This window comes from Gossypium hirsutum, chromosome A05 (assembly GCF_007990345.1).
Source record: "Gossypium hirsutum isolate 1008001.06 chromosome A05, Gossypium_hirsutum_v2.1, whole genome shotgun sequence".
Taxonomy (NCBI): Eukaryota; Viridiplantae; Streptophyta; class Magnoliopsida; order Malvales; family Malvaceae; genus Gossypium; species Gossypium hirsutum.
Genome location: NC_053428.1, coordinates 88,379,516 through 88,451,604, shown reverse-complemented (window position 1 = coordinate 88,451,604; position 72,089 = coordinate 88,379,516). Strand labels below are relative to the sequence as shown.

Genomic DNA, 72,089 nt, shown 5'->3' with positions numbered 1-72,089 from the left:
TTATACAAAACCAAAGGGTACATGACCAACAACAAAAAGGGTAGTCCTATACATGCCATTTTCAGAGTTCAACCAAAAGTGTACCAAAAGGGCTTTGATAGTGTGGACGACTTCGACTTCGACAATCCCGAGTCCGATAACTGACGAACCAAAATCTATAAAACAGAGAATCAAAGAAACGGAATAAGCATTTAATGCTTAGTAAGTTTTGAGCAATAAAATTAGGCACAATGGAAGTATAGCATTCATATGACTAAACGAATAATTTCATATACACACATTCTCAAAATCATACCTACTTCACATTACCAACGCTTATACTCATACATAAGAAATCAACTTAACCAAAATCCGGAAGCTCATTAATCGACTGAGCGAATACTATTTAAAAGGAATCAATTAATCCAATGCATATAGGAAACATACCTCATCGTTGGGATTTTTCGAGCATATTAATTGAAATTATTACAGCAAGATCGCTCATTCCTAAACCAAGTACCTTCGGGATTTAACTGGATATAGCTACTCGCTCAAATGCCTTCGGGACTTAGCCCGGATATAGTAGCTCGCACCAATGCCTTCGGGACTTAGCCCGGATATAGTAACTCGCACAAATGCCTTCGGGACTTAGCCCGGTATTAGTCACTAGCACAAATGCCTTCGTTATCATCCAAATATTCATGCACATGTCAGTAAATCATGACACATATTTATTTCATTTTCATAACTGGAATTCAAACACAAATCAATTATTAAGCATTCCCATTTTCGGCTCAATAGCCACATACAAACAACATGATTTGGTTTGCTTTGTGACATGATCTCTATGCACATACGGCTACCCATCATACGTATAGACTAATTAACTCAACATATAATTCAAGTAGAATCATTATATCACCGTATATTTGTTATGATTATACGTCATGACTTAATCAAATCGTAAACTAAGTTTCATTACTCGAAAACTTACCTCAGATGTTGTCGAACGATTTCGACGGCTATTCGATCACTTTTTCCTTCCCTTTATCGGATTTAGTTCCCCTTTGCTCTTGAGCTTAATTTAACAAATAAATTGATTTAATCATTTGAACATCAAAAAGAGAAACTCAAGTTACTTAACCCATATATACATTAGACATTAGAGTCACATATATATGAAATCATGAATCAACTCAACATATTAGCCCACACTCTCTTTTAGCCGATTATCTAAGCCAAGATAAAAGCATCAATATGCTTGCCTCTAACCGAATACATGCAACATCAATCTACCTCATGTGGCCGAATATGCATGTCTATGTTGAGGCCGATTCTATACTTAATACATTCTACAAATATGGTTACTTGTATTGACTAAATACCATTTTCTTTCAAGTTCAAAACTCGGCTAATACCCATATGTACACTAGCAATCAAATACTAACATTTGTACTTCACCTTAATAGCTAGCTTAGCAAACCTTAATTTAACATATAATTGTTCATAACACAATTAAAGCATCCTCTCCATTCCATCAATTCAAAACACATACTTTAACCTAATATCAATTAACTAAGCACTTTAACAATTTTTTCTTTAACTACACACATTCGGCAATGACAAAGACAATTTAACAAACCTTAAATTCAACTTATAACAACATATACTCAATATTCAAAGCATTTAACATCACTTCATCATGCTTTTACATCATGACCGAATGCTCCTTTTAACCCATTTACCCTCACAAAGCATGAATTTCATCATCCAACTTACAAGCTTACAATCCCTTCAATTTTAACCTCATAATATCTATCCAACTCTCACTCATTAGCTTCTAGCATCAATCTCCAACAACACTAAATAAAAATATACTTCATGGGTCTAAGGTAGAACCAAGAAAGGAACTCATAAATATCAAGATGTAAGCAACTACCATTGTTCATCTAGATTTAGCATGAAACAACAACCATCACCCTTATTAATCTCCATAGCCGAAAACCTTACTCATTCCACACTCAAAATTTCAACATGGGTTACAAAAATAACTTGACTTCTCACTCCATATCAACTAAAATTTCAAGAACTAGTATAAACTTTCTTACCTTAATATTAACCTAGGATAACCGAATGCTTCACTCCTTTCTTCGTCTTTTCATTTCGTCCAAGAAGAACCGATTTCTTCTTTTCTTTCTTCCTCAAGTCACGGCAATGGGGGGGAACATGGATGAGACAACTTTGTTTTCATCACCCCTCCCTTTTCATTACTTTATTACTAACCTTTTATTTTATTCTTTCTCCCATAAAACACTAACACCAATTGTTTATAATAGCCTTTAACTTATAGCATGGCCGGCCACCATCTTGCTCTTTGGTTAATTTGACATGCAAGTACAATTATTTTGCAACATGCATAAATAGGCCACTTTACATTTTCCTAGCACATTTCTAAATTTTCCCACATAAGTCCTATTTAATAAAATCCACTTACAATTAACAAAATTCCAATATGAAATTTTTATACATGCATACATACATATAATAAGCATCAACTATGACGGTTAAATATATTTTTTTATGACTCGATTTAGTGGTCCCGAAACCACTTTCCGACTAGGGTCACTTTAGGGCTGTCACACGTTAAGTTTGAATAGACAGAGAAGTGTCAACAAAGTTGAAAAGTTAAAGACATTGCTGACCGAAGCTCCTGTTTTAGTGCTACCTAAATCGGGAAAAGAATTTGTGGTCTACAGTGATGCATGCTTAAATGGATTGGGTTGTGTGCTTATGCAAGATGGCAAGGTGATAGCTTATGCTTCACGGCAGTTGAAGCCTCATGAGAAGAATTATCCAACCCACGACCTAGAGCTTGCTGCTATTGTTTTCGCCTTAAAAATTTGGAGACATTATTTGTATGGTGAGACTTGCCGTATATTCACGGACCACAAGAGTTTGAAATACTTGTTGAATCAGAAAGAATTAAATTTGAGACAGCGGAGATGGTTAGAATTAATTAAAGATTATGATTTGATTATCGACTATAACCCAGAAAAGGGGAATGTGGTCGCTGATGCATTGAGTAGAAAATCCTTATATGCCTTGAGAGCCATGGATACTCGTTTGACATTGCTTGATGATGGTTCAGTTCTGGCCGAGCTGGAGGCTAGGCCAACATTTCTGCAGGAAATTTATGATGCTCAGTTTAATGATGATGACTTGCAAGCAAAAAGGGCTCAATGTGAGTCTGGTATTGAGACCGATTTTCGAATTAGTCCTGATGGATGTTTGATGTTCAAAGATAGGGTTTGTGTACCCAAAGACAATGAACTTATTCGGAAGATTTTGCAAGAAGCACATAACAGTCGTTTGTCAGTTCACCTGGGAAGTACCAAGGTGTACAACGATTTAAAGAAGATGTACTGGTGGAATGGCATGAAAAGAGATGTTTCTGAATTTGTATCGAAATGCCTGGTATGTCAGCAAGTTAAAGCTGAACATCAAGTGCCTTCAGGTCTGTTACAACCTATAATGGTCCCCAAATGGAAGTGGGACAAAGTTACCATGGATTTCGTGACAGGATTACCTTTGACTCCGAAAAATAAAGATTCCATATGGGTTATAGTGGACAAAATGACAAAGTTGGCTCATTTTATCCTGGTAAGGACAAATTATTCCATTGATAGATTGGTCGATTTGTACATTTCTGAGACAGTAAGATTGCACGGAGCACCACTGTAGATTATTTCGGACAGAGACCCGAGGTTCACTTTGAGATTCTGGAAGATGTTACAAGAAGCCTTGGGTACAAAGTTGAGCTTTAGCACAACTTTTCACCCTCAGACTGATGGTCAATCTGAGTGGATGATTCAGATTCTTGAGGACATGTTGCGTTGTTGCATCCTTGAATTTCAGGGTAGTTGGGAAAAATATTTTCCATTGGTAGAATTTGACTACAATAATAGTTACCAAACAAGTTTGAAGATGGGGCCTTATGAGGCCTTGTATGGTAGGAAATGTCAAACTCCATTGTACTGGACAGAACTCAATGAAAATTAGATTCATGGAGTTGATCTGATTAAAGAAATTGAAGAAAAAGTTAAAGTGATACGGGATTATTTAAAAGTGGCATCAAATAGACAAAAGTCTTATACTGATCTGAAAAGAAAAGAAATTGTGTTTCAAGTTGGAGATAGAGTATTCTTGAAAGTATCTCCATGGAAAAAGGTATTGAGATTTGGTCGGAAAGGTAAATTGAATCCACGATTTATCGGACCGTACGAAATCACTAAAAGAGTTAGACTATTAGCCTATCGTTTAGCATTGCCACGCGAACTAGAAAAGATTCATGATGTGTTCCATGTATCCATGTTAAGGAGATACCGATCAGACCCCTCTCATGTAATTTCGTCGACTGAGATCAAAATTCGACCGGACATGACCTATGGAGAAGAACCGGTTAAGATATTGGCTCGTGAAGGTAAACAATTGAGAAATAAATATGTGGCTATTGTAAAAGATTTATGGCATCGAGATGGTGTAGAATAAGCCACATGGGAGCCAGAAGAAACCATGAGAAGCTAATATCTAAATTTGTTTTCCCGAAATAAGGCCTAGTCGGAATAGTCGTTTCGGGACCACAAATTAGACATCAAAAATATTTATTTTATGATTATTATGAGGCCTAGAATATGAGTATGTGCATGTGTTAAAGTTTTATGAAGAAATTCTAAGTATAAGGTGTCTAATTGGAAATTAGGGACTAAATTGAATAAATTGCAAAACTTGGATTGAGAAGCAGTTTGTATGAAATTGCTATAGATTATGAATTAGAAGGTCTTGGAGATCAATTTGCCCAAATTCTAAATTTTTCGACAAAAATGGGCTTGCATGGATGAAATTTTAAAGAAAGGGCATAAGGGCATTTTGGTCATTTGTCATTTTAATGAAATAAAAAGGGAAAATGGAGCAAAAATATGCTCATCTTCTTCCCATAGCTTCTGAAATTTAGAGGACGCCATAGCTAGGGTTTCTTCAATTTTCAAGCTCAATAGTAAGTGCTCCCAAGCCCCGTTTTTCATGTTCTTTGTATTTTTGAAATCCAGTAGCTTGCTCTCTCCATTTCTACCCATATTTCATGCTAGGGTTCATGTTAAAAAATTTACCCATGCATGAGTTATTGGTATTTTGATGGATTATGGAGGAATATGAAAGATAAATGTGTGTTAAACATCATTTCCAAGTTGGTTTTCATAAGAAACCCTTATAAGGACTATTTTGCAAAAGATGTAAATGTGTGGTAGAAATGAGGAAAATAATAAAAAATTTGGGTTTCCATAAGAGAGAAAAATGTTCGGTTAAGCTTGGGTAAGATAGAAATTGCATCTGTTTCATTATACGAGCCTAGGGACTAAATTGTAAAAATGTCAAAGGTTAGGGGCAAAACGGTCATTTGGACCGGGGGTAGATATTAAACTTGAAATGTATAATGTGGGGTATTACTGAGCTAATTTTGTTGTTATAGACCCCGAGGAACAAATTCTGGAGGCCTATCGAGGTAAATGCAAGGTTTCGGAATAACCGAAACATAACTCTGAAACTGTTACCAGGTAAGTTCAGGTAACTTAAAGTAAACCCCTAATATGCATGATTGTATGATTTATGAATGCATGATGATTGCATTATTAATCGCATGAAAATGCATGAAATGCGTCTTTGATAATGACTTGTTGATAACCGTCTCGGTTGAGGTTAAAAGGGAATCTGATGGATAAACCATGTTTTACATGTAAAAGGAGATCCTGCATGTGTTGCAGAAAGGATTTAGCCCGGACGGGTAATCCGTGATCTCGAGTATGGAAAGGAATCTAACCCAGAAGAGTGTTCCTTGAATGGTCAAGCCTCCCGAAGAATATGAGTGCATTATGGATTTAGCCCGGACAGGTAATCTGATTAGGATCTGAATTTAGCCTGGACTGGTAACTCAGATCCGAGCTCATTAAGGGTGTTTGTCATTATAAGGGATTTAGCCTGGACTGGCAATCCCGACATCACCTTAGGAGTTTTTATAATGGGGGATTTAGCCTAGACTAGAAATCACGCCATATGATGTGAGGTTCGCAGGAGTGCATATATGGAAAGATCATTTGAATGAATTAACGGATAATGGGTATTCCATCGAGATTTCCCAGAAACTCAACGAGATTAATGTAGGATACATGTATGCATGAAATGTTGAATGATGCGCTTATCTAGTTAAATTACATGATACATGAGTATGTGACTAACTCATTGATTGAGTGCATGTGATAGGAAATCATTTCATATTGGATGATTTCATGATTTAATTATGGATGTATGCTAATTACTCGGTAAGTATGCTAATTATTCGGTACGTTTACTCTTCGGTTATTCGAGCTTACTAAGCATGAAAATGCTTACCCCTCTCTTTTCCCTATTTTACAGAGCTCGAGGACTCATAAGGATTGAAAGATGGTTGGAGAATCAACACACTATTAACTAAACAAGCTTTGGTATAAAGACTCTGTTTATTTTGTTCAATGGCATGTGTAGTATTTTTGAGTATTTTGTTATATGTGTCATTTGATTTGCCCAGTAAAGGCATGTAAAAATATGTTTATCGCTTGGTATATGGCCATGAAAATTGGCTTAATTTAAGTAGGCCATGACCTACGATTTTATGCATGGTTTTAATTACAAATGATGGGTTGCTACCAATTGGCAATGAATCACATGAATAGCCAATTTCAGATGGATTAATGTAATATGGGAACCCATGACACTAAATAGGAAAAAACCATTTATGTATGAAACCAATGATATGAGGTTTCCATACAACTATTTTCATTAAGATTATTCACAAGTGTAGAATCATGCTTTCTCTCAAACTTGGTAACCATTAGGCACAAGTAGTAGAAAGGGGTGACTAAAGGCTTGGAAAATAGCCTATTAAGGTCCACATGGTTAGACACATGCGCGTGTGTGTCTAGACCGTGTGTGACACATAGCCCATTCCCATGGACGTGTGGTATGGCCGTGTGTCCCCTGCACCTAAAACTTTAAGTCAAATTAACACACGGGTAGGACACACGAGCGTGTGTATGGGCCATGTTATTTTAATAAAATGCACAAGTTTTGGATACGGGGTGAGCCCACGGGCTTGTGTCTTGGCCGTGCCCAAAAGTCAGTGTTCCCACAGGTTAAAGGTATAGACTTGCCCTAGGCCACACAAGCGTGTGAGTCCACACGGTCCACCTACACGGGCGTGTGACACTCCAAAGCTAGAAATTTATTAAGTCGCCCAAAGTTTACCGAATAATTTCAGTTTTGTACAGAACCGCCTTAATGTAGGTTATAGGCCTCGATGGCCTGTATAAGGGACAATATGCTCATGTTCTAGAAGTTTTAAATTTTGGGTGAATTTTGGTGACCCGGTTCTGTATGTTTATGAATGATAAAGCTTCGATAATGCCTCGAGCCCTATCCTGGTGTTGGATACAGATGAGGGGTGTTACATAACCCCTCACACTTAAGATGTACATTGTCCTCAATGTACAAAGATAGATTTACTGAAAAGTATAGATATAAGATCATAAGATAGGGAGAGAAGTAAAACTTCTTGAATGTTAAATGGAATCCTTGAATTGGAGTCATGGAAAGTAATCGGCTAAGGCAAGGGTGAGATTTGGAGGAGGATACGCTGGTGGTGGTGGAGGTTGTTAGTCCACAAGTGCTGCGCCAAAAAAAATTATAACTAGTGATAGCTATGGTCGTGGTCGAGCAGGGCATGGCAGCTGTGGAGGACCTTTTCCAGTGGAGTTGGAAATTCCTAAGTAATAACTGCAATAACTCTTATCACATGGCCGAAAACATAAATTGCTTAATATAAATTGTAAAACCTAAAGATGAAGTAAAATATTATTAAAGAGAAATAGGATAAAAAGTAAGTTAAAAAGATAAATAGAGATAAAAATAAAAAAAATAAAAGAAGAATAATAGGGGTTTATAAAGATATTAGGGCACACGGCCGTGGGGCATGCCCGTGCGCCCTTATTTCAGCCCGTGTGTTTTGTGGTTTTCAAAACACACAGCCACATGGCTGTGTGTCCTACTTCTGTCGCTTCCCTCACGCCCATGTATGTATGCGTATGCCCGTGTTATTTTAACGGGATTGCCTACAACCATGTTGCACAGTCGTGGCAACGTATCAAATCCCGTGTTTGGGGAAAATTTTTGCTCTATTTTCACATGGCCGTGTCGTCGCCCGTGGTATGAGCAGGACCTAGGGCACGCCCGTGTGCCTAGCCGTTGGATTTGGAAAACCTGTGTTCGAGGACTCAATTTATGATTTAGATGTTAAAAACTAAAATTTCAAGAACTCCACAATGTTAGTGCTCGGGTTGCCTCCCGACAAGCGCTTATTTAGAGTCTGAGCTTGACTTACCTCTTGTTGTGTGGTCATGGTGGTGCGAGGAGTTTACACTCCTCATTCCTACTATCAATCTCATCAAAATAAGGTTTTAGATGAGTACTACTTACCTTAACAGTGCCAAATTTGGAATGAGTTACCTCAACTGTACCGTATGGGAAAATGTTAAGTACCGTAAAAGGGATTGCTCCATTAGGTTTAAAAATGGCAATACGAGGGTCTGTTGCATTTAGTAGTACTTTGTCTCCAACCTTAAGTTGATTTGATAAAACATTGAGTCTGTCTTGGCATGGTTTTGGTTTATCGGGTGTTCTCGATTTCTATGTCTGCCTTTCATCTAGTTCCTCGATCTGCAGCCTTTGTTCTTCATAGATGGGTCATTTGTTGTTATTTAAACATGGTTCATGTATGCTCTTCGAAAGTGTTTCCTGCAAAGAAGGTTGCACCACATGATCAGTACTAGTAACATGATTTATACAACCACCCTCCATATTCGATGTGTTACTCGAATTACGAGCATGAAGAGTGATTGTTTCATCACCCACACGAAGTGTGAGTTCAACTGTACCAACATCAATAATAGTTCTAGCAGTTGCTAAAAAGGGTCATCCTAAAATCAAAGGTATGTTACTATCCTCTTCCATATCTAGAACAACAAAATCAATTGGGAATATAAATTTATCGATTTTGACAAGTACGTCTTCAATAATACCCCTAGGAAATCTAATGGTTTTATCTGCTAACTGAATGCTCATCCTAGTTTGTTTGGATTTCCCAAGACCTAGTTGTTTAAACATTTTATAGGGCATGACGTTAATGCTCACCCCTAAATCAACCAAAGCATTGTTAACATCTAAACTACCAATTAAACAAGGAATCGTCAAACTCCCTGGATCTTCCAATTTGTTGGGTAGCTTATTCTGTAGAATGGCTGAGCAAATCGAGTTCAATTCCACATGTGACGCCTCATCCAACTTCCGCTTATTTGCTAAAAGCTCCTTTAAAAATTTAACTGCATTCGACATCTGCGAAAAAGCTTCAACAAACGGTAAGTTAATATGTAATTTCTTTAATAATTTAAGGAATTTACCAAATTGTTCGTCCGTATGGTCTTTCCTTGTCACATTTGGATTGGCACACAAGGTTTATATTCTCTACTTACCGGTTTTTGTTCACTGTGGTCCACCTTATCCTTACCTTTACTTACCACAAGTCCTTGCCTCAATTCTGATTTAAGGTCAACTAACCCTTCTTTATCTCGAACGGTAATCGCATTAAGCTGCTCCCTAGGGTTAGTTTCAGTATTACTCGGCAAACTACCTTGTGGTCGGTCAGAAATCAATTTAGCAAGCTAGCCTATCTGAGTTTCGAGCCCTTGGATCGACGGTTGTTGATTCTTAAGTGCTGTTTCAGAATTCTGAAAACGAGTTTCTGACACTGAGATGAATTTCGTTAGCATCTCCTCAAGGTTCGGCTTCTTTTCCTACTGCTAAGGTGGTTGTTGAAAACCTGGAGGATGTTGTGGCCTTTGATTTCCTTGGCCACCCCACGAGAAGTTGGGATGGTTCCTCCAACCCATATATTGGACTTGTTCCTCCTCGTTGCCAAGGTTGAAGGGTGGATAATCTGGGTTGTGCATTCCTCCATTTGAATCACACCTCATCACTGGATGTACCTGAGTAGAACCATATAAACCATCAATATTTTTATTTAAAAGTTCTACTTGGTTTGATAGCATAGTGATCGCGTTGAGGTTGAAAAAACTAGCTGCTTTTGTCAGCTTTTTTCTCATGACTTGCCACTGATAGTTATTCAGTGACATCTCTTCAATAAATTCATAAGCATCATCAGGTGTTTTGTTGGTTAATGTTCCACTGGCGGCTAGGTCGATAAGTTGCCTTGTTGAGGGGTTCACACCGTTGTAAAACATCTGAACCTGCAACCATAAGGGTAACCCATGGTGAGGGCACCTTTTCAATAGGCCTTTGTATCTCTCCCCTGCATCATAAAGAGTTTATAGATCCATCTGCAAAAAAGAAGAGATATCATTCCTCAATTTAGGCGTTTTAGCCAGCGAAAAATATTTTAGTAAAATTTTTCGATCATTTGTTCCCAAGTTGTGATTGACCCTCGTGGTAACGAGTTCAACCATTGTTTAGTTTTGATCCTCAATAAGAATGGAAACAACCGATGGCGTATGGAATCGTTAGAAACGCCATTGATTTTAAAAGTGTCGTAAAGTTCCAGAAAATTCGCTAAATGAATGTTTGGATCCTCATCCTGCAAACCATCAAACTGAACAAACTGTTGTATCATTTGAATTGTGTTAGGTTTCAATTCCATATTATTTGCAGCAACAGCAGGTCTAACTATACTCAATTCAGTTCTTGTTAAATTAGGTTTAGCATAATCATACATAGTACGAGGAGCAGGATTCTGATTTATTGGATTTGCGGCAACAACAAGAGGTAGCTGATTATTCTGATTTTCAACCATCCCCTCGGTTGTAGTTTGACTATTGTCCTCTTGCCCTTCCTCTATGTATTGTAAGCTTCGCTTGATTTCTCTTCAGTTTTTGCGAGCTGTGCTTTCGATCTCATTATCAAAAAGTAGAGGTCCTGACGTATTTCTTCTAGTCATAAACTATAAAAACTTGTCAAAAGCAAATAAATGAAATTTTGTAATATAAAAAAATTTAAAATAAAATTTAACTTGTAATAAAATAAATGGATAAAGTAACAAAAATTAAGCGTTCCAAATATCTTAGTTCCCGGCAATGTCGCCAAAAGCTTGATGTGCGTGATAAGTTTTATATTTGTGATTGATCGTACTTGAAAACTAATATTATCACGATAAAGGCAAGTGCACCTATCGAACAATAGTATAGCTTATAGCAAGACCGGAATGTCGAACCCACAGGAACTAAAACTACAAGTATTAACCTTCTTTTTATTATCTAGCCTAAAAATAAGGGGATTTTCTTTATCTAAACTAATTAACTAAACTAAGAATGCACAGGAAGTAAATTGGGGAAATACTTTTGGAAAAACTAATTGATTTGGACAATACCCAAGGGAAAATCCACCTAGACTTCGCTTGTTATTTGACTCTGAATTAGATGATTTATTCACTTGACTCAATCCGTAGAAATACCTAATTTATATTATTATCTCTCTCGAGACTAACAATGTCTAACCCTAGGTTGATTAATTGAAATCTCTTTCTAATTAAAACCCCTAGTGTTGCATTGACTCGATCTATGGATTCCCTTAATAGGTTTGACCCTAATCCGGCAGATTTATGTATGTCTAGGGGTGCAATCAACTACGGTTAATTATGCTATCTCTACTCTTAGACAGGGACTTTTGCTCCTCTGAATAAGCATATCAATACTTGAATCAATATCCTGCAATATTAAAGCAATAATTAAGAACACATAATTAAGAACAAATCAAGTTTTTATCATATAATTCAAAAAATAATAACAAGATCCATCTTAGGTTTCACTCCCCTTAGGTATTTAGGGGATTTAGTTCATACGTGTAAAAGAAAACATCTCAGAAGAATAATGATAACAAAACATAAAGAAAACCCAAAAACCCCTGAAGGAAATTGAAGGGAGATATTCAGTCTTGAAGGAGAATTTAGCTTCTGATGTAACACCCCTCACCCATATCCATTATCAGGATAGGATTCGAGTTATTACTGGAACTTTACATTTAAAACATACTGAATCGTCTCACCAGGTTTAGCTCAGATTTGAAACTTTCAGACATTTACATCTTGTCCCTTAAATGGGCCTTCAAGGCCCTAAATATACATAGAGATAGTTCGAGATAGGACCAGGAACATTTAATAACTTTAGAAAATTTCCTTATTTAGAAGTGTCACACGCCCGTGTAAGATGGGCCGTGTGGTCACCCACGCCAGTGTGGCTTAGGGCACGTCCATGCCTTTAACCCATGGGCAACATTGACTTTTAGGCACAGCCAAGACACATGTCCGTGGGCTCACCCCGTGTCCAAAACTTGAGCATTCTGTTAAATTAACATGGCCCAGACACACGCCCGTGTGTCCTACCTATGTGGTAATTTGACTTAAAGTTTTAGGTGCAGGAGACACACGGCCATACCACAAGGCCATGGGGATGGACCGTGTGTCACACACGGCCTAGACACACACTCGTGTGTCGAACCATGTGGACCTTAATAGGCTATTTTCCAAGCCTTTAGTCACCCCTATCTACTTCTTCTTCTTAATAGATACCAAATTCAAAGTAAAACATGATTATACACTTGTAAATGATCTTGATGAAGTTAGTTGTATGGAAACCTCATATAATTGGTTTCATACAAAAAGGTTATTTCCCATCTAGTATTTATGGGTTCTTATGTTATTGTAGCACATTCAAAATTTGGCTCGTTTTTGAACTCATTGCCAATTGTAGCAACCCATCATATAAGAACATAAACATGCATATAAAGGCAAGTCATAGCCTACTTTCAAATATGCCAGTTTCCATGGCCTTATACAAAAAGATGAATACATCTTTACATGCCTTCATTTGGCAATTCAAATGACACATATGACAAAATACTCAAAGCCCTATACATGCCATTAACAAAATAGAAGTGTCTTTATACCAAAGCTTGACTAGTTGATAGTATGTTGCTTCTCCAACCGTCTTCCAATCCTTATGAGTCCTCGAGCTCTGTAAAACAGGGAAAAGAGAGGGGGTAAGCATTTTCAAGCTTAGTAAGCTCGAATAACTAGAAAGTAAACTTACCGAGTAATTAGCATACATCCACACTTAAATCATGAAACAATCAATTATGAAGTGATTTCCTATCACATGCACTCAATCAATAAGTTAGTCACATAACAAAACATCACGAAATTTATATAGATGAGCTTATCATTCATCATCTTATTGACATACATCATATTAATCTCGTTGAGTTTCTAGGAAATCTCGATGGAATACCCATTATCCGTCAATTCTTACGAATGATTATTTCACATATATGCACTCCCGCGAACCTTACATCTCATGGCAGGATTACCAGTTGAGGCTAAATCCTCCATATCATAAACTCATAAGGTGATGTCGGAATTACCAGTCCAGGCTAAATCCCTTATAGAGATAAACACCCTTAATGAATCGGATTTGAATTACCAGTCCAGGCTAAATTCAGACCCTAATAGGATTACCCGTCCGAGCTAAATCCTCAATACACATATATTCTTCAGGAGGCTTGATCATTCAAGAAGCAGCCGTCTGGGCTGGATCCTTTCCATAATCGAGATCACGGATTACCCGTCTGTGCTAAATCCTTACTGCAACACATGCAGGATCTCTTTACACATATCAATGAGGGTTTATCCATCGAATTCCCTTTGTCAACCTCATCCGAGACATTTTTCACATGTTACCATCAAATATTGATTTCCATTATATTTCATGCTAAAAATAAATACAATCATCATGCATTCATAAATCATTCAATTACGCATATTAGGGGTTTACTTTGAGTTATCTGAACTTAACTGGTATTCGTTTCAGAGATATGTTTCGGTTATTCTGAAACCTCGCGTTTACCACGATTGACGTCTAGAATTTGTTCCTCGGGGTCTATAATAGCAAAATTAACTCATTAATACCCCCACATTATACGTTTCAAGTTTAATATCTACCCCCAGTCCAAATGGCTATTTTGCCCCTACCCCTTCACATTTTTACGATTTAGTCCCTAGGTTCATATAATGAAACACATGCACTTTTTATCTTACCCAAGCCTAGCTGAACACTTTTCCTTCTTATGGTAGCCCACATTATCCATTATTTTCTCATTTCTACCACACATTTACATCTTTTGCAAAATAGTCCCTATAAGGGTTTCTCATGACAATCAACTACGAAAATATGTTTAATACACATTCATCTTTCATATTCCTCCACAATCCATCAAAATACAAGCAACTCATGCATAGGTAAATTTTTAAACATGAACCCTAACATGAAATATATGTAGAAATAGAGAGAGTAAGCTACCGAGATTTCAAAAATACAAAGAACATTAAAAACGGGGCTTGAGAGCAGTTACTATTGAGCTTGGAAAGCTTGAAACCCGAGCTATGGTGACAAGAGAATTTCGGCAGCCATGGGAAGAAAATGGCTAATTTTGGCTTGATTTTTCCCATTTTATTTCATTAAAAAGCCAAATGACCAAAATGCCGTTATGCCCTTTCTTTAAAATTTTAACCATGCAAGCCAATTTTTGTCCAAAAATTTAGAATTTGAGAAAATTGCTCTCCAAGAGCTTCTAATTAATAATCTAAAGCAATTTCATACAAATTGATTCTAGAAATCAAATTTTGCAATTTATTCAATTTAGTCCCTAATTTCCAATTGGACACCTATACTTAGAATTTCTTCATGAAACTTTATCACATTCATATATTCATATTCTAGGCCTCATAATAATCATAAAATAAATATTTTGATGTCAGATTTGTGGTCCCAAAACCACTATTCCAACTAAGCCCTATTTCGAGATATTACATCTGAGATAGATCAATGGCTATCTTTGAGCAATTCCTTGCCTCCTACTCCGTGTCTCTATAGGTGCCCTTCTAGGGTGTTTATATAGGCTTTAGAATGCTTGCAAACCCTCAAAAGTGGCCTTTTCTGAATAGAACTAGACTTGGGCTCGATAGGGACACAACCGTATGACACGCCCGTGTGAGGTGGCTTAGGCCGTGTTAGAGTCTGCTAAAAAGACACGGACATGTGATCTACCCGTATGAGGAAGTCGAGGCAGTGTTGATTTCCCACGTTGACCCATTTCTCTATTTTTGGCCCCTTTCTTGCTCTTTTTACTCTCCTATGCTCACCTAAGTATAAAACATGAAACTAAAGGATTAGGAGCATCGAATTCCACAAATGATAATTCATCGATAAATGTGCTAAGCATGGGATAAAACTATGCATAAATTACGACTTATCATAGGTCGTGTGGCGAATTTAATTTTTTCATATAAGGTGCAGACTTCACACGGCCTAGGCACACGCCCATGTCCTAGGGCCGTGTCCTCCACACGATTGTGTCTTTGCCCTTGTGGTTACTACCATGCATACTGACTTGTAAACTAAGGTGCAAGGGACACACGACCGGACTAGACACCTATAGGGCTGACCATGTGTCACACAAGGCCTAGACACATGCCCGTGTGTCTACCCGTGTGGACAACTTTGAGGCTATTTTCCAAGCCCTCTTGTCACCCTTAACAACCCCAACACACACTCACATGCCAATGGTGGTTGACATGGCATAAAAGGGTTACTTAGACATCCATAGCTTTAACCCATGTATGATAAATTCATATCAAATTTACCTAATCAGGACTCCTTGACTTTTTAAGTTCATTCAATACATTTCTTTACCTTTATTAATATAGTGACCATACCAATTGGCATCATTTATCCATCAAGCATAAATTCCACATTTTGTCAACCATTTGGTACACACTACAAAAGTAATAACACATCTCATGCATGTAACAATATTTAGGGATTTCAACCCAATAATCAATATGAGCCATATTTCATGGCCATATACAAAATGAAATAATATACCAAAAAGAGCCATCACTTTGGCTACAAAATATGACACATAAAACAAAATACTAAGTCTCTTATACATGCAAAACTTAAATGTAGTAACTAATTATACCCCAAAAGATTTGTTGATAGTGTGACTCAAGCTCCAACGTCCACGATCCTCGAGCTAGCTTGACGATGCTAAAAGAAAAGATAAAGGACAGAAGGATAAGCACAGGGCTTAGTAAGTTGCATGTAGATAATAAACAACATAAGTCAAGATATTCATGGATTAAACATATTATCAGTTATCACCACAAGATCATACTACACACATGAACGTAGTCAAAATTGACATTAAATGTCATTAAACATCAAGCTTATCTTACTCATTTCTACTCATGCTAAATTTCCCATTATGAATCGAGTTCAAACTCATGAGGTTTACGTACATACCTGTACCGTACATTCTTACTCATATCACTCCACTACTTAACCCAACATCTTGAATGGCCCGTTGAACCATCGGAATACTAAAGGACACTCGGGATTATCATACAGCAAATAAGTACCAATGCCATGTCCCCGACATGGTCTTACATGAATCCACATATCATCGCCGATGCCATGTCCCAGACATGGTCTTACACTGGCACACATACCATAATCGATGCCATGTCCCAGACATGGTCCTACACAAGTGCATGTATCATCTTTGATGCCAGGGCCTAGACATGGTCTTACACTGGCACATATATCATAGCCGATGCCATGTCCCAGACATGGTCTTACACTAGCACACATATCATCTCTGATGCCATGTCCCGGACATGGTTTTACACAGGCACATATATCATCCATGATGCCATGTCCCAGACATGGTCTTACATAGAATCTCATTTAGCATGGTGTCACGACATCCAAGTCCTAAGTATTCCTTTGGGTCACCCGGTTTTTGAGACACGAGGCTATCACTAAACTTGCATTGGATCATCACAAGTCAATTTCATTAAGGCATACATACTTGTATCATATAATGTCAAATATTAGATACCTAATATTGGAGTCGTTGAATTACTTACACACAACTTACCTCGGTGAAAAATATGGCAAATTTGCGATTTAGTCCACAATCTTGCCTTTCCCTCGGTCAAGGTCTATCCCTCGTCCCTCTTGATCTATAATAGTGCATTTAGCTTATTTAATACATCCATTATTCATTTTAGTCCAAAAATCATGATAAGGTAAAATTAAAATACTGGCCCTAAAAGTTTACAAAATTACAAAATTGCCCTTAGGCTCGTAAAACGAAAGGTACCCATTTTTCTCATTATTCAACCCTAGCCGAATCATTTTCCCTCTTATACGAGCCCATATTTAGAATCATTTTCCCTCTTATACGAACCCATATTTTTCATTCACACTTTTACACATAGTTTCTACAACTTTTACAATTAGGTCCTTTTTATCAATTTCACCAAAAACCACCTAGTAAAAGTTGTTTATCACACCTCAAGCCTCTATATTCTTCCATTAGACATCAAAGCACAAGCATGTCATTTATGGGTATGTTTTTGAACATGAACCCTAGCTCAAATTAAGGGAGAAATAGCTAAATCGAGCTACGTGGATTTCAAAAATATAAAGAACATTAAAAACGGGGTTAGAATGCACTTACTTTGAGCTTGAAAGATGAAAGAAACCCTAGCTATGGCTCCTTGTGAAATTCGGCCAAGGAGGATGAAAATGGACACAAATTTTGACTATTTTTCCCTTTTAATTCTTTTATTAACCAATAGACCAAAATGCCCTTCCATTATAACATTGATATTTTATCCCTCCTATGTCCATTTTTGTGCATAATGACATATAATGGTCTAACTACCAAATAAGACTTAAAATTTCAAATCTCATCACAATTAAGCCCTTTAATCAACTAGAACACATGTTTTTCACTTATTGCAATTTAGTCCTAATAACTTAATTGGACACCTTATCAGTAAAATTTCTCATCGATATTTTCACAGAAGTATGCATATATATCATGGACCCCGTACCATCCATAAAATAATTATTTTTATCTCAGATTTTTGGTCTCAAAACCACTATTCTAACTAGGCCCTAATTCGGGCTCCCATGTATCCTCCTCTATCCCATGCCTATGCCATAACACTTTTACTAACGCGATATTCTTGTTTCTCAACTATTTGACTTCCCGATTCAAAATTTGATCGGCTCTTCACCATAAGTCATGTCAGGTTGAATCTCAACTTCTGTCAGTGATATCACATTGAGGGATCTGATCTATAATGGCGCAACGTAGACACGTGGAATACGTCATGGATCTTTTCCAATTCCAGCGATAAAGCCAACTGATAAGCTATCGGTCCTATCCTTTCGGTGATCTCATAAGGTCCTATGGAACGAGGACTTAACTTGCCCTTCCTACTGAATCACAGAACCTTTTTCCATGGGGATATTTTCAAAAATACCTTATTACCCACTTGAAACTCAATTTCTTTTCTTTTCAAATTCGCATAAGACTTTTGTCTATTCGATGCTGCTCTTAAACAATCTTTAATTACGTTCACTTTGTCCTGGGTTTCCTTAACCAAGTCAACCCTGTACAATTTACTTTCCTTGAGCTCTGTCCAATACAAGGGAGTTTGACAGTTTCGGCCATACAACGCTTCATAGGATGCCATTTTTAAACACGTCTGAAAACTATTGTTATAGGCAAACTCAACCAAAGGTAAGTATTTTTCCCAACTACCTTGAAATTCTAGAACACAACATCTCAACATATCTTCCAAGGTTTGAATCACTCTCTCAGATTGGCCATCGATTTGTGGATGAAAAGCGATACTAAAGCTCAACCTCGTGCCCAAGGCTTATTGTAACCTTTTCCAAAATCGTGAGGTAAACCTCGGATCTCTATACCATATGATCGACAAGGGTATTCCATGAAGTCTCACAATTTCAGAAATATATAGCTCAACCAATTTATCAAGTGAGTAGTCAGTACATACTGGGATGAAATGAGCTGACTTCGTCAATCGATCAACAACGACCCACACCGCACCTTTCTTACTCAGTGTCAAAGGTAAGCCCGATACAAAATCCATGGTAATTCGATCCCATTTCCACTTGGGAACCATGATAGGCTATAGTACTTGGTGCTCAGCTTTTACTTGTGGACAAATTAGGAATCTCGCAACAAACTCATAAATATCTCTCTTCATACCGTCCCACCAATATATTTTCTTCAAGTCATTGTACATTTTAGTACTATCAGGGTGTACTGACAGATGACCATTATATGCCTCATTCAAAATCTTATGAATCTTCTTAGTGTCTTTAGGAACACAAATTCTATCTTGGAACATCAAGCAACCATCGAAATCAACCTGAAAATCAGATTCAGAACCTGACTCACACTAAGTTCTCTTGGCTTGCAATTCATTGTCGTTACTCTGAGCTTCACAAATTTCTTGAAAGAACATCGGCCTAGGAACTCTACTACGACAGCACCATCGTTTGATAAGGCTAATCGAGCATCCATGGCTCTCAAAGCAAACAAGGATTTTTTACTTAGGGCATCGGCGACAACATTCGCCTTTCCTAGATGATAGTCAATTATTAACTCATAATCTTTTATCAATTCTAACCATCTTTGTTGTCTAAGATTTAAATCCTTTTGGGTCATCATGTATTTCAAACTCTTGTGATCGGTGAATATTTAGCAAGTCTCACCATACAAATGGTGTCTCCAAATCATTAATGCAAACACAATGGCGGCTAGCTCTAAATCAAGTGTCGAGTAATTTTTCTCATGCAGTTTCTATTGTCTAGACGCATAGGTTATCACTCTGCCTTCCTGCATAAGCACACATCCCAAATCATTCAAGGATGCATTACTAAAGATCACGAACTCCTTTCCCGACTTAGGTTGAACTAACACTGGAGCTTCAGTGAACAACGCTTTCAGTTCCTTAAAACTCTGTTAGCACTTCTCTGTCCATTCGAATTTAACATCCTTTTGTAACAGTTTCACCATTGGAGTGGCAATCATCGAAAATCTTTTAACAAACTATCTGTAATAACCAACCAAGCTTAAAAAGCTTCTGACCCCTGTCACATTCTTCAGCGGTTTCCAGTCAACAATAGCTGAAATCTTACTCGAGTCAACTCTAATACCGTCTCCAAAAACAATATGTTCTAAAAAACCTGACTTCACGAAGCCAAAATTCACTTTTATTGAACTTGGCATACAACTGTTTGTCTCTCAAAGTCTGCAAAATAGTTTTCAAGTGCTCGGTATGCTCTACCTCATCTCTTGAATAAATCAAAACATCATCGATGAACACCAAAACAAATTTATTCAAATAAGGCCTAAATATTCTATTTATTAAATCCATAAACACGGCAGGAGCATTTGTTAACCCAAATGGCATAACGAGGTATTCGTAATGGCCATCCGATTCTTTAACCCGCAACTGATAGTAGCCGGACCTCAAGTCTATCTTTGAAAAAACTTTGGCTCCCTTCAATTGATCAAATAGATCATCAATCCTTGGTAAGGATACTTATTCTTTATTGTCACCTTGTTGAGCTATCGATAATCTATACATAGTCTCATTGAACCATCTTTCTTTTTCACAAATAACACAAGAGCACCCCAGGGTGAAAAGCTCGGTCTCGCGAAACCCTTATTAGTTAACTCTGGTAACTAAACCTTTAACTCTTTTAATTCTGTTGGGGCCATCCTATATGGGGCAATCAAAATAGGCACAGTACCAGGCGTCAAATCAATGCCAAACTCTACTTCCCTAATAGGAAGTAACCCTGGCAATTCTTTCAGAAACACATCCGGATATTCACATACTACCGGTACCGAATCAATCTTTAACTCAGATTCTTTAGTGTTCAACACAAAGGTGAGGTAAGCTTCGTACCCCTTTCTTATACATCTCTGAGCAGACATGGAAGAAATCACTATAGGCATGCCATTTAATTTATCTGGTTCAACCCGAAGAACATTACCATTCTCACATTTCAGTTAGATAAACTTTCTTCCACAATTCACTACCACATCATGAGTGGTTAACTGATTCATACTAAGAAGTACATCAAATTCATCAAATGGTAATAGCATAAGATTAGCCTGGAAATAGTGACCCTGTAACACCCCGAACCCGAGACCGACACCGGAGTCGAACACGAGGTGTTAACAGACTTTAAACCCCTTATAAAAAATATTTCCCAGACACTGCCAATCTGCGTACTAGTCGCTTTAAAAATCATATCTTGAGTTTCACAACTCGAAAATCAGTTTCGTGATTTTTCCCTGAAACTAGACTCATATGTCCATCTACATATTTTTTTCTAGAATTTTTGGTCGGGCCAATTAGTACAGTTTATTAGTCAAAATCTCCCATGTTACAGGGATCGACTACCCTGACCTTTGCGCATTACGACTTGGATATCTCCTTGTACAGGGCTCCAATACTGATGACGTTTCTTTCTATAGAAACTAGACTCAGATAGGAATCTATACATATATGGTATGACTCCTAATTATCTCTGGTTAATTTATAATGAATTTCCGAAGTCGGAACAGGGAATCCAGAAACCGTTCTGGCCCTGTCTCACGAGAACCTGAATATCTCTTAACATACTGTCCGTATGATTGTTTCGTTACTTTCCTATGAAAGTAGATTCATCAAGGTTTGTTTACATAATTTATTCACTATTTAATTCTATTCCTACTATTTTTAGTGATTTTCCAAATCTACATCACTGCTGCTGTCAGCATCTGCCTTTAAGGTAGACTTTACCTATTTCATGGTTTCCATGATTCAACTAGCCCTTTTTGCATAAATAGCACAATTTATGAAAGTGATTAACCATCCCCGTGGCCAATCCTTGTCAAGCATATCCACACCAAATGATTATAACATTATACTCAAACACATATAAGCCATTTTCGCATGGCTATCCAAAATTTATACAAGTCCAAAGGGTCCACGACCCACAACAAACGGGTAGTCCTATACATGCCATGTCGAAGTTCAACCAAAATTGTACCAAAAGGGGGGGCTTTGATAGTGTGGGCGACTTTGACTTCAAGATCCCGAGTCCGATAGCTGGAGAACCAAATCTATAAAACAGAGGAGCAATGAAACGGAGTAAGCAATTTATGCTTAGTAAGTTTTGAGCAAGGAATTCCAGCACAACAAAAGTATAGCATTCATATAGCTAAACGGATAATTTCATATGCACAAATTTACGATATCGTACTTGCTTCACATTATCAACCCTTATGTACATACACAAAAGATCAACTCAGCCAAAGGCCGGTAGCTCGTTTATCAACTGAGCGAATACTTATTTGTAAGGGCTCAACTAAATTCAAGCACATACGAAACATACCTCAATGTTGGGATGTTTCGAGAGTATTAACTGGAATTTTACAGCAAGTTCATTCATTCCCAAATCACGTACCTTCGGAATTTAACCGGATATAGCTCCTCGTTCAAATGCCTTCGGGACATAGCCCGGTTATAGTAATTCGCACAAATGCCTTCGGGCTTAGCCCGGAATTAGTATCTCGCACAAATGCCTTCGGGCTTAGCCCGGAAGTAGTATCTCGCACAAATGCCTTCGGGCTTAGCCCGGAATTAGTATCTCGCACAAATGCCTTCGGATCTTAGTCCGGATATTGTCACTTAGCACAAGCCTTCGGGACTTAGCCCGGACATCATTCAAATAACCATGCACATTTAACAATAAATCATGGCCCATTCGTATTTCATTTTCGTTAGCAAAACTCAAACACAAGACATTTATCATTCTTGCAAATTCGGCTCAATAGCCACACAAAGAGCATGATTTTAATTTGCTTAAAACATGATCTAATCACATCATAATTTAAGCTCTCTTACTCAAGAACTTACCTCGGGTGTTGTCGAACGATTCCGATAGCTATTCGACCACTTTTTCCTTCCCTTTATCGGATTTAGTTCCCCTTTGCTCTTGAGCTTAATTAAACAAATAAATTGATTTAATCATTTGAGCATCGAAAAGAGGAACACAAGGCACTTAGCCCATATTTATACATTAGACATTAAAGTCACATATGTACGGAATCATGAATCAAACTCAACATTTTAGCTAATTTTTCCCCCTTGGCCGAATATGCATGTCTATTTTGGGGCCGATTTCAACACTTAATACATTCTACAAGTATGGTCACTTGTATTGACTAAACACCCTTTTGTTTCAAGTTCAAAACTTGGCTAATACACACATATACACACTAGTAAAGCATCCTCTCCCTTTCCATCAATTTAACACATGCATTGCTCATTAACATGCAAAAGTTATATTCGGCCTTAGCACACAACTTGCTAGCCGATTCTTCTCCATTTAGCAACCAATGCACATATGTGCTCACTCAAAATGCTAAAAAGGAGGTTCAAGAATCATCAAACCACCATCACATGCATCATTAACAAGCTTCATATTTAGCATGCAATGGCATTAACACAAACTCCACCTAGGCCGAATCTTAACTCATCCTCATGCCTCATCACCACAACATCAAACATCAACCAAGAATGATGCATCCATGGCCGAGTGTCATTTCCATCACATAGCAAGATTTAGACCATGGGCTAGGTAGAACTCAAGCTAACAACTAAAACATGCATGCATCTCATGGAACATCATCAAACATACCTTAGCCTAGCTACATGCATGGCCGAACCTCTTCAACCTTTCTTCTTCCTTCCTCCTTAAAATTTTTGGCCAAGGATGAACCAAAGGATGAGCATTTTTTTTCTTTGTTTTTTTCTTTCTAGTTTCGGCTAAATGAAGATGAGAAAGGATGAACAAAAATTTTCTCCTTTCTTTTCTTTAGCTCACGGCAATGGGGGGGGGGAAAACAACTACACACATTTTTTTTTGTATTCATCATACTCCTTTTCATTATTTTATGCCCATGCCCCTTATTTTATTTTTTTCCTACATACCTCACTAGGCCAACATGTTCCCAACATGTTTCCACCCATAGCATGGCCAACCACTAGCTCAAATTTTGGGTAATTTGACATGCAAACCCATCATTTTCACAACATGCATTAATAGACCATTTTAAATTAGCCTATCATATTTTCACCATGTCTCATATCAATCCCTATTTAATAATTTCTCATGCAATTGGCAAAATTGGAGAATGAAACTTCCACATACTCATGTACACACATAATAAGCATAGAATATGGAAATCAATTATTTTTATGACTCGGTTTTGTGGTCCCGAAACCACTTCCCGACTAGGGTCAATTTTGGGCTGTCACAACTCTCCCCCACTTAAGAAATTTTCGTCCCCGAAAATCTTACCGGTAAATAGGTTTGGGTATCGTTCTTTCATCGAGCTCTCGGTTTCCCAAGTAGCTTCCTCGATCCCGTGTTTGAGCCATAACACCTTCACTAACGGAACCCTTTTGTTTCGCAACTCCTTCACTTCACGAGCTAGGATATGCATCGGCTCTTCTTCATAACTCATATCGGCTTGAATTTCAGCCTCTGATGGGCTAATTATGTGCGATGGATCAGATCGATAGCGTCGAAGCATCGAAACATGAAAGACGTCGTGAATCTTTTCAAGCTCAGGGGGCAAAATCAATCTATACGCAACCGGACCAACTCGTTCGGAGATTTCGTACGGCCCAATGAATCTCGGGCTCAACTTGCCCTTACGGGCAAACCTGAGTACCTTTTTCCAAGGCGAAACTTTAAGGAACACTTTATCTCCCACCTGATATTCAATGTCCTTTCGTTTCAAATCCGCATACGATTTTTGACGATCTGTGGCTGCTTTCAGACTTTCACGGATTACCTTTACCTTCTGTTCAGCATCCTTAATCAAATCAACTCCAAAAATTTTACTTTCACCGAGCTCGGTCCAAAACAACGGTGTACGGCATTTACGACCGTACAAAGCCTCGTAAGGTGCCATCTTAATACTTGATTGAAAACTATTATTGTAAGCGAATTCAATCAAAGGTAAATACCGTTCCCATGAACCACTGAACTCGAGGATGCAACATCTCAACATATCCTCAAGTATCTAAATTATCCGCTCAGATTGACCATCGGTTTGGGGATGAAAAGCAGTGCTAAAATGCAGCTTGGTACCCAAAGCTTCTTGCAATTTCCTCCAAAATCGCGAGGTGAATCTCGGATCTCTATCCGACACGATAGAAATAGGTACCCCGTGTAATCTCACAATCTGAGAAACGTACAATTCAACTAGTCTATCCAATGAAAAATCCATACACACGGGGATAAAGTGAGCCGACTTAGTCAGTCTATCAACAACAACCCAAATCGCATCCTTCTTACTTGTTGACAATGGCAGTCCGGACACAAAGTCCATTGTGACTCGATCCCATTTCCACTCGGGTATCATGATCGGCTGAAGTAATCCTGAAGGCACTTGATGTTCCGCTTTCACTTGTTGACATATTAAACATCTCGAAACAAAGTCGGAGATGTCTCGTTTCATACCATGCCACCAAAACCAACGTTTCAAATCGTTGTACATTTTCGTACTCCCCGGGTGACTTGACATTCGGCTACAATGGGCTTCGTTCAGAATCATCGAAATGAGTTCCGAACTCCTTGGAATACACAAACGACTTCTGAACCTCAAACAATCATCATCATCAATTTGAAACTCCGATTCCTTGTTCGGAGCACACTCAGCCCGTTTTGCAACCAATTCATCATCAACTTTCTGGGCTTCACGAATTTGATGAATCAATAATGGTTTGGCTTTTAATTCAGCTATTAACACATTGTCGGGTAGAACAGACAAGTGCATATTCATCGCTCGTAAAGCAAACAATGATTTCCGGCTTAAGGCGTCCGCAACCATATTAGCCTTTCCCGGGTGGTAATCAATGACAAGCTCGTAATCTTTCAACAACTCAAGCCAACGTCTTTGTCGCAGATTTAAGTCTCTTTGAGTCATCAAATTTTTGAGACTTTTGTGATCCGAAAATACATGGCACTTCTCACCAAATAAGTAATGTCGCCATATTTTTAAAGCAAATACGATGGCAGCTAGTTCAAGATCATGGGTCGGATAATTTTTCTCATGTGGCTTTAATTGTCTCGGCGCATAGGCCACCACTCGACCTTCTTGCATCAATACGCAACCCAACCCAAGTAGGGATGCGTCACTATAAATGACAAACTCTTTGCCTGATTCGGGTTGCACTAAAATTGGAGCTTCAGTCAAATAAGTTTTTAGTTGATCAAAACTTTTCTGACATTTCTCCGTCCATTCGAACTTAACATCCTTTTGAAGTAGCTTCGCCATTGGTGTGGCTATCATCGAGAAACCTTTGACAAATCGTCGGTAATAACCGGCAAGTCCCAGGAAGCTCCGAACTTCGGTAATATTTCTTGGAGGCTTCCAGTTAAGTATGGCTGAAATTTTGCTCGGGTCAGCTCGAATACCCGATGCGGATACCACATGACCCAAGAAGCTAACCTCTCTTAACCAGAACTCACACTTACTGAACTTAGCATATAACTGCTTATCCCGCAAAATTTGCAACACTAGCCTCAGATGCTCAGCATGTTCGGTCTCATCTCTTGAATAGACCAAGATGTCATCAATGAACACAACTACGAACCGATCCAAATATGGTTTGAAGATCCGATTCATCAAATCCATAAATACCGCAGGGGCATTTGTGAGCCCAAACGGCATCACTAAGAACTCGTAGTGACCATATCCCGTTCTGAAAGCAGTTTTGGGTATGTCCGAATCTCGAATTCGCAACTGATAATAGCCCGATCTCAAATCTATTTTTGAGAACATTGAGGCTCCCTTCAGTTGGTCGAACAAATCATCGATACGCGGTAACGGATATTTGTTCTTTATCGTCACTTTATTCAGTTGACGATAGTCAATGCACAACCTCATGGTTCCGTCCTTCTTTTTCACGAACAGTACTGGTGCACCCCAAGGTGAGAAACTTGGTCGAGCAAAACCTCTATCTGTCAATTCTTGCAACTGAGCTTTCAACTCTTTTAACTCTGTTGGTGCCATACGATACGGAGCTATCGAAATCGGCGTAGTCCCAGGTACAAGCTCAATACCAAACTCTACCTCCCGAACAGGTGGTAAACCCGGTAATCCTTCAGGAAAAACATCCGGGTATTCACTAACCACCGGCACAGATTCGGGTTTCTTGTCTAATTCTTTGTCATCCAGTACATACGCAAGGTATGCTTCGCACCCTTTTCTTACATATTTCTGGGCCAACATTGCTGATATTACAGCTGGCATCCCCTCCAAGTCCGTAGACTCAACTCGGATTACTTCGTTATTTGCGCACCTCAAATCAATAGTCTTGCTTTTGCAATTCACAACCGCATCATGCGCGGTCAACCAATCCAAACCAAGAATAACATCAAATTCATCAAACGGCAAAAGCATCAAGTCCGCCGGAAAACAGGAACCTCGAATTTCTAGGGGACATTTCTTACACACTTTGTCGACAAGCACGTAACGACCCAAGGGATTTGACACCCGAATTACGAACTCAGTAGACTCAATAGGTAAAGTCTTACTGGATGATAAGGTTTCACATATGTAAGAATGAGTAGAACCGGGGTCAATCAAAGCAATTACATTAGTATCAAAGAGAGTAAAAGTACCGGTAATAACATCAGGCGAAGAAGCATCCTCGCGGGCACGTATAGCATAAGCTCTAGCAGGCGCACGAGCCTCGGATCTGGTCGTAGCATCTCCAGATCCTCTCTGACCACCACTAGCATTGCCCGTATTTCCAGATGGTCTACCTCGAGCAGTGGTAGCACCCGGTTTCCCACTCTGATTTTCATTCTGTTCAAACAACCTCGGGCAATCTTTAATGAAGTGGTCAACTGATCCGCACTTGTAACAGGAGCGGTCAGGGAATCTACAACTCCCCGAATGCCATTTACCGCAATATCGACATTTCGTTCTATCTCGACGTTCATTCCCAACACTGGCGACCGAAGTGCCTCGTGTACCCACAGGGGGTCGATCACGATCTCGTCTAAAAAGGCCCGAAGTGCCTCTAAACTGGCCCGCATCATCTCGAAATTTCTTCGATGCCTGTTGAAGAGACTTTCCCGAAGATCTTTTATGAAACTCTCCAGTTCCCACATCAACTTTTTGTTTTTCTTTTCTAAGCTCTTCGGCTTTACAAGCTCGCTCAACCAGTACTACGAACTCTCGTATTTCAAGAACGCCAACGAACATTTTTATATCTTCATTCAGCCCATCCTCGAAGCGTTTACACATGATAGCCTCGGACGAAACACATTCCCGAGCGTATCTACTAAGTCTAACAAATTTTCGCTCGTAATCAGTAACTGACATGGAACCTTGCTTAAGCTCAAGAAATTCCTTCCGTTTTTGATCAACAAATCTCTGACTGATATACTTTTTCCGAAACTCAGTTTGGAAAAACTCCCAAGTTACTTGCTCTCGGGGCACAACAGAAGTCAGAGTACTCCACCAATAATAGGCAGAATCACGTAGCAAGGAGATAGTACACTTTAGGCATTCATCGGGTGTACAAGATAGCTCATCGAGTACCCGGATAGTGTTGTCCAACCAAAATTCAGCTTGCTCGGCATCGTCGCTATCCGTAGCTTTAAATTCAGTAGCCCCATGTTTTCGGATTCTGTCAACTGGGGGCTTATTTGACCTTATTTGGTCAGTTACCGGAGGTATTGTAGGTGCGGGGGTGGTATTAGTTGGGAATGGAGGTTGTGGGACAGCCGTATTAGTTCGAATGTATTGGTTGAACCAATCATTCATCACGCTATAGAAAGCTTGTCTAGCTTCATCATTCGGGTTACTAGCATTAGGTTGAGAGTCCGCCGGCGCTGTCCCTTGTGCGGGAGCAGGCGCTACACTCTCAAGATCATCAGCTACCTCTCGGTTGGGATCGGGATCCATTACTATAAATAAACACATTTACAATTGTCAGAAATCACCACACTATCAAGTAATCACATAAAATGGCATGTATAGCTAGACCCAACGCATTACGGTAGTCCTAGAATCGACTAAACCGTAGCTCTGATACCAATCAAATGTAACACCCCGAACCCGAGACCGACACCGGAGTCGAACACGAGGTGTTAACAGACTTTAAACCCCTTATAAAAAATATTTCCCAGACACTGCCATTCTGCGTACTAGTCGCTTTAAAAATCATATCTTGAGCTTCACAACTCGAAAATCAGTTTCGTGATTTTTCCCTGAAACTAGACTCATATGCCCATCTACATATTGTTTTCTATAATTTTTGGTCGGGCGAATTAGTACAGTTTATTAGTCAAAATCTCCCATGTTACAGGGATCGACTACCCTGACCTTTGCGCATTACGACTTGGATATCTCCTTGTACAGGGCTCCAATACTGATGCTGTTTGTTTCTAAAGAAACTAGACTCAGAGAGGAATCTATACATATATGGTATGACTCCTAATTATCTCTGGTTATTTTATAATGAATTTCCAAAGTCGGAAGAGGGAATCCAGAAACCGTTCTGGCCCTGTCTCACGAGAACCTGAATATCTCTTAACATACTATCCGTATTATTGTTTCGTTAATTTCCTATGAAAGTAGATTCATCAAGGTTTGTTTAAATAATTTATTCACTATTTAATTCCATTCCTACTATTTTTAGTGATTTTCCAAATCTACATCACTGCTGCTGTCAGCATCTGCCTTTAAGGTAGACTTTACCTATTTCATGGTTTCCATGATTCAACTAGCCCTTTTTGCATAAATAGCACAATTTATGAAAGTGATTAACCATCCCCGTGGCCAATCCTTGTCAAGCATATCCACACCAAATGATTATAACATTATACTCAAACACATATAAGCCATTTTCGCATGGCTATCCAAAATTTATACAAGTCCAAAGGGTCCACGACCCACAACAAACGGGTAGTCCTATACATGCCATGTCGAAGTTCAACCAAAATTGTACCAAAAGGGTGGGCTTTGATAGTGTGGGCGACTTTGACTTCAAGATCCCGAGTCCGATAGCTGGAGAACCAAATCTATAAAACAAAGGAGCAATGAAACGGAGTAAGCAATTTATGCTTAGTAAGTTTTGAGCAAGGAATTCCAGCACAACAAAAGTATAGCATTCATATAGCTAAACGGATAATTTCATATGCACAAATTTACGATATCGTACTTGCTTCACATTATCAACCCTTATGTACATACACAAAAGATCAACTCAGCCAAAGGCCGGTAGCTCGTTTATCAACTGAGCGAATACTTATTTGTAAGGGCTCAACTAAATTCAAGCACATACGAAACATACCTCAATGTTGGGATGTTTCGAGAGTATTAACTGGAATTTTACAGCAAGTTCATTCATTCCCAAATCACGTACCTTCGGAATTTAACCGGATATAGCTCCTCGTTCAAATGCCTTCGGGACATAGCCCAGTTATAGTAATTCGCACAAATGCCTTCGGGACTTAACCCGGATTTAGTAACTCGCACAAATGCCTTCGGGCTTAGCCCGGAATTAGTATCTCGCACAAATGCCTTCGGGCTTAGCCCGGAATTAGTATCTCGCACAAATGCCTTCGGATCTTAGTCCGGATATTGTCACTTAGCACAAGCCTTCAGGACTTAGCCCGGACATCATTCAAATAACCATGCACATTTAACAATAAATCATGGCCCATTCGTATTTCATTTTCGTTAGCAAAACTCAAACACAAGACATTTATCATTCTTGCAAATTCGGCTCAATAGCCACACAAAGAGCATGATTTTAATTTGCTTAAAACATGATCTAATCACATCATAATTTAAGCTCTCTTACTCAAGAACTTACCTCGGGTGTTGTCGAACGATTCCGATAGCTATTCGACCACTTTTTCCTTCCCTTTATCGGATTTAGTTCCCCTTTGCTCTTGAGCTTAATTAAACAAATAAATTGATTTAATCATTTGAGCATCGAAAAGAGGAACACAAGGCACTTAGCCCATATTTATACGTTAGACATTAAAGTCACATATGTACGGAATCATGAATCAAACTCAACATTTTAGCTAATTTTTCCCCCTTGGCCAAATATGCATGTCTATTTTGGGGCCGATTTCAACACTTAATACATTTACAAGTATGGTCACTTGTATTGACTAAACACCCTTTTGTTTCAAGTTCAAAACTTGGCTAATACACACATATACACACTAGTAAAGCATCCTCTCCCTTTCCATCAATTTAACACATGCATTGCTCATTAACATGCAAAAGTTATATTCGGCCTTAGCACACAACTTGCTAGCCGATTCTTCTCCATTTAGCAACCAATGCACATATGTGCTCACTCAAAAATGCTAAAAAGGAGGTTCAAGAATCATCAAACCACCATCACATGCATCATTAACAAGCTTCATATTTAGCATGCAATGGCATTAACACAAACTCCACCTAGGTCGAATCTTAACTCATCCTCATGCCTCATCACCACAACATCAAACATCAACCAAGAATGATGCATCCATGGCCGAGTGTCATTTCCATCACATAGCAAGATTTAGACCATGGGCTAGGTAGAACTCAAGCTAACAACTAAAACATGCATGCATCTCATGGAACATCATCAAACATACCTTAGCCTAGCTACATGCATGGCCGAACCTCTTCAACCTTTCTTCTTCCTTCCTCCTTAAAATTTTTGGCCAAGGATGAACCAAAGGATGAGCATTTTTTTTTCTTTGTTTTTTTCTTTCTAGTTTCGGCTAAATGAAGATGAGAAAGGATGAACAAAAATTTTCTCCTTTCTTTTCTTTAGCTCACGGCAATGGGGGGGAAACAACTACACACATTTTTTTTTTGTATTCATCATACTCCTTTTCATTATTTTATGCCCATGCCCCTTATTTTATTTTTTTCCTACATACCTCACTAGGCCAACATGTTCCCAACATGTTTCCACCCATAGCATGGCCAACCACTAGCTCAAATTTTGGGTAATTTGACATGCAAACCCATCATTTTCACAACATGCATTAATAGACCATTTTAAATTAGCCTATCATATTTTCACCATGTCTCATATCAATCCCTATTTAATAATTTCTCATGCAATTGGCAAAATTGGAGAATGAAACTTCCACATACTCATGTACACACATAATAAGCATAGAATATGGAAATCAATTATTTTTATGACTCGGTTTTGTGGTCCCGAAACCACTTCCCGACTAGGGTCAATTTTGGGCTGTCACAGACCCCCAATCAACAAAGGGCAATTTTTACACACTTTATCAACTAACACATACTTGCCTAATGGGTTTGACACCTTTACTACGAATTTAGTAGGTTCAACAAATAAGTTCATACTAGACACCAACTTCATGGAAATATACGAATGGGTAGGTCCCGGATCAATCAAAGCAACAATAGGAGTTTCATAGATAGAAAATGTACCCATAATTACATTAGGAGACAAGGCCTGTTCCCGAGTGCGAATGGCATAGGTCCTTGCAGGTGCCCTGCCCTTGGGTCTCACAGTAGACTCTCTAGGTGCACCTTTACTACTTGTTCCACTACCTGGATTCCTCTGAGGTTTTCCCTTATTAGTAGTACTATCTGACCTTGTTCCTTGGAAATTTCTTCTTTTCGTCCTCTCAAGGCAGTCACTAAAAAAGTGATCAGGGAACTGCACTTAAAACAAGTTCTATCATTCCCTTGACACTCGCCAAAGTGGCATCTACCACATTGAGGACATCATGATCTATCGAGTCAAGCATTCCTAACACTGGCAAATTGAGGTAGTCTGAGCTTTGAAACCATGTACTGTTTACTCCTATTCTTGTTCGAATACGTAAAAGAGGCATTAGATCGAGTTGTATACTCTCTCCACTTCTTAGATGAAGATTGAAAAGATTTGCTCAGTTGCCTCTTCTTCAAGTCCTGGGACATCAAATCAGCTTTTCGCTTTTCTTTGGCCAATTCTTCAACCTTGCATGCTTTTTCGACCAAGACTACAAACTCTTTCAACTCGTGGATACCAACCAGCAATCGGATGTCTTCATTTAACCAGTCCTCAAATCTTTTACACATGATGGCTTCGGTAGATACACATTCTCGAGCGTATTTTCTAAGCCTCACAAACTCATGCTCATACTCGATAACTATTATTTTGCCCTGTTTCAACTCGAGGAACTCTTTCCTCTTTTGATCCATAAACCTTTGACTGATATACTTCTTGCGAAATTCTTCTTGGAAAAACTCCCAAGTCACTTTCTCCCAAGGCACAAACGGCACGAGGGTATTCCACTACTGGTAAGTGGAATCTCTTAGAAGCAATACAACGTACTTCATGCACTCCTCCAGTGTGCATGACAACTCATGAAAGACTCAGATGGTGTTCTAGAGCCAAAACTCTGCTCTTTCCGGATCATCATCAATGTTAGCTCGGAGCATTTTAGCTTTTTCATTTCTAATTCGATCAACCGGAGGCCTTTCCCTTTTTACCATCTCAACAACTTGGGGAGCTACAGGGGTAGGCTGAGGAATAGGAGGGGGTAGGGGAGGTCGAACACTCAGGTTTTCCCAAAAAACTCGGTGTACCAATTATTCATCATGTGGAGAAAGGCTTCTCTGCTTCCTTCTCCTCCACTAATCATCTTGGGTCCACTATCAACTAGCATTACTCCTTCAGCGGGAGCAGGCGTGTTACTTTCTACGTCGTCAGCAACTGCTCGTTCAAGATCCATTTACTATAGAAAACATGATTTCAATTGTCAAGAGTTGTCACATTATCATAATACACGTATGGAATGTATAGCTAGACTTCCACAGTCACAGCATAGTCCTAGCACCCACTAAACCGTACCTCTGATACCAATAAATGTAACATCCCTTGCCCATTTCCAATGCTAGGGTAGGATATGAGGCATTACCGGACTTGAACATAAACTACTATGTAAAACTGGGCGATAAAATTTCGTTCAAATTTAAAATTTATTCAAGAACATGCATATCGTCCCTTATATGGGCCTACGAGGCCCAAAACATACATCGAGGGCTGTTCAGGACTGAACCGTGAACTTTAGAAAAAATTTCTTAAAACAGGGTCATACGCCTGTGTTCACACAAGGATACACTCGTGTGCCTTTGAAATGCCAGTGTCCCCAAGCCGTGTAACTCTCTATTTATGACATTAGCATAAATTTAATATCACACGGTCAAGTCACACGCCCGTGTGCTAGGTCGTTTGGCCAATTTAATTTTCATATATAAGGTGCAGACTTCACACAGCTTAGGCACACGCACATGTCCTAAGGTTGTGTCCTCCACACGACTGAGAACACGGCTGTGTCTCTACCCATGTGATTACTACCATGCATATTGACTTGTAAAACTAGGGTGCAGGGGACACACGGCCAGACTACGCGCCCATAGGGTTGACCGTGTGTCATACACGGCCTAGACACATGTCTGTGTGTCTACCCATGTGAACAACTTTGACGCTATTTTCCAAGCCCTCTTGTCACCCTTAACAACCCCAACACACCTTCACATGCCAATGGTGGTTGACATGGCAAAAAAGGGTTACTTAGACATCCATAGATTTAACTCGTGCATGATAAATTCATATCAAGTTTACCTAATTGGGACTCCTTGACTGGTTAAGTTCATTCAATACATTTCTTTACCTTTATTAATATAGTGACCATACCAATTGGCATCATTTATCCATCAAGCATAAATTCCACATTTTGTCAACCATTTGGCACACACCACAAAAGTAATAACACATCTCATGCACGTAACAATATTTAGGGATTTCAACCCAATAATCAATATGAGCCATATTTCATGGCCATACACAAAATGGAATAATATACCAAAAGGAGCCATCACTTTGGCTAACAAATATGTCACATAAAACAAAATACTAAGTCCCATATACATGCCATACTTAAATGTAGTAAACTAATTATACCCCAAAAGATTTGTTGATAGTATGACTCAAGCTCCGACGTCTATGATCCCTGAGCTAGCTTGACGATGCTAAAAGAAAAGGGAAGGGTGAGAAAGGAAAGCACAGGGCTTAGTAAGTTGCATGTAAATAATAAACAACATTAGTCAAGATATTCATGGATTAAACATATTACCAATTATCACCACAATATCATACTACACATATGAATGTAGTCAAAATTGACATTAAATGTCATTAAGCATCAAGCTTATCTTACTCCTTTCTACTCATATCACTCCACTTCTTAACCTAACATTTTGAATGGCCCATTGAACCACCGGAATACTAAAAGACACTTAGGATTGTCATACACCAAATAAGTACCAATGCCATGTCCCCGACATGGTCTTACATGAATCTACATATCATTGTCGATGCCATGTCCCAAACATGGTCTTACACTATCACACATATCATCTCTGATCCCATGTCTCAGACATGGTCTTACACAGGTACATATATCATCACTGATGCCATGTCCTAGATATGGTCTTACATTGGCACATATATCATCACCGATGCCATGTCCCAGACATGGTCTTACACTAGCACACATATCATCGCCGATGCCATGTCCCCGACATGGTCTTACACAAGCACATATATCATCGCCGTTTCCATGTCCCAGACATGGTCTTACATAGAATCTCATTTAGCACGGTGTCACGACATCCAAGTCCTAAGTATTCCTTTGGGTCACCCAAGCTTCCGAGGCACGAGGCTATCGCTAAACTTCCATTGGATCATCACAAGTCAATTTCATTAAGGCATACATACATGATCATATAATGTCAAATATTAGATACGTAATATTGGAGTTGTTTACTTACACACAACTTACCTTGGTGAAAAATATGGCAAATTTGCGATTTAGTCCACAACCTTTCCTTTTCCTCAATCAAGGTCTATCCCTCGTCCCTCTTGATCTATTGTAGCACATTTAGCTTATTTAATACATGCATTATTCATTTTAGTCCAAAAATCATGATATGGCAAAATTACAATTTTGCCCCTAAAATTTTACAAAATTACAAAGTTACCCCTAGGCTAGTAAAATGAAAAGTACCAGTTTTTCTCATTATTCAAGCCTAGTCGAATCATTTTCCCTCTTATACCAACCCACATTTTTAATTTATTCACACATTTACACATAGTTTCTACAACTTTACAATTAGGTTCTTTTTATCAATTTCACCAAAAACCACCAAGTAAAAGTTGTTTATCGCACCTCAAACCTCCATATTCTTCCATTAGTCATCAAAGCACAAGCATGTCATTCATAGGTATGTTTTTGAACATGAACCCTAGCTCAAATTAAGGGTAGAAATAGCTAAATCGAGCTATGAGGATTTTAAAAATATAAAGAACATTAAAAATAGGGTTAGAATGCACTTACTTTGAGCTTGAAAGATGAAACAAACCCTAGCTATGGCTTCTTGTGAAAGTCAGCCAAGAAGTATGAATATGGACACAAATTTTGACTATTTTTCCCTTTTAATTCTTTTATTAACCAATGGACCAAAACTCCCTTCCATTATAACTTTCATATTTTATCCCTCCTATGTCCATTTTTGTCCGTAATGACATATAATGGTCTAACTGCCAAATAAGGACTTCAAATTTCAAATATCATCACAATTAAGCCTTTAAATCAACTAGAACACATGTTTTTCACTTATTGCAATTTAGTCCTAATAACTTAATTGGACACCTTATCAGTAAACTTTCTCATTGAAATTTTCACACAAGCATGCATATATATCATGGACCTCGTAACATCTATAAATTAATTATTTCTATCTCATATTTTTAGTCTTAAAACCACTGTTCTGACTAGGTCCTAATTCGGGATATTACACTTTTTAAAAATGTATATATTAAAGTATGGCATGTATAGGCTAGAAGTTTTTGAATATGTTCAGTAATGTGCACATCAAGCCATGTGATATGGCTTGGTTTTGGTTATAATTATGAATGTCTTTTGGGCATTAACTATGTGATGCAAAAATGTTCTTATGATGTGTTCATGAATGACCTAGTGATAAATGGTTAATTTGGTATGTTGGTAATGTGATTTAGTTGTGGAATTGTTATGATTTTGGCTTGAGATTGGAAGTGAAATATTACGATAAGGATATGTTAAAATGTATGAGTTTGCTATGTGATTTTTAGTATGTTTTGAATTGGTTAAAAAGGATGAAATTTGTTGTTAATGAAATGGTATGAATGTTGTATGTTTTGGTTCTGAATTAGTTAAAAATTTGGTACAAAATGTTTTGGTTTTGATGCATGTAGGGAGGACACTTAAGGAGTGGCATTTTGGCCTTGTAAATGGCCTGTTTTTGCTCACACGGTTAGGGACACGGGCGTGTGTGGAAACACAAAAATTTATATACTTTTTCATATCCAATTTTACATAAACTCATGCAAATCAGGTTAAATTCTTGTCAAAAAATAATTAAATATTATAAAATAATTAAATCATGTTAAAAGTATCAACATGGTGAATTTATTTAATTTTATACTTAATTTTGATTAATTTTGACTATTTTCGACAGATTCACGCAAAGGTCAAAAATTGGCTCGGCTGACACTGCTGAAAGCACAAAATCGAGAAGCAATTTGAAGTATCGAGGCACTTTAATTTCCAGACTAAGACGGTCTAGAAATGTGTATTAATTCCTAATTTAATTAATTTTAATTTATTCCCCATTTAATGTGGGTTAAATAAATTATTTTTAATTAATTATAGAGAAAGGGTCCAGTTGAACCGCACTGGTCGGGCCAAATTGAGTGAACCAAACGAGCCACTAAATGGGCAGCCCAGATTTGTCCATATGCTGACCCAAATCAGCATTTTAGCTGATTAAATATGCTAGCAAAAAGGCTCTCAAAATACTTCTAAATTGCATTCAAACCCCACCTTAAATTATGGCTTTGTATATTTGCCCCAAGCTTAAAATAGCAAAGTTGAAACTCTCAACTTTGCCATGTGTGTGGCCGGCCAAGGGAGGTCTCTTTGGCCGCTGGAATTTTCTATTTTAGCAGCCACAATCATCTATAAAATCCACCCCTTGCTGATCATTCAAAGCATTACTCACTTCACATCATTCTCTCATTCCCTCTCTCACTTTTCTCTCATTTTTTCCATTCCATTCCCTCTTGTTCAAGTGTCGATTTCTTCTCTTGGAAAAGAGGCTTCTATTAGCCATTTTGGAGCAGCAATTAGGTGTTCATAATCGACCTTGATAGCCAAGGCCAACGAAGAATGAAGAATGGAGCAACTAGTCAATCCACGGAGAAACACTAGACTTGCCTCTTGTTCCCTTGCTCTCTAATTTTTGTTGTTGTTTTGACGAACATGTTTATGAATATTTATGCTATTTAAATGGTTATTTTAATCAATTCAGCTTAAATTATGTGTGTTGGGTTGATTATATTCTGCCTGCTTAAATTGTTAAAATGATGTTTATGTTGTTATAAGCATCGGTAAGATGCTTGATTAAGTAAAACCATGCCTAAGTTATTCTTGCGTTACGACTGTGAGGTAACTAATGAATTAATTATTTAAACGGATTGAAATTGTAATTAATTGACACAGTATTTAATCAGTGCATGTTTATTCTTCTAAGGTAGGTGAAGGGTAAATTAGCAATGTATCTGGCGATATTATTGCCTTGCATAACTTGCAAGATTATTGTGATTAAATTGTTTCAAGGTAGGGATGCCTTGTTACTTCACAAAGTCTTTTATATGCTTATTAGATTTAATTAATCATTTGAATTGACATAGGGATATGCAAGAGATTGGTTCAATTTAATGAGTACATATGTGCAATAGCATGTTTGCTTGCTAGAATCTGTTTAGTCGGTTGAATTGACATAGGGGTATGTCAAGAGATGAATGGATTTTTGTATGTAAGTTTGTTCATAAGTTAGCAAATTACCAAGTTGTTGTAATAGTATAAACATGAGTTTCATAATTCTGAGTTCAAGAAATATAATTAATCCAACACAAGCATGTTACATTGATTAAATCTTATTTGAAATCGTGCATTGGAACTCCTTTGTTATTTTTAATTATTTTCTTTGTTTTAAACAATTTTTGACCACATTTTAAAACCAAATTATTTTTACCTCACCAAAGTGTTTTACAATTAATTTCATAAATAATTCTTTTACAGTCCCTGTGGGTACGATAACTCGACATTTACTTGTCACTTTATTACTTGTTGCGATTGTGTACACTTGCACATTTTTTCGTCGTTCCAAGTTTTTGGCGTCGTTTTTGGGGAACTGTTTTAAAAAGTCATTATTTGTGAATTTGTTAGTTTTACATCTTGTTTTATTTTTCTATTTAATTTTTAACTTAATTAATTTTTCTGTGATTATTTCAAGTGTTGATGAGTATTGACCGAATTATTGACTTACTCCCTATAGACCCTGAGATAGAATGAACCTTTCGACAGCGAAGAAGACAAGTGAACCAGAGAAGGACTAAAGGAATGAATTTTGAGAAAATGAATCAAGGAAATGGAGCAAACCTTGATCAAAATCCTATCCTTATTACTGATGATAGGGATAGAGCCTTGAGACAGTATGCAATGCCTGTTTTTAATGATCTTAATCCGGGTATTAGGAGACCTGAAATCAAGGCACAACAATTTGAGCTGAAGCCAGCCATGTTCCAGATGCTTCAAACAGTTGGCCAATTCAGTGGAATGCCTACAGAAGATCTTTATCTTCATTTAAGACTATTTATAGAGGTGAGTGACTCTTTCAAATTAGCTGGAGTTTCCGGAGATGCATTACGATTGAAGTTGTTCCTGTACTCACTAAAGGATAGAGCTCGAGCCTGGTTGAATTCATTTCCAACAAACTCAATTTCTACATAGCAAAAGTTAGCCGAAAGATTCCTCATGAAGTATTTCCCACCTAGTAAGAATGCTAAGATGAGGAACGAGATCACTGCTTTCCAACAAATGGATGATGAGCCCTTGTATGAGGCATGGGAACGATACAAATAGCTATTACAGAAATGCCCTCATCATGGAATCCAACATTGCATCCAACTTGAGACATTTTATAATGGTCTTAATGCTCACACGAGGATGGTAGTGGACGCTTCTGCTAATGGTGCTCTCCTTTCTAAGTCATATAATGAGGCTTACAAAATCATCGAGAGGATTGCCAGTAACAATTATCAATGGCCAACCAATCGAGCCGCATCAGGAAGACGAGTCGCTAGAATACATGAAGTGGACGCTCTCACTTCACTCGCATCTCAGGTATCTTTAATATCCTCAATGCTTAAGAATCTTACCACTAATGGGTCAACAGTTTTGCAGTCCAACCACCTCACTAATTTGAGAGTATAGCCTGTGTTTATTATGGGGAGGAACATTTGTTCAAAGAATGTCCATCAAACCCTAAATTCGTATATTACATGGGTAACCAGAACCAAAACCGAGGAAGGCAAATACTGCAATCCAACTTCTATAACCCATCGTGGCAAAACCACCTGAATTTTTCCTGGAGCAACCAAGGGGCTGGAACCAGTAACAACTATGCTCAACCTAGACCGACTCAACCGCCTAGTTTTTCCCAACAAGCTCAGAAACCAGCTCAGGCTGAATCATCCAATAGCTTAGAGAATTTATTAAAGGCATACATGGCAAAAAAACAATGCCACTCTAAGGAATTTGGAGAATCAAGTGGGCCAGTTGGCTACCGAACTCAGGAACCGACCACAAGGTGCTTTACCTAGTGATACGGAGAATTTGAGGAATCTGGGGAAGGAGCATTGCAAAGCGTTGACATTGAAGAGTGGAAAGATAGTAGAGCCCAACACTATCAAAGCTAAAAGGAGCCGGCTGATGCTTAAGACTCAAAGGAAGTTCAATTGACTGCTGAAATTCCAGATGCACAAGAACCAGAATCTAAAAAACCCGACAAGGTAATTCTAGAACCAGCTAATTCTGATCAACTAACAACTTCGTTAGATTGAGAATTGCCACAGAAAATAAATCAACCAATTCCAGTAAAGAAACCACCACCACCCTACCCTCAAAGACTTCAAAAGCAGAAGCAGGAAATTCAATTCAAGAAATTTCTAGATGTACTCAAGCAACTTCACATCAACATCCCATTAGTTGAAGCACTTGAAAAAATGCCGAACTACGTCAAGTTTATGAAGGATATCCTGTCCAAAAAATGAAGACTTAGAGAATTTGAGACAATAGCTCTGACAAAGGAATGCAACGCATATCTTCAACACAAACTACCCCCAAAGCTAAAGGATCCTAAATGTTTTACCATACCTTGCAACATTGGAGCAACATATTGTGGTAAGGCTTTATGTGACTTAGGAGCGAGTATTAACTTGATGCCTATGTCAATATTTAAAAAGTTGGGGATAGGTGAAGTTAGACCTACTACGGTTACACTTCAGCTAGCAGATCGATCCTTAGCACATCCAGAAGGAAAAATCGATGACGTATTGTTAGTGTAGATAAATTTATCTTCCTTACTGATTTTGTTATCCTAGACTTTGAAGGATACAAAGAAGTGTCGATTATCCTAGGAAGACCGTTCTTAGCAACCGAAAGGACCCTTATTGATGTGTAGAAGGGCGAGCTTACAATGCGTATTCAGGATGACCAGGTAACATTTAATGTTTTTAAGCCTATGCGATTTCTTGACACAATTGATGATTATTCTACAGTATCTGACTTAGAGGATTCATTAGTGGAAACGGAGCTCAACTATGTTGAGGATCCGTTGGAACAAATTTTGACATCAGATCCTCCAAATGATGAAGAGGAGGATGAATACTTAGCTTTGTTAGAAGCTAATCAAAGGGGATTTAAGCCGCAATCCTGCTTTCAATCTTTAGAGTTAGAGAAGAGGGAGTATGTCCAACGAAAAGCATCAATCGAGGAACCACCTAAATTAGAACTCAAGGTATTACCTTCACATTTAAAATATGTTTATTTAGGTAATGCTTCTACTTTGCCTGTGATTGTTTCAGCAGAATTAACTACTAAGCAAGAAGAGAAACTCATCTTAGTGTTGAAATAATTCAATAAGGCTATCGGATGGACCATAGCCGTTATCTGTGGTATTAGTCCATCTGTATGCATGCACATGATTATCCTGGAAGATGGGGAAAAAGGGACAATTGATGGACAACGAAGACTAAACCCCATTATGAAGGACATGGTGAAAATGGAGATTATCAAGTGGTTTGATGCGGGTATCATTTATCCCATCTCAGATAGTTTGTGGGTAAGCCTGGTCCACTGCGTGCCAAAAAAGAGAGGTATCACCATCGTAGAGAATGAGAATAACGAGTTGATACCAACTAGAACAGTTATGGGATGGAGGATTTGCATTGATTATTGGAAACTGAACAAGGCGACTAGGAAAGATCACTTTCCTTTGCTATTCTTGGATCAGATGTTGGATAGACTCAAAAGGCGAGACTATTACTATTTTCTCGATGGATACTCGGGGTATAATCAGATTACAGTAGCACCAGAAGATCAGCACAAGACAATGTTCACCTGCCCGTACGGTACAATTGCATTTAGAAGCATGCCATTTGGTTTATGTAATGCACCTGTTACATTTAAAAGATGTATGATGTCTATTTTTACTGACATGGTTGAGAAGTACTTGGAAGTTTTTATGCATGACTTTTCAGTATTCAGTGATACTTATGATGATTGCTTAGCGAATCTAGCTAAGGGACTATGGCGATGCGAAGAAACGAACCTAGTACTTAACTGGGAAAAGTGCCATTTCATGGTACGAGAAGGAATTGTTCTAGGGCCTCGGATAACGAGACATGGAATCGAGGTAGATAAAGCAAAGGTAGATGTTATCGAGAAACTCACACCTCCAACATCTGTAAAGGGTGTTAGGAGCTTTTTGGGCCACGCAGGGTTCTATCGAAGATTTATCGAGGACTTTTCCAAAATTACTAAACCCTTATGCAAATTATTGGAGAAGGACACGACGTTCAACTTCGATGATGAATGCTTAAAGGCTTTTAAATATTTGAAGAGTCGATTAGTTACGGCACCCATAATCGTCACACTAGACTGGGATTTTCCATTTGAATTAATGTGTGATGCAAGCGACTTCACAATTGGGGCTGTCATGGACTGGCGAATGAACAAAGTTTTTCATCCCATCTATTATGCAAGCTGGACTCTTACAGGAGCTCAATTGAACTATACGGTAACAAAAAAAGAGCTACTTGCGATTGTATTTGCTTTTGACAAGTTTCGATCTTATCTTGTAGGTACAAAAGTAACTGTTTATATAGACCACTCGGTAATTAAGCACTTACTTGCCAAGAAAAATGCTAAGCTGAGACTGATCCGGTGGGTGCTTCTACTTTAAGAGTTCAATTTAGAAATTCAAAATCGGAAGGGAGTAGAAAACCAAGTAGCAGATCACTTGTCTAGATTGGAGCCACAAGAAGGGAATTCACCTAGTATACCAATTCAGGAAACATTTCTAGATGAACACATACTGAAGGTAAGTCATGTCCATAGTAACCCTTAGTTTGCTGGTATTGCTAACTATTTAGCTTATGGTTTGATGCCAATCGATAAGACGTATCAACAAAGGAGAAAGTTCTTTCACGATGTGAAGTACTATTTCTGGGAAGAGCCATATTTGTTTAAAAAGTGTGCAGATCAGATGATTAGGAGATGCGAGGCAGAAGATGAAGTACAAAAGATCTTATACCATTGTCACTCAACTCTGAATGGAGGACATTTCGGAGGTACTCGTATGGCGGCCAAAGTATTGCAAGCCGGATTCTTTTGGCCAACACAATTCAAGGATGCATATGCGTACGAAAGAGCTGTGACTGATGTCAAAGAGTCGGAAATGTCACCAACAGAAATGAAATGCCGCGAACAAACATCATTGAGGTAGAATTGTTCGATGTATGGGGTATTGACTTTCTTGGTCCTTTCCCTCCGTCTTTTGGTCACAAGTATCTATTGGTAGCAGTAAATTATGTGTCCAAGTGGGTCGAGGCTGAAGCTTATCCGACAAACGATGCTAGGGTTATAATTAAGTTCTTGCAAAAACACGTGTTCACAAGTTTGGAACCCCAAGAGCTATCATTAGTGATGAAGAGTCCTACTTTTTAAACAAGTAGTTAAAATGGTTATTAGACAAGCATGGAGTGAAACACAAGGTTGCAACAGCTTACCATCCGCAGACAAATGGGCAAGCTGAACTAGCAAATAAGGAAATCAAGGGCATACTTGAGAAAGTAGTTTGTCCAAACCGACGTGATTGGTCCAAAAGGTTGGATGATGCTTTATGGGCTTACAGAACAGCATACAAGACACCTTTAGCGATGTCACCTTACAGGTTGGTCTTTGGGAAAGCATGTCATCTACCCTTAGAGTTTGAACACAAGGCTTACTGGGCTCTTCGACAACTCCACTTGGATCCTATGCTTGCTAAAGAGAAACGAATGCTCAAACTCAATGAACTAGAGGAACTCCGGCTATAATCCTACGAAAATGCCAAATTACTCAAGGAGAGACTTAAGAAATCTTCGAGTTCCAGAATTTGAAGCAGGTCAGCAAGTTCTGTTATTTAATTCCAGACTAAGGTTCTTCCCAGATAAGCTAAAATCACATTGGTTCATTCCATTTACGATTCAACATGTCTATCCATACGGAGTTGTCGAGCTCCAAGGTAAGGGAGGTAATTTTCGAGTTAACGCTCAGCGCCTAAAACACTATTGGGGAGATAAGATTGAACGGAATGAAATTTTGTTCATTTTATCGGATGTTTAAAATTTTCCTATGTTCCTTTTTAATAAATGATTTAGGGTCTATTTTCGGCATTAGTATGTTCAAATAAATTCTGTCTAGGAGATCGGAACTTAAGCGGGACTGCCTGTGACCCTTCCAATCTTTCCTGGGAATTGATTTTAACAAAATTTTCCTAAAAATTATTCTCTAAATAGAGATTTTAATCTTTGATTTTTCAAATAAAAAGGTCAATTTTGACCCAAGTTTTAAATTGCGACTCAATTTCAAATTTTCATTAAGTCTACGGACTTAATTGAAGTATTTTTAAAATTTGGTTGCTCTTTTCGTGAATAATAAAAACTAGATGCCTCTTTTTTGTAAATATTTTCAAAAGGCTTCTAGAATAAATGTTTTTAGTTTAAAAAAAGAAAAAATTGATAATTATTAAAATATAATTATACACGTTATAATATACTTTAATTATTATCAATTTTAGGATTTTATTTGGTAAGTTTTTAATAAAGATAATAAGATGATAATCTTTAATATATAATTATATCTATTATAATTTATATATAATATATAATTATACCAAAGTGCCGAAGCCCCTAGCAACAGCAGCATCAAGAAGTCGGCTAGCACACGCCCAGCTCCATCACACGCACATCCCGCGCACACAACGCGTGCGTTGCCTCGAGCTGCCCCAGCCTCAGTTCGTTCCAAGCCTTCACCCCGCGCGTGATACCTGGTCTCTGCACCATCCTGCGTGCACCTAAGTCCTACTTGCTACCGAACGCTCGTGTTACTGATTACATCCAGCCCTACTGCACATCACTGCTCCCACACGCTCCATGCCCGCACGCCCTTGCAACTTGTGCGGCATTCACCTTTCATCCACCCTAAGCCACAAACCCTCCAACCCTCCTTTTAAATTTCCATCTTTTTCTTCATTATTATTATTATTATTCTAGAGTTCTTATATTTTTACAAAAAAAAGGTGGTCAAACATGCCTCGCAAGAGAACTCGTGCTTCCGCTCAAATTGATGAAACACAAAACAAGTTCCACTGTGAAGAAGCCAAAGTGAGATATGAAAGTATCTTCAAAAATCAACAGATGCATCCAGAAAAAGGCTTTACATTAAAGGAAGGCAACTATCGAGACTTTATGTCACGTATTCGTCAAGTTGTTGAAACCCTCAATTGGGAGTTGTTTTGCGAAAAGAGACCTAGTGTGGACGAGGAGCTAGTTCGTGAGTTCTATACGAATTTAACTTCAAGTGAGATGACAGAAGTTCTAGTTCGCGAAATCAAGGTACTGATAAATTCAAATGCTATTAATGAGTTCTTTGAATTACCAAATTTCAAAAACGACGAATATTCCACATTAATGAACAATATCAAGCCTGAAAATTTGCAAGAAATTCTCGAGGAACTGACAGTTCAGGATTCTACATGGGCTGTATCAAAACAAGGAATCCACACTTGTCAAAGAGAATATTTGACGCTAGTCGCGAAGGTATGGTTTGTAATATCCTGATTTTGGGCCTAGTCGAAATAGTGGTTTCGTGACCACAAAATTCGAGATAGAAATAATTATTTTATGATTATTTTGAGGTCTATGATATGATTGCATGATTGTGTGAAAATTTCGTGAAGAAATTTTATGCATAAAGTGCTTAAATTGAAATTAGGGACTAAATCGAATAATTTGTAAAGCTTGCATTCTAGAAGTTTCTAGTATGAAATTGTTTTGAAATATTAATTAGGAGGTCTTAAATAGAAATTTTACCAATTTCTAAGTCCATGGACAAAAATTGGACATGGATGGAATTTTTGGAAAGTTTAGTAGTAGGGCATTTTGGTCATTTAGGGGTAAAATGAATTAAAATACAAAATTAAAAGCCAATTTTGCTCATCTTCAACCCCATGGCCGAATATAGCAAGAAGAAACCATGGCTAGGGTTTTTCAAGCTTCCAAGCTCGATTGTAAGTCCGTTCTAGCCTCGTTTTTAATGATTTTTACGTTTTTGGAGTCCCGGTAGCTCGATTAAGCTTATGCTAGCAATAATTCAACCTAGGGTTCATATTTGGAAAAATACCCATAGGTGAAATTTGTGTATTTTGGTGTTTTATGATAGAATATGAGGTTTTAAATTATGTTAGACAACTTGTGCTACTCGGTTTTAAGTGAAAACGAGCAAAAGGGCTTAATCGGTAAAAATACCTAATAGTCATAAGTACATGTTAGAGTGAGAATTTGATGTTGCCATAGAAGGGAAAAATGATCAGCATGTCATAAAACATAAGAAAATAGGCTGAAGTTTAATTTACGAGCTTTGGGGCAAAAGTGTAAATATGCAAAAGTTTAGGGGCAAATTTGTAATTTTTCCAAAATATGATTTTGGGTCAATTTGAATAATGTGAGTCCTAATTAGACTATATTTTAAATGATAGAGCAAGGAAAACTAAAATTCAGGCTAAAATGGAAAAATACCAAGTTGTGGACGAAATGGTAAAAGTAGCCATTTTCGCATATGAGGTAAGTTCATGTGTAAATAATGTAGCATAATTGTTATTTTAAGTTATTGATGTTAATTATATGATATGCTGATTTTTTTATCGTGAAATATTATGCTTTGTGGTTAATGTTGAGTAATATGCAAATTATGTTTACTACTTGATAAATATGAATTGCTACTGAGTATCGGTTCCGATATTCCATGGAAGACGACAAATGTGAGAACGAGGGAAAAAGCCCGTTTGAACCTTAGGAATAGATTAGGATACAAGTGACATGTCACTAGGATGGTTGAGCATCCGAACTCGTTGAGTTGAGTCCGAGTTCACTTATGGATGCGAACGCCTCACTTATGGATGCGAATGTCCGAACTCGTTGAGTTGAGTCTGAGTTCGAGAGATGTAACTAGGCATCCGAGCTCGCTGAGTTGAGTTCGAGTTCACTTATGGATGCGAACGCCCGAGCTCGTTGAGTTGAGTCCGAGTTCACTTATGGGCGGGTTACATGGTAGCTTGGCTACATATGTGGCACTTATGTGCAAACTTTCCATGTATCCGAATTATATTCCGATGTGTTCAATGGGTAAAGTTCTACTCAAATGGAGGAATACTCAAGATGAAAGGGACGTATTGGTAAGTGTTGTGAAATGGATACTTTGAACAGGTATGTACTTAACCCTCGGGTTGAAAACTCGATATAACAACAATATGGTAAGATGATAAATGAAAATGTGATATGAATGTCTTGGTGGTGATTATGCAAATGATGTTTTATGTTTGCTTATATGGTTATGTTACTTGCTATTTGCATGTGAACTTACGAAGCATTTATGCTTACTCCCTCCTTTTCATTCCTTGTAGTGTTGACAAGCCAACTCGGAAATCGAAAACGGTCGGAGGCACGCTCACACTATCCGTATACCATCTTGGCATAATGGCTTGTATATTTTGAGTATGGCATGTATAGCATTATAATCATTTTTTGTATATGGTCTTATGATATGGTTATTGAGTGGTATGGAAATGCTTGGTAATGATTAGCCATTGGAATGGCTAATCATGATCATATTTGGTGTTATGTATGCTAAATTGCTAGCTAATCCATGGAAACCATGAAATAGGTAAATTTTACCATAAAATAGATTCAAATAGCAGCAGTGACGTGAGTTTGAAAAATCATTAAAAATGGTAGAGATATAATTAGATGAGGAATAAGAAATGGAATTGAAGAATTATGAGTCTATTTTTATATGGATGGAACAAAATAGGTATATGAGTTATATTTTATGAGATGTTTAAATTTTTGTGAAACAGGTCCAGAGCGATTTTTGGATCCCCTGTTCTGACTTTGGAAATTCACCATAAATTGTTCAAAGATAATTATAAGTATTGATTTATATGTACCGATTACTTATTGAGTCTAGTTTTATTAGAAACAAACGACATAGTCATTGAAACTCTGTACAGGGAGATATCTGATTCGTAAGACACAGAGGTCTGAGCAGTCGAACCCTGAAACAGGGGAGACTTTAACTAATAAACTGTACTAATTTGCTTGACCAAAAATTATAGAAAAAAAATTAGTAAATATATATATTAGTCTAGTTTTAGGGAAAATTTACAGAATTAGATTTTGAGTTTTGGAACTCGAGATATGAATTTTTAAGCGACTGTGATGCAGATTGCTAGCTTGACTGAAAATTTTAAAAATAAATTGTTTGAGCTGTTTAAGTAATGAATTAAGTCTGTTAACACCTCGTGTTCGACTCCGGTGACGGTCTCGGGTACGGGGCGTTACATGGTTTTACTTCATTTGATTCAGCCTTATGCCTAGCTCACATGGGACTACAATCTCATTAGAGTGAATGGTCTTATTGTACTCGATCCTAACTGGTAAGACCATTGATGTGGGGAAGATCGTCTTGAGGGAGATACGGAATTGTGCCGTTAAACGCTCTGGCCCTGCTCATTTCCCCTTTACAATAATAATTCTATGCTTGAAAGCTGAAACTCTTGCAAATGTAAGGAAGACAGGGTATAGCCAAGGCACAATCACAGATTGGGACCTCTACCAAGTAGCTGGAGACTCAGTTTTACAGCAACGAGTTGAAGTAAGTGAGGAACCAGAGGACCTTGATGAAGAAGAAGATCCCATGATGCAATCATTTGAAGTCCCTGATAAGGTAGAATCAGTGGAGCCAGAAGCTGAACCTGATGCTGAAACTTCAATATTTAAAGCTCAACTGCCTAGCCCAGACCTTCTAGATGAGCTATCAAAATTGATGGACTTAATGCAACATATGCAATGGCAGTAACAAGCCTACTGGAGATACTAAAAAATAAGGGATGACTCGACGAGAAGTGCTTTTAAGAAAATATACAATGACCTGTTTATTTTTGTGCCTGAGTTTTCAGATTTCATATTTGAACCATGGAGTCCATTATCAAAGAAGGAGCGAAGCGATTCATGCAAAGGCGATAATGATGGAGCAAAAGATGAGTCAAATTCGGAAGGGTCTGCAAATAAATAAAAGGGGGATCTTGACTTTATTTTATTTCTGTTCTTAGTCATTTTAGGATTAAGTTTAATTAGGAATCTTTTATTTTTTGCATAATAAAAAAAATAGAGGAAAATCACTAATAAAATGTGAACAAATCACAAAGTATAAAGTGTGGCAATGGATATATACATGTCGAGGATTGGATTTAGAAAGTGCTTGGTACTTAAGCAGTCAAATTGACTCACCTCCTCTTTTCTAAATTTCTACCTAGTGTATAGTATCTGTTCACTTTAAACAAGGAGGACATTGTTCATTTTAAGTTGGGACGACCGAAGATTTGAATTATTTCTACTCAGAATAAATTTTTCTTTTAATTATGATTAGGATATATTTTGTTCAAAACTTCGAATTTTGTTAAGTATGCTCAATTTGAGTATGAATAAAGTTCTATTATTTAAATAAATTATTATGTTAGTTTAATAATGACATGAATGTATTTTTTAAAAAAGAATGTAAATTTGTACTATAAAATTTTTAGTTCTTTAAGAAAGTTAGGTATGCATGAAAGTTTAAGTCTTTAGAATTGACTTAGTAGTTTCTTGAGGCGAAATCCTAGGGAGCATGGAACGTTGGAAATGATTTAGGCAACTATTGTTTGGACCGTTTGAGCCTTTCAAGCCCACCATGGTAAAATTTTATCCTTTGAAACCCAACTTTGAGACTATATGACCTAATTTTATTTCGACCCTTACAATAATTAGCCATTACTTTTCACTTAATGATCTTAAAATTGTCCCAAACAATAGGCTCGGTAATATTCAAGATGTACTTCGAAAATAAGTTTGAGGGAGTTGAAAAGAAGTATCAATTGCTCGAGAATTGCAGTACACAAAGTAAGTGCTCGTGTTAATTAAAAAAAGAAAAGAAAAGAGAGCACATGTATTTGAAAAAGATGTACAAAAAAGCACATGAAAGTCAAGTTGGTGTATCGAAGGTAAAAATTCTGAAGGTTCGACTGACACTGAGTCTAGGGTTTCTTAAACTAAAATTTATCCATCTTTGACCTACCCATAGCCTAGCCACGTTACAACCTTGATGAAGACCAATTGATTCAAAGTCCTTATGCTATCTACATTAGTGGAGAGAAATTGCTACCATCAACATATGAAGACATAAGTTAAGCTTAATGATTGCAGCTTAGTCTTGAATAAAGGAATAAAAATCAAATTGGTAAGGGTTAACATGTCTTTATTACAAAAGCATTTAGTCTAAATTTTGCTATTATAATAAGTTGTTGAATTTAATTAGAACAATATGTATAATTAAGTAGCATAACACTCAGATTTCTTGTCTTTGAGCATAAGTATTTTAAACTCATAATTTTGGGAAAAATGTTGTTCTGAAGGAATTTTTCAAAGGTGTTTCCAAGAGATTATTTTCAAAATTTGTGCATTACTCGAGACGAGAAATGAATTAAGTTTGGGGGTGTGGAAACACAAAATTTATATACTTTTTCATACCCAATTTTACTTAAATTCATGCAAATCCACTTAAATTCTTGTCGAAAAATAATTAAATATTATAAAATAATTAAATCATGTTAAAAATATGAACATGGTGAATTTATTTAATTTTCTACTTAATTTTGATTAATTTTGACTATTTTCGGCAGATTTAGGTCGGGAATTGGCTCGTCTAACATTACTGAAAGCACAAAACCGAGGAGCAATATGAAGTATCGAGGTACTTTAGTTTCAAACCTACGCCGGTCCAGAAATGCATATTAATTCATAATTTAATTAATTTTAATTTATTCCCCATTTAATTTGGGTTAAATAAATTATTTTTAATTAATTATGAAGAAAGGGTCTAGTTGAACCGCACTGGTCAGGCCAAATTGAGTGAACCGAACCAGCCACTAAATGGGAAGCCCAGAACCGTCCATATGCTGACTAAAATCAGCATTTTAGCTAATTAAATACGTTTGCCAAAAGGCCCTCAAAAGACTTCTAAATTGCATTCAAACCCCACATTAAATTATGTCTTTGTACATTTGCCCCAAGCTTAAAATAGCAAAGTTGAAACTCTCAACTTTGCCATGTGTGTGGCCGGCCAAGGGAGGTCTCTTTGGCTGATGGAATTTTTTATTTTTAGCAGCCACAATCAGCTATAAAAGCCACCATTTGCTGATCATTCAAAGCATCACTCACTTCACATCATTCTCTCATTCCCTCTCTCACTTTCCTCTCATTTTTTCCACTCCATTCCCTCTTGTTCAAGTGTCGATTTCTTTTCTTGGGAAAGAGGCTTCTATCAGCCATTTTGGAGCAGCAATTAGCTGTTCATAAGCCACCTTGATAGCCAAGGCCAACGAAGAACAAAGAACGGAGCAACTAGTCATGCCACGGAGAAACACCGGATTTGCCTCTTATTCCCTAACTCTTTAAATTTTTTTGTTGTTTTGATGAACATGTTGATGAATATTTATGCTATTGAAATGGTTATTTTAATCAATTCAGCTTAAATTATGTTTGTGTTGGGTTGATTATATTCTGCCTGCTTAAATTGTTAAAATGATGTTTATGCTGTTATAAGCCTCGGTAAGATGCTTGATTAAGTAAAGCCATGCCTAAGCTATTCTTGCGTTACGACTGTGAGGTAACTAATGAATTAATTATTTAAATGGATTGAAATTGTAATTAATTGACACAGCATTTAATCAGTGCATGTTTATTCTTCTAAGGTAGGTGAAGGGTAAATTAGCAATGTATCTGGCGATATTATTGCCTTGCATAACTTGCAAGATTACTGTGATTAAATTGTTTCAAGGTAGGGATGCCTTGTTACTTCACAAAGTCTTTTATATGCTTATTAGATTTAATTAATCATTTGAATTGACATAGGGATATGCAAGAGATTGGTTCAATTTAATGAGTATGTATGTGCAATAGCATGTTTGCTTGCTAGAATCTGTTTAGTCGGTTGAATTGACATAGGGTGTAACACCCCGAACCCGAGACCGTCACCGGAGTCGAACACGAGGTGTTAACAGACTTTTAAAAATTTTCCAGACACTGCCAATCTGCGTAATAGTCACTTTAAAAATCATATCTTGAGTTTCACAACTCGAAAATCAGTTTCGTGATTTTTTCCTGAAACTAGACTCATATGCCCATCTACATATTTTTTTCTAGAATTTTTGGTCTGGCCAATTAGTACAGTTTATTAGTCAAAGTCTCCCATGTTACAGGGATCGACTACCCTGACCTTTGCGCATTACGACTTGGATATCTCTTTGTACAGGGCTCCAATACTGATGCCGTTTGTTTCTATAGAAACTAGACTCAGAGAGGAATCTATACATATATGGTATGACTCCTAATTATCTCTGGTTAATTTATGGTAAATTTTCAAAGTCGAAACAGGAGATCCAGAAACCATTCTGGCCCTGTTTCACGAGAACTTTAATATCTCTTAATATACTGTTCATATAATTGTTTTGTTACTTTCATATGAAAATAGATTCATCAAGGTTCGATTACATAATTTATTCACTATTTAATTCCATTCCTACAAATTTTTGTGATTTTTCAAATCCACACCACTGCTGCTGTCACATCTGTTTTCAAGGTAAACTTTACCTATTTCGTGGTTACCATGGACCAACTAGGGTTTTGTCATACATAGGTCCACATATGATCATATTTAGCCATTCCAATGGCTGATCATTTTCCCAACACTTCCATTCCAAACCATAGTCACATCATGAAACCATATATACATACATAAACACAAATGGTCTAATGCCATACTCCACTTCTACAAGCCATTTTCGCATGGCTGTACACACATACATCACAAAAAGTGCTTAAAACAACAAGGGGTAGTCCTATACATGCCATATCCAGAGTTCAACTAAAAGAGTACCAAAAGAGCTTTGATAGTGTGGATGACTTCGACTTTGATGATCCCGAATCCGATAGCTAACGAACAAAATCTATAAAACAGAGAGCCAAAGCAACGGGGTAAGCATTTTAAAGCTTAGTAAGTTTCAAGTAATGAAATCGGCTTCGACTAAAGTATTACATTCACATAGCTAAATGAATCACTTTATTAATACACATTCTCATAATCATGCTTACTTCACAATTCGTCAACATATATACACACACAAGGTATCAACCCATATAAAAGCCCAAAAGTTCGTTAGTCGATTGAACGAATACTACTTAAAACGAATCGACTTTTCCGAATCACATGCAAACATACCTTATCGTTTGGGTTTGTTGAGCGTATTAATTGAATTAATTACAGCACAAAACGCTCACATTCATACCCAAGTTTCTTCGGAATTTAGCCGGATATTACCACAAGCACAATTGCCTTCGGGTCTTAACCCGGGCATAGCAACTCGCACGAATGCCTTCGGGTCTTAGCCCGGATATATCAACTTGCACAATTGCCTTTGGGTCTTAGCCCGGATATATATCAACTCGCACAATTGCCTTCGGGTCTTAGCCCGGATATATATCAACTCGCACAAATGCCTGCGGGTCTTAGCCCGGATATATCAACTCGCACAAATGCTTGCGGGTCTTAGCCCGGATATATCAACTCGCACAAATGCCTTCGGGTCTTAGCCCGGATAAAATCACTAGCACAATTGCCTTCGGGACTTAGCCCGGAAAAATTCAAATGCTCATGCACATATATATCAACAATCATGACACATCCATAATTCACTTTCGTTACTAAGGCTCAAACACAAAGCATTTATTAAACCTTTCCAATTTCGGCTCAATAGCCACACACAAAGAGCATGATTTCAATTGGCTTTATAACATAGTCTCTATGCACATTTGACTATCCATCATAGGATGACTAATCATTTCAATATAATTCAAGTAGGGTCATTACTCGAAGACTTACCTCGGATGTTGTCGAACGACTTCGATGGCTATTCAATTACTTTTTCCTTCCCTTTATCGGATTTAGTTCCCCTTTGCTCTTGAGCTTAAGTTCAACAAATTTTAAAATAGTCATTTATCGACTATTCAAGTATTACTTTCAGAATAATATATAAATTGATTCGACTTTCACACACATAGATTATAGTAAGCTTTATAAAAATCAATAAATAATTCATTAGCAAATTTTCATTAATGTTTACAACAAAATCACATATTCACTACGAGCTGTTTTCCCTGAGCAGCAGTCACTAAATTATTTATAACTGGAGCTACAAAACTCCAAATCACTTGCCGTTAATTTTCCCTGAATATAGACTCGTATATCTTCCATCCATAAAATTTTCAGAATTTTAGGCTTGGCCAATCAATACCAGATTTTTCTTAAAGTTTCCCCTGTTTCACTGTTTGACCAATCTGACCACTCTTCACTACGAATCAAATTTCTCATTTTACAGAATTCCAAATGTGTTGTATTTGATTTCATTTGAAACTAGACTCATTAAGGAGTTTATCTTATAATCATTTTTGTACAATTTATAATGATTTTCTAAAAACAGAACAGGGAATCTAGTAGTCATTTTGACTCAGCCCCACAATACTTCAAATATCTCAAGATCGGTAACTCTTTTGTTTTTATAGTTTCTTTTGTAAGAAAATAGACTCTTCAAGCTTTAATGACATAATTTACTCAGCTTCTAATTCAACTCCTACAAATTATGGCGATTTTCCAAAATCACCTACTGCTGCTGTCCCCAAGCAGATTATTACCAAATCAAATACTAACATTTGCATTTCACCTTAATAGCTAGCTTAGCAAACCTTAATTTAACATATACTTCACACATATCACATTCCAAGCATTCACTCTATTCTATCACTTAAGGTACAAACATTACTCAATAACTTCCTAATTCAAGTACACATTCGGCCTTGGTACATAATAAGGTAGTCGATTCCCTTCCCTTTAGCACCCATTGCTCACATATGATTATTTGTATAGCTCAAACACTCATCTATCTTTGCTCATCTAAATTTATCATGAACAACAAAATTTACCATTGTCAAATACCATAGCCGAAAGCCCTAGTCCATAACACAAATCAAAATTTCTACATGGGTCTCCAAAGTAGCTTGATATCTTACTCAAGCTTAACCAAAATTTCATGAACTAATATAAATTTCTTACCTTGCTATTAGCCTAGGATGACCGAATGCCTCCCTCCTATCTTCCTCTTTACAATCGGCCAAGAAGAACCAAGGATACAAGCTTTGTTTTCATTACCTTTCTTTTTTATTCTTTCTTTTATTTATTATAGCTCCAATAACCCAGTTTCTTATTATAATATCAAATTCAACAAATATATTGCCCATCATCAATCCATCTTGGCCGGCCACTATAAGGGAATTGGGCAAATTTGACATGCAAGTCCACCCTTGTGTTGACATGCACTAATAAGCCCTTTAAAATTAGCCTATCATATTTCACCATGTCTCATGTTGATCCCTGTTTAATAATTCCTCATGCAATTGGCAAAATTAGGGAATGAAACTTCCACATATGCATGTACACACATAATAAACATAGAATATAACAATTAATTATTTTTATGACTCGGTTTTGTGGTCCCGAAACCACTTCCCGACTAGGGTCAATTTTGGGCTGTCACAACTCTCCCCCACTTAAGAAATTTTCGTCCCCGAAAATCTTACCGGTGAATAATTTTGGATATCGGTCCTTCATAGAGTCCTCAAGTTCCCAAGTGGCTTCTTCAATTCCGTGTTTATGCCACAACACCTTCACTAATGGGATTTTCTTATTTCGCAACTCTTTTACTTCTCGCATCAAAATGCGAACCGGTTCTTCTTCATAACTCAAGTTAGGTTGAATCTCGATCTCAGATGGAGCGATTACATGCGACGGGTCGGATCTATATCGTCGAAGGATCGAGACATGGAAAACGTTGTGAATCTTTTCAAGTTCAGGGGGCAAAATCAATCTATACGCAACTGGACCAACTCGTCCGGAGATTTCGTACGGCCCAATGAATCTCGGACTCAATTTGCCCTTACGGCCAAATCTGAGTATCTTTTTCCAAGGTGAAACCTTAAGGAACACTTTGTCTCCCACCTGATACTTGATGTCTTTTCGTTTCAAATCCGCGTACGACTTCTGGCGATCTGAGGCTGCCTTCAGACTTTCACGGATTACTTTTACTTTCCGTTCAGCATCTTTAATCAAATCAACTCCGAAAATTTTACTTTCACCGAGCTCGGTCCAAAACAATGGTGTACGGCATTTACGACCGTACAAAGCCTCGTAAGGTGCCATCTTAATACTTGATTGAAAACTATTGTTGTAAGTGAATTCAATCAAAGGTAAATACCGTTCCCATGAACTACTGAACTCGAGGATGCAACATCTCAACATATCCTCAAGTATCTGAATTATCCGCTCGGATTGACCATCGGTTTGGGGGTGAAAAGCAGTGCTAAAATGCAGCTTGGTACCCAAAGCTTCTTGCAATTTCTTCCAAAATCGTGAGGTAAATCTCGGATCTCTATCCGACACGATAGAAATAGGTACCCCGTGTAATCTCACAATCTGAGAAACATACAATTCGGCTAGTTTATCCAATGAAAAATCCGTACGCACGGGGATAAAGTGAGCCGACTTAGTCAGTCTATCAACAACAACCCAAATCGCATCCTTCTTACTTGTTGACAATGGCAGTCCGGACACAAAGTCCATTGTGACTCGATCCCATTTCCACTCGGGTATCATGATCGGCTGAAGTAATCCTGAAGGCACTTGATGTTCCGCTTTCACTTGTTGACATATTAAACATCTCGAAACAAAGTCGGAGATGTCTCGTTTCATACCATGCCACCAAAACCAACGTTTCAAATCGTTGTACATTTTCGTACTCCCCGGGTGAATTGACATTCGGCTACAATGGGCTTCGTTCAGAATCATCGAAATGAGTCCCGAATTCCTTGGAACACACAAACGACTTCTGAACCTCAAACAATCATCATCATCAATTTGAAACTCCGATTCCTTGTTCGGAACACACTCAGCCCGTTTTGCAACCAATTCATCATCGACTTTCTGAGCTTCACGAATTTGATGAGTCAATATTGGTTTGGCTTTTAATTCAGCTACTAACACATTGTCGGGTAGAACAGACAAATGCACATTCATCGCTCGTAAAGCAAACAATGACTTCCGACTTAAGGCGTCCGCAACCACATTAGCCTTTCCCGGGTGGTAATCAATGACAAGCTCGTAATCTTTCAACAACTCAAGCCAACGTCTTTGTCGCAGATTTAAGTCTCTTTGAGTCATCAAATATTTGAGACTTTTGTGATCCGAAAATACATGGCACTTTTCACCAAATAGGTAATGTCGCCATATTTTTAAAGCAAACACGATGGCAGCTAGTTCAAGATCATGGGTCGGATAATTTTTCTCATGTGGCTTTAATTGTCTCGACGCATAGGCCACCACTCGACCTTCTTGCATCAATACGTAGCCCAGCCCAAGTAGGGATGCGTCACTATAAATGACAAACTCTTTGCCTGATTCGGGTTGCACTAAAATTGGAGCTTCAGTCAAATAAGTTTTTAGTTGATCAAAACTTTTCTAACATTTCTCCGTCCATTCGAACTTAACATCCTTTTGAAGTAGCTTCGTCATTGGTGTGGCTATCATCGAGAAACCTTTGACAAATCGTCGGTAATAACCGGCGAGTCCCAAAAAGCTCCGAACATCAGTAATATTTCTTGGAGGCTTCCAGTTAAGTATGGCTGAAATTTTGCTCGGGTCAACTCGAATACCCGATGCGGATACCACATGACCCAAGAAGCTAACCTCTCTTAACCAGAACTCACACTTACTGAACTTAGCATATAACTGCTTATCCCGCAACATTTGCAACACTAGTCTCAGGTGCTCAGCATGTTCGGTCTCATCTCTTGAATAGACCAAGATGTCATCAATGAACACAACTACGAACCGATCCAAATATGGTCTGAAGATCCGATTCATCAAATCCATAAATACCGCAGGGGCATTAGTAAGCCCAAACGGCATCACTAAGAATTCGTAGTGACCATACCTCGTTCTGAAAGCAGTTTTGGGTACGTCCGAATCTCGAACCCGCAACTGATAATAACCCGATCTCAAATCTATTTTGAGAACACTGAGGCTCCCTTTAGTTGATCAAACAAATCATCAATACGCGGTAACGAATATTTATTCTTTATCGTCACTTTATTCAGTTGACGATAGTCAATGCACAACCTCATGGTTCCGTCCTTCTTTTTCACGAACAATACTGGTGCACCCCAAGGTGAGAAACTTGGTCGAGCAAAACCTCTATCCGTCAATTCTTGCAACTGAGCTTTCAACTCTTTTAACTCGGTTGGTGCCATACGATACGGAGCTATCGAAATCGGCGTAGTCCCAGGTATAAGCTCAATACCAAACTCTACCTCCCGAACAGGTGGTAAACCCGGTAATTCTTCAGGAAAAACATCCAGGGATTCACAAACCACCGGCACAGATTCGGGTTTCTTTTCTAATTCTTTGTCATCAAGTACATACGCAAGGTATGCTTCGCACCCTTTTCTTACATATTTCTGGGCCAACATTGAGGATATTACAACTAGCAACCCATCCAAGTCTGTAGACTCAACTCGGATTACTTCGTTATTTGCGCACCTCAAATCAATAGTCTTGCTTTTGCAATTCACAACCGCATCATGCACGGTCAACCAATCCAACCCGAGAATAACATCAAATTCATCAAACGGCAAAAGCATCAAGTCCGCCGGAAAACAGGAACCTCGAATTACTAGGGGACATTTCTTACACACTTTGTCGACAAGCACGTAACGACCCAAGGGATTTGACACCCGAATTACGAACTCGGTAGACTCAATAGGTAAAGTCTTACTGGATGCTAAGGTTTCACATATGTAAGAATGAGTAGAACCGGGGTCAATCAAAGCAATTACATTAGTATCAAAGAGAGTGAAAGTACCGGTAATAACATCAGGCGAAGAAGCATCCTCGCGGGCACGTATAGCATAAGCTCTAGCACGCGCACGAGCCTCGGATCCGGTCGTAGCATCTCTAGATCCTCTCTGACCACCACTAGCATTGCCCGTATTTCTAGATGGTCTACCTCGAGCAGTGGTAGCACCCGGTTTACCACTCTGATTTACATTCTATTCAGACAACCTCGGGCAATCTTTGATGAAGTGGTCAACTGATCCACACTTGCAACAGGAGCGGTCATGGAATCTACAACTCCCCGAATGCCATTTACCACAATATCAACATTCTGTTTTGTCTCGACGTTCATTCCCAACACTAGCGATCGAAGTGCCTCGGGTACCCACAGGGGGTCGATCACGATCTCGTCTAAAAAGGCCCGAAGTGCCTCTAGACCGGCCCACATCATCTCGAAATTTCTTCGATGCCTGTTGAAGAGACTTTCCCGAGGATCTTTTACGAAACTCCCCTGTTCCCACATCAACTTTTTGTTTTTCTTGTCTAAGCTCTTCGGCTTTACAAGCTCGCTCGACAAGTACTACGAACTCTCGTATTTCAAGAATGCCAACGAACATTTTTATATCTTCATTCAGCCCATCCTCGAAGCGTTTACACATGATAGCCTCGGATGAAACACATTCCCGAGCGTATCTACTAAGTCTAACAAATTTTCGCTCGTAATCAGTAAATGACATAGAACCTTGTTTAAGCTCAAGAAATTCCTTCCGTTTTTGATCAACAAATCTCTGACTGATATACTTTTTCCGAAACTCCGTTTGGAAAAACTCCCAAGTTACTTGCTCTCGGGGCACAACAGAAGTCAGGGTACTCCACCAATAGTAGGCAGAATCGCGTAGCAAGGAGATAGTACACTTTAGGCATTCATCGGGTGTACAAGATAGCTCATCGAGTACCCGGATAGTGTTGTCCAACCAAAATTCAGCTTGCTCGGCATCGTCGCTATCCGTAGCCTTAAATTCAGTAGCCCCATGTTTTCGGATTCTGTCAACTGGGGGCTTATTTGACCTTATTTGGTCAGTTACCGGAGGTATTGTAGGTGCGGGGGTGGTATTTGTCGGGAATGGAGGTTGTGGAACAGCCATATTAGTTCGAATGTATTGGTTGAACCAATCATTCATCACGCTATAGAAAGCTTGTCTAGCTTCATCATTCGGGTTACTAGCATTAGGTTGAGAGTCCGCCGGCGCTGTCCCTTGTGCGGGAGCAGGCGCTACACTCTCAAGATCATCAGCTACCGCTCGGTCGGGATCGGGATCCATTACTATAAATAAACACATTTGCAAATGTCAGAAATATCCACACTATCAAATAATCATATAAAATGGCATGTATAGCTAGACCCAACGCATTACAGTAGTCCTAGAATCGACTAAACCGTAGCTCTGATACCAATCAATTGTAACACCCCGAACCCGAGACCGTCACCGGAGTCGAACACGAGGTGTTAACAGACTTTTAAAAATTTTCCAAACACTGCCAATCTGCGTAATAGTCGCTTTAAAAATCATATCTTGAGTTTCACAACTCGAAAATCAGTTTCGTGATTTTTCCCTGAAACTAGACTCATAGGCCCATCTACATATTTTATTCTAGAATTTTTGGTCGGGCCAATTAGTACAGTTTATTAGTCAAAATCTCCCATGTTACAGGGATCGACTACCCTGACCTTTGCGTATTACGACTTGGATATCTCCTTGTACAGGGCTCCAATACTGATGCCGTTTGTTTCTATAGAAACTAAACTCAGAGAGGAATCTATACATATATGGTATGTCTCCTAATTATCTCTGGTTAATTGATGGTAAATTTTCAAATTCGAAACAGGAGATCCAGAAACTGTTCTGGCCCTGTTTCACGAGAACTTTAATATCTCTTAATATACTGTTCATATGATTGTTTCGTTACTTTCATATGAAAATAGATTCATCAAGGTTCGATTACATAATTTATTCACTATTTAATTCCATTCCTACAAATTTTTGTGATTTTTCAAATCCACACCACTGCTGCTGTCAGCATCTGTTTTCAAGGTAAACTTTACCTATTTCGTGGTTACCATGGACCAACTAGGGTTTTGTCATACATAGGTCCACATATGATCATATTTAGCCATTCCAATGGCTGATCATTTGCCCAACACTTCCATTCCAAACCATAGTCACATCATGAAACCATATATACATACATAAACACAAATGGTCTAATGCCATACTCCACTTCTACAAGCCATTTTCGCATGGCTGTACACACATACATCACAAAAAGTGCTTAAAACAACAAGGGGTAGTCCTATACATGCCATATCCAGAGTTCAACTAAAAGAGTACCAAAAGAGCTTTGATAGTGTGGATGACTTCGACTTCGATGATCCCGAATCCGATAGCTAACGAACAAAATCTATAAAACAGAGAGCCAAAGCAACGGGGTAAGCATTTTAAAGCTTAGTAAGTTTCAAGTAATGAAATCGGCTTTGACTAAAGTATTACATTCACATAGCTAAATGAATCACTTTATTAATACACATTCTCATAATCATGCTTACTTCACAATTCGTCAACATATATACACACACAAGGTATCAACCCATATAAAAGCCCAAAAGTTCGTTAGTCGATTGAACGAACACTACTTAAAACGAATCGACTTTTCCGAATCACATGCAAACATACCTTATCGTTTGGGTTTGTTGAGCGTATTAATTGAATTAATTACAGCACAAAACGCTCACATTCATACCCAAGTTTCTTCGGAATTTAGCCGGATATTACCACAAGCACAATTGCCTTCGGGTCTTAACCCGGGCATAGCAACTCGCACGAATGCCTTCGGGTCTTAGCCCGGATATATCAACTTGCACAATTGCCTTCGGGTCTTAGCCCGGATATATATCAACTCGCACAATTGCCTTCGGGTCTTAGCCCGGATATATATCAACTCGCACAAATGCCTGCGGGTCTTAGCCCGGATATATCAACTCGCACAAATGCCTGCGGGTCTTAGCCCGGATATATCAACTCGCACAAATGCCTTCGGGTCTTGGCCCGGATAAAATCACTAGCACAATTGCCTTCGAGACTTAGCCCGGAAAAATTCAAATGCTCATGCACATATATATCAACAATCATGACACATCCATAATTCACTTTCGTTACTAAGGCTCAAACACAAAGCATTTATTAAACCTTTCCAATTTCGGCTCAATAGCCACACACAAAGAGCATGATTTCAATTGGCTTTATAACATAGTCTCTATGCACATTTGACTATCCATCATAGGATGACTAATCATTTCAATATAATTCAAGTAGGGTCATTACTCGAAGACTTACCTCGGATGTTGTCGAACGACTTCGATGGCTATTCAATTACTTTTTCCTTCCCTTTATCGGATTTAGTTCCCCTTTGCTCTTGAGCTTAAGTTCAACAAATTTTAAAATAGTCATTTATCGACTATTCAAGTATTACTTTCAGAATAATATATAAATTGATTCGACTTTCACACACATAGATTATAGTAAGCTTTATAAAAATCAATAAATAATTCATTAGCAAATTTTCATTAATGTTTACAACAAAATCACATATTCACTACGAGCTGTTTTCCCTGAGCAGCAGTCACTAAATTATTTATAACTGGAGCTACAAAACTCCAAATCACTTGCCGTTAATTTTCCCTGAATATAGACTCGTATATCTTCCATCCATAAAATTTTCAGAATTTTAGGCTTGGCCAATCAATACCAGATTTTTCTTAAAGTTTCCCCTGTTTCACTGTTTGACCAATCTGACCACTCTTCACTACGAATCAAATTTCTCATTTTACAGAATTCCAAATGTGTTGTATTTGATTTCATTTGAAACTAGACTCATTAAGGAGTTTAAGCATATAAATTTTATCTTATAATCATTTTTGTACAATTTATAATGATTTTCTAAAAACAGAACAGGGAATCTAGTAGTCATTTTGACTCAGCCCCACAATACTTCAAATATCTCAAGATCGGTAACTCTTTTGTTTTTATAGTTTCTTTTGTAAGAAAATAGACTCTTCAAGCTTTAATGACATAATTTACACAGCTTCTAATTCTACTCCTACAAATTATAGCGATTTTCCAAAATCACCTACTGCTGCTGTCCCCAAGCAGATTATTACCAAATCAAATACTAACATTTGCATTTCACCTTAATAGCTAGCTTAGCAAACCTTAATTTAACATATAATTCACACATATCACATTCCAAGCATTCACTCTATTCTATCACTTAAGGTACAAACATTACTCAATAACTTCCTAATTCAAGTACACATTCGGCCTTGGTACATAATAAGGTAGTCGATTCCCTTCCCTTTAGCACCCATTGCTCACATATGATTATTTGTATAGCTCAAACACTCATCTATCTTTGCTCATCTAAATTTATCATGAACAACAAAATTTACCATTGTCAAATACCATAGCCGAAAGCCCTAGTCCATAACACAAATCAAAATTTCTACATGGGTCTCCAAAGTAGCTTGATATCTTACTCAAGCTTAACCAAAATTTCATGAACTAATATAAATTTCTTACCTTGCTATTAGCCTAGGATGACCGAATGCCTCCCTCCTATCTTCCTCTTTACAATCGGCCAAGAAGAACCAAGGATACAAGCTTTGTTTTCATTACCTTTCTTTTTTATTCTTTCTTTTATTTATTATAGCTCCAATAACCCAATTTCTTATCATAATATCAAATTCAACAAATATATTGCCCATCATCAATCCATCTTGGCCGGCCACTATAAGGGAATTGGGCAAATTTGACATGCAAGTCCACCCTTGTGTTGACATGCACTAATAAGCCCTTTAAAATTAGCCTATCATATTTCACCATGTCTCATGTTGATCCCTGTTTAATAATTCCTCATGCAATTGGCAAAATTAGGGAATGAAACTTCCACATATGCATGTACACACATAATAAACATAGAATATAACAATTAATTATTTTTATGACTCGGTTTTGTGGTCCCGAAACCACTTCCCGACTAGAGTCAATTTTGGGCTATCACATAGGGATATGTCAAGAGATGAACAAATTTTTGTATGTAAGTTTGTTCATAAGTTAGCAAATTACCGAGTTGCTATGAATTTATTCGTAACAGTATGAACATGAGTTTAATAATTCTGAGTTCAAGAAATATAATTAATTCAACACAAGTATGTTACATTCATTAAATCTTATTTGAAATCGTGCATTGGAACTCCTTTGTTATTTTTAATTATTTTATTAGTTTTTAAACAGTTTTTGACCACCTTTTAAAACCAAATTATTTTTACCTCGCCAAAGTGTTTTACAATTAATTTCATAAATAATTCTTTTACAGTCCCTGTGTGTATGATAACTCGACATTTACTTGTTACTTTATTACTTGTTGCGATTGTGTACACTTGCACATTTTTTTTCGTTCTAGTGTGTCAATACCGTCTTGCTCAAAGGCCATTTCGAAATGAGCCTGGGTAGACCACACGGTCACATACACGGGCGTGTGCCAGGCTGTGTGGCCAAGTCAATTTTGAACACGAGCTAGACACACGAGCGTGTAACTGGCCGTGTGACCCAAGTCAGTAGCCTCCCTAATTTTCACACGGCCTGGCACACGGGTGTGTCTTGTGGCCATGTGGACAAGTCAATATGTATGCCCTATTTTTCCATGGCATAGACATACAGACGTCTCTAATGCCGTGTGAGGCACATGGCCTGCTCACATGGGCGTTTGACCTTTATAACTTTGAAACATGTTTAAGTTTTGAAAAATTTTGTATGCGTTCGGTTTAGTCCCGACCCCTTTCTAAAGCACGTGTAAGGGACTCTGTAATGATGTATGTCTATGATGCTGTGATGATTGTGAAATGAATGCTAAATGTTTCAATATGTCCGGTAAGGCCTCTTAACCCTAGTCCGGCTACAGATACAGGTTAGGGGTGTTACATTTGGTTGGTACCAGAGCTACGGTTTAGTCAATTCTAGGACTAACGTAGCATATGTGAGTCTAGCTATACATGCCATATTTATGAACTGGGATAGTGTGATGAATCCTGACAATGAAAATGTGTTTTTGTATAGCAAATGGATCACGAACGAGCCATAGCTGACATTGTCAAGAGTAATTCTCCTGCTCCCGCTCAAGGGACAGTGCCATCTGATTCTAGTCCTGCTACGAGTAGTCACGAGGGAGAGGCTAAGCAAGCCTTTTACGAAATGATGAATGATTGGTTCACCTAATATATCCGAACTAATCCGGTTGTGCCACAACCTTCACCCCCGCTAAATCCTCTGCAAGTTCCTGTTATGCTACAAGCTAATCCGATTCTGTTGAATAAACCTCCTGTGGATAAAATTAGAAAATATGAGGCCGAAGAATTTTGTACTACTCCTAATGATGATGCTAAGAGAGCCGAGTTCTAGCTAGAGAATACAATACGAGTGTTCGATGAATTGTCAATGACTCTGGATGAATGTCTAAAATGTGCCATTTCACTTTTGAGAGAACGAGTTACCTAGGATTTCTTTCAAGCTGAATTCTAAAGGAAATACATCAGTCAGAGATTTATCGATCAGAAACACAAAGATTTTCTTGTATTGAAATAGGGTCGTATGTCTGTTACAGAATACGAGCGAGAATTTGTGAGGCTGAGCTAATAAGCATGAGAATGTGTCTCGACTAAAGCAATTATGTGTAAGAGATTTGAGGATAGCTTGAATGAAGATATCCATTTGCTAGTCGAGATTCTGAAAATAAAAGAATTTGTAGTACTTGTTGAGCGAGCGTATAAAGCTGAAGAACTCGGGAAAGAGAAAAGAAAAATTGACTCAGAAGTTAGAGATATGAGAAAGAGATTTGCAATTAAATCATTTCAGTCTGTGTCAAAGAAATTCTGAGATGATTATAGCCATTCAAAGGCTTATGTGGGGCATTCAAGTTCAAATCATGCAAGATCGTATTCGAGCTTTAGAACTCCAGCAACTTCGATTGCTAGTGTTGGAAATGTCAGATCTGATCGACCTGAGTGTAAACATTGTGTAACATCCTGATTTTGGGCTTAGTCGGAATAGTGGTTTCAAGACCACAAATTTGATGAGGAAAATTTCATTTTTTATTATATTTTTATGGCCTACGATTTCAAGAAATGATTTCGTGAAAATTTCGTTCGAAAATTTTGACGTTTGGGCACTCAATTTAGTAAAAAGGACTAAATTCTAAAAAGTGCAAAAGTTGAGTTCTACATGTTAGAGGTATCAAATTGTTATGAAATTTTAAATGGGAGGTCCTTAAATGATAATTAAACCATTTTATAACTTGTTGGACAAAAATGGCCTTAATTGGGTAAATTTTGAAAGAATAGTAAAAAGGGCATTTTGGTCATTTAGGGGTAAAATGAATTAAAAGACAAATTTTAAACTCCAAATGTGTCCCTTTCTTCTTGCTACAGCAGAATGTACCAAGATCAGCCATGGTTAGGGTTTGTCCAAGCTTCCAAGCTTAAGAGTAAGTGATTCTGAGCTCCGTTTTTAATGTTTTATGTATTTTTAAAATCCCGGTAACATGATCTCTTCATTTCTACCATTATTTTGAGCTAGGATTTATGTTTAAAAAATTACCCATGAATGATATGCATGTATTTTGATGTTTAATGGTAGAATATGAAGCTTGAAATTGTGTTAAACAACTTTTGCTAAGCGATTTTACGTGAAAATGAGTAAAACGGTATAATCGGTAAAAATACCTAATGTTCATAAGTACATGTTAGAGCCAGAATTTGACGTTTCCATAGAAGGGAAAAAAGATCAGCATGTTATAAAAAATAAGAAAATAGGAAGAAGTTTAATTTTCGAATATTGGGGCAAAAGTGCAAATATGAAAAAGTTTAGGGGTCAAAATGAAAATTTATAAAAATATGAGTTTTAGACCCATATTTATAGTGTGACTAATTAGTAGTCTAAATGTGATATTATAGATCAAGGAAATCGAGATTTGGGCTTAAATCGAGAAAGTACAAGGTTATGGACTAGAATGGTAAATTGCCATTTCTGGATCCGAGGTAAGTTTGTACGTAAATAATTTATCGATTCTTTTTATTTTATTATATTTTGTTATCATATGAAATGTGGCTGCCTATAGAATGATTATTTGTTGTAAATTGCAAATTGAAAAAGGACTATGAATAAATTGTAACATGTTGGAAAGTGAGGAATTTCCCGGTTGAGCGTTCGGAATAGAAACGATATGAATGATCTATTGTGAGGACACGTGTGTAGTACTAAGTGCAGGCTACTACGTGTTCCGAATAATTGGTCGCATGTGTAGTACTAAGCGCAGGCTACTATGCGTACCCGATAACTTCGATCACGTGTGTAGTACTTGGTCGCATGTGTAGTACTAAGTGCCCGATAACTTCGATCACGGGTGTAGTACTAAGTGCAGGCTACTACGTGTATCAGATGGTTAGGTCACGTGTGTAGTACTAAGTGCAGGCTACTACGTGTACTGGATAATTGGTCGCATGTGTAGTACTAAGTGCAGGCTACTATGCGTACCAGATAGCCTTGTCTACAAGTGTGAAAATATGTGCAAGGAACTGAGTATCAGTTATTATTCCGAAGAGTTCAAAAGGAAAATCGATTAAGTAAAAATACATGTGAACATTATTATATGATGAAAAAGTGCAGGTTTATGTTAAGAAAATTTTGAGCAATATGCTCGATATTTGAGTGAACTTTGATAAGACAAAATGGATTAAGTGAAATTATGTAAGAGTGAATTTTAGTAGTAAAACAGTGTTGGTTAGAAGCAGTTGTGTGATTTTGAAAATTCATCAAAAATTGTGTAAGTTGAATTAAATTTCAAATAAATTATTTAATTAAATCTTAATGAGTCTATTTTCATATAAAAGAAACATGGGGAGCAAAAGAGTTGTATATTATGTGATATTTTAATTTTTGTGAGACAGTGTCAGAATGAATTCGAGATCCTCGATTCTGACTTGGAAAAATTGTTAAAAATTGTAGAAAAATAATTATGGGTTATAATTTATATGATTAGAATCTTTGATAGTATACTTTTAATATAAACAAACAGGAACATTATTTGAGTCTCGTACTATGAGATAAATAAATTTTAGTGAAGAAAGGTAGAAGTTGTCAAACAGCAAAACAGGGGAGACTTTGAATAATAAACTGTACTTTTTTGTTGGACTAAAAATTCTGAAAATTTTATGGTGGAAATATATATGAGTCTAGTTTCTAGGAAAATTTACAGATCTTAATTTGGAGTTCCATAACTCCAGATATAAATGATTTAGTGATTGTGCCTTAAGAAAGCAGCTTAACCAGAACTTGTGTAAATGTACAATTGGGTTAGTTTTACTATGGAAAGCATGTTAGTAAATTGCTTATTATTATTTCATGCGAGCTTACTAAGTGTAAAGCTTACCCCCTTCTTTCCATTTCTTTTAATGTTGTTAGGTTAGCTCAAGGTTGGAGATCGTTGGAGGCAGCATCACACTATCAAGCCAACACCTTGACAGTATAAACACATATGCTAGAATTATTAAGTGAGTGGCATGTATAGGGATCTAGTTTTATAACATGTGTTATTATAATTTGGCCAAATATATTGGTCTTTAGTGAGCTAATGATTCTAACTTATAAATCTAGCTATTTATGTTATGTTTAATATTGGTGATGTGCATATGCTTGTTTGTCATGCATGGTTGGTAATATGTTATGTGTTGTTGTAAATGTTTAAGTCCGTCAATGTCTCGAACCCTGTCCCGACATTGGATACGGGTGAGGGGTGTTACATTTAGTGGTATCAGATCTATGGTTTAGTCGGTTCTCAGACTAACCTAGCATGTGTAAAATCCAACTATACATGCCACTGATTCATGATAGTGTGATGTCTCCTGACAAGTATAAGAGCCACTTTGTTTAGACAAAGGTACTCTCCAACCGAGCTACACCGACCATGTTGAATGTGATGCTAAAATATTCGAGTAAAGTATAGTCATGACGAACTAAAACTTGGAAAGGTACGAATGAGGATTCATGAAATGTTTACATGGTGAAATGAGCTTATCTATGATTAATATATAATTCCATGATGTATATGATCGATTTATTTGAACAAATGCATGTGTTTGAGTAACTTATCAAAAATATTGATAAGATGAATATTCTTGTATATTGGTTGGGATGGTTATGATTGGTAAGCTCGTATAACTTGAGTAAATGTATTAAATTGCTTGGACTGATATATATGATTATAATGATATGTCTATGATGATGTGTAAGATGAAAGTTTAGACTGTGATATACTTATCCATGTTTTTTTGGCCCTTATATGATATTATGTGCTTGACTTGTCTGATTTAATGAATGGATAAGTAATATTATCTAGGAAACATTGAAATACTTGTATAAATACACTTGTTTAAATGAGATAACTAGAAAGTGAGTGTAAAATCAATATGAATGTTAGTTACTCGAAATGAATGACATGATTGAAATATGATTACTATGATGAAAACTGTGTTACATGTATATGAGAGTTGAGTTAGAGGCCCTACGACCCCCCTTACCAAAGTGGTATTTTATAAGGGAAATTCTTGAGATTTATGTTGAATGAGTTTCCAGGTGAGAAACCAAAGAGTTCAATAATGGAATGGTTATAAGCATGATTAAAGATTGAGAATGGGTTGATAAATACAGATATGAAGATATCGGATTGACCGAAAGATTGCTTAATTTTCGCAACATCGCAGTTAGCGAAAAAGGTTAATTTTGGTAAAACAATCTATCCTGGTATGATGTCGAGAAATGTATTGATTGAAATTCCCTCATGAATTGGTTTTCTTAGTAAAAGGAATATTATGGAATTTGGGACAACAAAAATAGTTAAAGGAATAATGTTCGAAATATGAAAAGTTCAAGCATGGTAATTATAGTGAACAGTTTGTGAATGTCTCTATTGAGATATTGTATGAGATTACCTGATACTGGAAATATTATTGGGGCTATCTAATCCCTGATGAATTCTTATATTATGAAAATGTTCCTTGATCTTAACGTTAGACGAATATATTATCAGTCTGATTGGGTTATGATTTGCATGGCTCTATTTTTCTCTGGTATTTTGTTATATTCTGCCTATTGAGAATCGATGAGAAATTGTGTATGGTGGATTTCCTTTCTCAAGAAAGTTAATCAAAGTTAATGTATTCAGTTGAGGTATCAATATTACTTATGCTAATGCATTTGTTAAGGTATTCGATTGGTATGATGAGTGAATTTGGAATGATGCATGTTGAATCGTTCTGTTGACTAGAAGAGAGAGTTTCTTGAAATATCAATTACGGATGAATAAGGTCGACTTGATTGTTCAATCTGTATGGAATATATGTCTAGAATTTAATGAGATGTGCATACTTAAGAATAAGATTTTATTTCTTCAAGGGTAAAAAGATGAATAGTCTAATTAATAAGTGTATGTTTCCTATAAGAATCGTATACAATAAGAAGATCTGATATTGATAATGTGAAGATAATCTGGGTATTAAAAAATACTGAAACGATCATTGTTTATCTTTGTAACGCCCTGATTTTTGGGCCTAGAAGTATTGGGCCTTGAGTCTGGGTTTGGGTGGAAAACGGCCCGAATAATTTGGATGTTATTATTATTATTTCTTATGTTTAGTTTAGTAATTAAATAAATTACGAAGGGTGTAATAGCCCAAAATTGGGTCTAGCTGGAACAGAGGTTTTGGGACCACTGAGAGAGAAATAATTATTTTATGATTATTTTGAGGTCTATGATATGATTGCATGATTGTGTAAAAATTTCGTGAAGAAATTCTATGCATAAAGTGCTCAATTTGAAGTTAGGGACTAAATTGAATAAGTTGTAAAACTTGCATTCTAGAAGTTTCTAGTATGAAATTGCTTTGAAATATTAATTATGAGGTCTTAAATAGAAATTTGACCAATTTCTAAGTGATGGACAAAAATTGGACATGGATGGAATTTTTGAAAGTTTAGTAAGGAAGGG

At 37.6% G+C, this 72,089-nt stretch overlaps 2 non-coding genes across 2 annotated transcripts; one reads left to right on the top strand and one right to left on the bottom strand.

Annotated features, from left to right (window-relative positions):
* Positions 1-10,380: 10,380 nt before the first annotated feature.
* Positions 10,381-10,487, top strand: LOC121229783 (small nucleolar RNA R71). Its single transcript, XR_005927739.1, has one exon. It is a non-coding gene; the product is annotated as a small nucleolar RNA R71 (small nucleolar RNA).
* Positions 10,488-40,091: 29,604 nt separating this feature from the next.
* On the bottom strand, positions 40,092-40,198 carry LOC121229743 (small nucleolar RNA R71). The gene has a single exon (XR_005927698.1). It is a non-coding gene; the product is annotated as a small nucleolar RNA R71 (small nucleolar RNA).
* Positions 40,199-72,089: the final 31,891 nt, after the last annotated feature.